This window comes from Bombina bombina, chromosome 4 (assembly GCF_027579735.1).
Source record: "Bombina bombina isolate aBomBom1 chromosome 4, aBomBom1.pri, whole genome shotgun sequence".
NCBI lineage: Eukaryota > Metazoa > Chordata > Amphibia > Anura > Bombinatoridae > Bombina > Bombina bombina.
In genome coordinates, this window is record NC_069502.1 from 872,494,779 (window position 1) to 872,566,867 (window position 72,089).

General features: G+C 39.0%; 1 protein-coding gene across 1 annotated transcript; it reads right to left on the bottom strand.

Annotated features, from left to right (window-relative positions):
• Nucleotides 1–19,397: 19,397 nt before the first annotated feature.
• On the bottom strand, nucleotides 19,398–22,855 carry LOC128657384 (gastrula zinc finger protein XlCGF49.1-like). Its single transcript, XM_053711714.1, has 2 exons — nucleotides 22,467–22,855; nucleotides 19,398–20,620 (listed from the first exon to the last, which is right to left on the bottom strand). The coding sequence occupies exons 1-2, from the start codon at nucleotides 22,510–22,512 to the stop codon at nucleotides 19,899–19,901; spliced, it is 768 nt and encodes a 255-aa protein (XP_053567689.1). The 5' UTR covers nucleotides 22,513–22,855; the 3' UTR covers nucleotides 19,398–19,898.
• Nucleotides 22,856–72,089: the final 49,234 nt, after the last annotated feature.

Sequence of the window (72,089 nt, forward strand, 5' to 3'; positions counted from 1 at the left end):
TTGTTAAATTTGTGTTGACATACATCACTTTCTAGACATTGTCTACAATCATACAATTTATTTTGCTATTATAAGAATTGGAGCTAGATATATCTGATAACCTCTCGCTCTCCAAGATAAAGAGGTAAGAATGCAATGTTAGCTATAAGAATCCTACTGGCAATGACTTTGTATTATACTTGGAAATGACTTAAATGTTTTGTATTCTATTCACCAGTTATTGTAAAATTACACACTTATAACTTAATAAAAATAATTTAAACATAATGGCTTCAATTTATCAACCTTACTCCATGAGTAGCCTTTGGATTTGCACCAATAAAGATATTTACGCCATATCTTATGGTACATTTTTCTAGTAACAGGCTTACGTGCCTGAATCAAAGTATCAATGACCGCATCAGAGAACCCCCGCTTAGATAAAATCAAGCGTTCAATCTCCAAGCAGTCAGCTGCAGAGAAATCAGGTTCGGATGATGGAAGGGTCCCTGAATGAGAAGGTCCTGCCTCAATGGAAGCTTCCACGGCGGCAGAGAGGACATGTCCACCAGATCGGCATACCAAATCCTGCGAGGCCACGCAGGAGCGATTAGAATCACCGAAGCCCTCTCCTGTTTGATCCGTGCAATCACCCGGGGAAGGAGAGCAAACAGTGGGAACACATAAGCTAGGTTGAATGACCAAGGCACTGCCAAGGCATCTATCAGTTCGGCCTGAGGATCCCTGGACCTGGATCCATATCTTGGGAGCTTGGCATTCTGACGAGACGCCATCAGATCCAATTCCGGTCTGCCCCACCTGAGAATCAGGGTGGCAAAGACCTCCGGATGGAGTTCCCATTCCCCCGGATGAAAAGTCTGTCTGCTCAAAAAATCCACCTCCCAGTTGTCCACTCCTGGGATGTAGTTTGCTGACAGATAACAAGAGTGAGCCTCCGCCCACCGAATTATCTTGGATACTTCTGTCATCGCTAAGGAACTCCTTGTTCCTCCCTGATGATTGATGTAAGCTACAGTTGTGATGTTGTCTGACTGAAAGCGGATGAATCTGAAGCACATTGAATATTGCTCTCAATTCCAGAATATTGATTGGAAATAGAGACTTCGACTGAGTCCACACACCCTGAGCCTTCAGGGAATTTCAGACTGCACCCCATCCTAGTAGACTGGCATCCGTTGTCACTATCACCCATGAAGGTCTGCGGAAGATGATCCAGCGACAATCACCAAAGAAGAGAGTCTCTTGTCTCCTGATCCAGATCTATCTGAGGAGACAAATTTGCATAATCTCCATTTCACTGTCTGAGCGTGCTCAGCTGTAGAGGTCTGAGATGAAAACGAGCAAACGGAATGATGTCCATTGCCGCCACCATTAATCCAATTACCTCCATGCACTGAGCCACTGATGGCCGAGGATTGGACTGAAGGGCTCAGCATGTATTCAAAATCTTTAATTTTCTGACTTCCGTCAAGAAGATTTTCATGACTACAGAATGTATTAGAGTTCCCAGGATAGGAACCCTTGTCTGTGGAATTAGTGAACTCTTTTCTAGATTCACCTTCCACCCATGAGTCCTTAGAAAGGACAGAACCATGTCAGTATGAGACTTTGTCAGTTGATAAGACGACGCCTGGATTAGAATATCGTCCAGATAAGGCGCCACAACAATTCCCCGTGGTCTGAGAACCGCCAGCAGAGACCCTAGAACCTTCGTAAAAATTCTGGGTGCCATTGCCAGCCCGAAAGGAAGAGCCACAAACTGAAAATGTTTGTCTAGGAAGGCAAACCTTAGGAACTGGTAATGATCCTTGTGGATAGGAATATGAAGATATGCATCCTTTAAGTCCACGGTAGTCATATATTGACCCTCCTGTATCAATGGGAGAATTGTTCAAATCGTCTCCATCTAGAAGGATGGGACTCTGAGGATCTTGAGATCTAAAATGGGTCGAAATGTCCCCTATTTTTTTGGAAACAACAAAAAGGTTTGAGTAAAACCCCTGCCACTGCTCCTGTATTGGAACGGGGCAAATTACTCCCATAGTGGAGAGGTCTTTCACACAACCTAAGAACGCCTCTCTTTTTATCTGGTCTACACAATCGTGAAAGAAGAAACCTTCCCCTTGAGAGGGAATTTTTGAACTCCAGCTGATACCCTTGGGACACGATTTCTAGTGTCCAGGGATCCTGAACATCTCTTATCCAAGCCTGGACAAAGAGAAAAAGTCTGCCCCCTACTAGATCCGGTCCCAGATCGGGGGCCGCCCCTTCATGCTGTCTTGGGAGCAGCAGCTGGCTTTTTGGGTTGTTTACCCTTGTTTCAAGCCTGGTTGGGTCTCCAGACAGACTTGGCTTGCGCAAAATTCCCTTCCTGTTTAGCGGAAGAGGAAGAGGGGACTCCCTTGAAATTTCAAAAGGAATGAAAATTACTCTGTCTACCCCTCTGCTTAGATGTTTTATCCTGAGGTAGGAGGTGACCCTTACCTCCCGTGATGTCAGCAATGATCTCTTTCAAGTCAGGCCTGAATAGGGTCTTTCCCTTGAAAGGTATAGCCAAAAGCTTGGATGTAGAGGACACATCTGCAGACCAAGATTTTAACCATAACGCTCTGCGCGCTAAAATGACAAAACTTGCATTCTTAGCCGCCAATTTGACGATCTGAAAGGCGGCATCTGTAACAAAAGAATTAGCCAGCTTAAGGGCCTTAATTCTATCCATTATTTTGTCTAAAGAAGTCTCAGTCTTCAGAGACTCTTCTAAGGCGTCAAACCAAAAAGCCGCCGCAGTTGTGACCGGTACAATGCAGGCCGTTGGTTGTAATAGAAAACCTTGATGTACAAATAGCTTTTTTAGAAGACCCTCCAACTTTTTGTCCATAGAGTCTTTAAAAGCACAACTGTCCTCAATAGGAATAGTCGTACGCTTAGCCAGGGTAGAAATAGCTCCCTCCACCTTAGGGATCGTTTGCCAAGAGTCCCGGACGGTGTCAGCTATGGGGTACATCTTCTTAAACATAGGGGAAGGGGAAAACGGCATACCCGGTCTTTCCCATTCCCGTGTAACAATTTCAGAAATTCTTTTAGGAATCGGAAAAACATCAGAGTAAGAAGGCACCTCTAAGTATTTGTCCATCTTACACAACTTCTCTGGAGGTACCACAATAGAGTCACAGTCGTCCAGAGTCATCAAAACCTCCCGCAGCAACAGACGGAGGTGTTCCAGTTTAAATCTGAAGGACATGACATCCGAATCTGTCTGAGGTAATGCACTTCCTGAGTCAGACAGTTCCCCCTCAGAGAGGACCTCCCTACCCCCCAAATCAGATCCCTGGGAGGGTACATCGGAGATAGCCATCAAAGCATCGGAAGTCGCAGGAACCACATGGGTCTCTGACCTGCTGCGTTTTCCCTGTAACACTGGCAACTTAGATAAAACTTCTGTGAGGAACATGGCGTCGTTTGAGCGGGCGTTATAGGCTGTGACGCTTGGGGAGAAAGTTGCGGCATACCCTGACTCTCATTATTCTGAGAACATTCTTTATCTTTATTAAAAAATATTTTCTCTTTGCATTGTAAGGCTCTCTCAATACAAGTGTCACAAAGAGTAACCGGGGGTTCCACAATGGCATCTAAACACATGGGACATGTATGCTGTTCAAGGTCATCCATGATAATAGATGCAAAAATAAAACTTGGTCAAGTACTGCAAAATTAATTTAGTAGTAAGACTTAGTTTAGAAACAAAAAACTTTGTTGTAATGTGCCTTTAAGAAAAAGTCTAACAAAAGACCTGTATGAATAATGTGCAGAGGTAATTCTGTATTTGCTATATTAATAATCCTCTTCCTGCACGTAAAATAACATTCACATTAGATTGTGTTTTAATGTGCCTTTATCGGAACGTTCCCTTTTGCCAAAAGAAAAACGACAGTCACCCTGTCGCAGCTCTGCTGCGGCACCTACCTGCCCCCATGACTACTCATTAACTGACAAAATCGACTTCCCTAAGATCGCTTGTTCATGTTATCACAACACGCAAGCTTAGGAGCCATGAGGAGGTGCGACCGGAACAACAGGAAACTGCGCGGCTAAGCGCGCAACATCAAGCCCCACCCCTCGTGGGCGTAAACACCGCCATGTACCGGAACCCTGTACCCACACTCCAAGCATTAAGTGCAGTACAGAGTAATAAAAACCGGACCCCTTGCGTCAGCCATCTCTATACTGTTTTCCTGTATCTTCTAATAAACGTCATAGAGTAAGCCCCAATCTCACAGGTAACCCCTGCGATGTCCCAGCGCTTCTAGGCTAAAACAAAATGCCAGAGTGTCTGGAAGTTAAGCGGTATGTAAGCTCTCCCATTGTTAAAGAGAACCCACATACTGTTAAATTTCAAAGGCAGATTACAGTCGACTGAGATATGCTGCATGGCCCCAGAATCAAAGACTGTCCTTACCTCCATTCTGAGGAACAGCACAATATTCTCACAGTGTCAAGAGGTCCACTCTTCCTCCTGAGGTCCTGTGAAGAAATAAGGGTCTTAGTTAAGCTCTCTAAGACCATCACCTCAGAGCAGCACCATAATGGGAGGCGCAGTGGGGTTAAAAACCCCACCAGTTCCCATAGCTGAAAAGCTATATCTGCAGAGGCTGCTCTGATATAAAATAGTACACTTCGGCACCATTTGAAAATAAAAAACACTTGATTGAAGAATCTAAACTAACACCTCACTTTACCTCTTCCTATCACTAACACAGGCAAAGAGAATGACTGGAGTGGGAGGGAAGGGAGGATTTATTTATGCAGCTCTGCTGTGGAGCTCTTTGCCTCCTCCTACTGACCAGGAGGCGAAATCCCATAAGTAAGGATGAAATCCGTGGACTCGTCATATCTTGTAAAAGAAACAAGAAATTTTCTGGGAGGTGTCCAAAGCAGTTTTACGCGGTGAAATTAAAGTTTATATGAATGTTTGGAAGAAAAGGAATAGGGCTTTTGAAATTCAATTAGCTAACCAAGTCAGAAATGCATATAAAAAATACTACGTTAATCGATCAGCTGTAAATTGGAATAAATATTTAGAAATTAGAAAAGAGGGACTTATTTTAAAGCAAAAATCACAAGAAGAAGAGGCAACATTTAATCTTCACGTCAGAGGTTTCCATGGATGTTCGGCAAAGCACCTAGCCAGGCTTGTTAAAATTAAAAGAAGAAAACTTTTATACCATCCATTAAAAGTGGAGATATCTGATAAACGGATACTAGAGAAATTAGTAATGTATTTTACTCCTACTATCAACAACTCTATTCAGAATTAGACACAAATACTCAGAATCAGGACACTTTTTGGTCAAAGATCAAGCTTTCCAAGTTACAGAATGAGGATCTGGATATTCTTAATGCCCCCATTACTAAAGAAGAGATCAGTAAAGCGATAGATAAATCTAAATTAAATAAAGCTGCTGGTCCGAATTGTGTAACTGCGGAATATTAAAAATGTTTATCTGGAGAACTGATTCCAACTCTTGAAGAACTCTTTAACAGCTATTTTATTTCGGGTTAACCCTATATTGGTGCCCTTTTTAGCAGCAAATATCTCTTTGATCCTTAAGAAAGGTAAAAATCCGAAAAAGGATCCTACGTCTTACAGGCCCATATCTGTGCTTAACACAGATTATAAAATTGTAACTTCAATCATTTCAGTAAGACTCTCTTCCTGCTTAGATAAACTTATCCATCCGGACCAGACCAGATTTATATCATCTAGAAATCCAGCCAAAAATCTACGTAAAGTAATCACATTTTTAGATTATATGTGGAATGTAGAAGAAATTAAGAAAAAGAGTGTCTTTCAAGACATAGCGATTCTTACTTTAGATGCTGTTAAAGCGTTTGATTGGGGACATTTGTTTAAGGCCTTAGCTAATTTTGGTTTTAAGAATTATTTTGTCCAGTTTATCCATAAGTTATATCATCAGCCAATATCTTTCTTCTCATTAATGGGACTTTATCCTCCAAAATCACGCTTAGGAGAGGCACTAGACAGGGTTGCCCACTATCACCCCTACTTTTTAACATCGCCCTTGAACTATTAGCGGTCCGATTATGAGAGATTTTAACAGGGATTCCTTTTGGCACACAACCATTGAAAACTTTATTATACGTAGATAATTTACTATTATTTCTGGCAAATACACATCAATTAATACGTCTACTCTTCAGTGTCTTAATGAGTTTAGCTATTTCTCGGGCTATAAAATCAATCTAGAGAAAAGTAAACTTATGTGGTTCAGTAAACATACCATAACCCCTTTAAAACTCACGTTCAGAATTGTTGATGCCATTAAATACTTAGGCATAGAATTACATAAGAATCCTAAATATTGGTATAAATCTAACTTTCCACCCCTTTTTTTAAAAGGTTAAAACAGATCTCGAATTATGGACCTCCTTTCTGCTATCTATTACGGCTCAAGTAAACTTAATTAAAACCATTATTTTCCCTTGTTTGCTTTACCCTCTCCAAAATTTACCATTATTTATATTAACTAAATACCTTGGCTCTCTAAATTTATTTGGAAAGATAAGAAACCTCGCTTATTTTTTAATAGACTAATGCAAAAATGCGAAACTGTGGGCCTAGCTCTCCTCAATTTTAGGCTATATAATTGGGCCGCTACGGTTAAAATTGCCATAGATTGGATTGCTGAGACTAATATAGTGTCCTCTTTGGATATGGAAACATATCTTATCTTCCTGTGCTCTTTAAAAGCCTTACATTATTGTACACCGCAGACTCTAACATCGAATGTCGCTTGCCTCAGTTAAATTAGGAATATAGTCTTAGCATGGCAAAAGTTCTGCTTTGTTCTTGAGCTTGACAACACTTTCTCTGAATTTCTGCCCATAATTGGTAACCTACAATTCACTCCAGGAATGAATGTAAATGTATTTAAATGCTGGGCCGAAAAGGGTCTCAAACTTATTGGTCAATTATTTGACAAAAACAGACAAATGCCTTCTGCTGAGTTAATCTTTCAACATTATGATCTACCACGGACGAATTTGTTTGAATATTTCCAAATACAACATATTTAATCTCAAAAATTTAATTTTTCCTCCTTGGTTTCGTGGTCCGATATCAAGATCTGTATACAAAATTTTATAAATGGTAATGCCTCTATCTTTTTAATGTATGATATCATGCTCACTACACAAAGCCTACTATATCTAGATAATCTTTGTAATATATGGTCATCCGTGTTTCCAACATTGGATTTTGATCAAATTAAACAAAGCTTTGCTACTCTCTCTAAGTGTGAAATATCCATGAGTTGGAAGGAATCGCATATGAAACTTATAAACAATTATTTATCCCCGCTCAAAATGTCTAAATTCTACCCATTAAAACCTTGTGCCTGCCCTCGCTGCACTAATCCTAAAGCAGACCTCCTTCATATGTTTTGGTTCTGCCCTAAAATCAACCAATTATGGCTAAAAGTTGAATTTTAGTTTAATAAACTTTATAATATGTCTATGTCTTTCCTGACAGAATAAATCTTTTTGTTATATACACAGAACCATAGAGTTAGCTTGCAGATAAATATTTTAAACACCATTAGTAGTAGAACACGGGGAAATAATGACCTTTGTACAACTTAGAGATAAACTAGACCCAATAGGCTTACTTGTGCCGGCAATTAAACTTAACTTTTAAAGAATACATCTCAGACACCAAACTGGGAATCCCAAACACTCTAGAGATAATTTGTAGTTCCAAAACTAGACCCCAAAAAACTATTACCCAGTTATATATTGCAATTTAAGCTGTGAATTATAGTGATAAATCCAACCTGCTAGACAGATGGGAAAGAGACTTAAGAATAGAACATGACACCAAAAAATGGAAGGATATTTTTTTCTCAATCACATAGAGGATTACTCAGCACTGACATGATGGAAAACACTATTAAAACAATATTCAGATGGTACCTTACACCAATTATAACCTCCCACACTAAAACCTACAGGCTGTAGATTAGAAGGTACATATCTCCACATGTGGTCGGAATGCCAAGATATAGCCAGGATCTGGAATAGATTGTCAAATTTCTTAGGCAGACTATTAGATGATCCAATACAATTGACTGTGCCACAGGCATTACTGCATGAAAGGATCCCTAAATATAATACCCATATTAATTAAAGAATTAAGAATCACCTGTACAGCTACAAGAATATGCATTGCAAGATGCTGGAAAGAAAGAGCCCCCACATGGGAGAAAATACTGGGTAGAATAACATTCATCTATAAAATGTCAGAACAAGTAGCTTGGCTACAAAACACCACAGACAACTTTCAAAAGACATGGTTTTATTGGATGCTACATGAAATCAATTGACACAATATAATATTATATAGCCCTAAAAAAAGAAACTTTCCCACCCCTTAATGAAACCTTCAATATAGCAGACAACATATGATTTTTGTACATAAAGATAACCATGAGAGTTTGGCAAACATATACCTCCTGTTGAGATAACCTGATCATCTGGCGAGACAACGTCCTCGTCATCCCCTCTTTTCCTTTATTCTCTCAGTTCTTTTTTCTCCTCTCTTTACGTTTGTTAAATTTGTGTTGACATACATCACTTTCTAGACATTGTCTACAATCATACAATTTATTTTGCTATTATAAGAATTGGAGCTAGATATATCTGATAACCTCTCGCTCTCCAAGATAAAGAGGTAAGAATGCAATGTTAGCTATAAGAATCCTACTGGCAATGACTTTGTATTATACTTGGAAATGACTTAAATGTTTTGTATTCTATTCACCAGTTATTGTAAAATTACACACTTATAACTTAATAAAAATAATTTAAACATAATGGCTTCAATTTATCAAAGTCTGGCGGACCTGATCCGACAGTGCGGATCAGGTCTGCCAGACCTCGCTGAATACGGCGAGCAATACTCTCGCCGTATTCAGCATTGCACCAGCCAATGGGCCGCCAGCAGGGGGGTGTCAATCAACCCGATCGTACTCGATCGGGTTTGATTTCCGCCGATGTCTGTCCGCCTGCTTTGAGCAGGCGGACAGGTTATGGAGCAGCGGTCTTTGTGACCGCTGCTTCATAACTGCTGTTTCTGGCGAGCCTGCAGGCTCGCCAGAAACACGGGGCATCAAGCTCCATTCGGAGCTTGATAGATAGGCCCCAATAAGATGAGAATTCTGCACAGTACAACAAGATATCAGATAGTTACAAAAACAAAGACCAATCAAAACCTCAACATTAGGAGAAAAGATAAGGAAGCACCTGTCTCCTCTCACTTTCTCTTTATGGGTCACAATATTAGCCAATTGAGGTTTCAGGTTATTTAACATTTGGCTAAACCTAGGAGAGGGGGTGACAGAGAGAACTTGTTAAAAAATAGAGAAATGTTTTGGATACAGAAATAAAAGTCTTTAACGCCAAAAGGTTTGAATAGGGATTTTGATTGATCTTTGTTTTTGTAACTATCTTGTATATTGTCGTACTGTGCAGAATTTTAATCTTTTTATTATGCATGGGTTTTATTGTATAATGAGTGTTTGTTTTATGCTTTCAATTATTTTATATAACAGGCTATAATATAAAGCAACAAATGGTGGTACTGCTATACTAAATTTTATAGTATAGTTTGTGATTGATTGATGTTATAAGAGCAGATATAAAATAGACAAACCTGTGTGATTAAATAGACATGACTAAGGGCCTATTGCAGGCCTGAAACATTGTTTTTGTACCTATGGACTCAACTTACAAGTAATAAAGGTCTTTTTAATATTTTGGAGGCTGAAAATTGCATAAGTTTTGTACTTCTATTGATAACTGGCTTTTTTTCCGTGCCTCATACCTGAATGTGTGCTGTTTTCCAATTTTTTATTTGATGTCACTATCTGTGCCAGTCTGAAAGGGATGTGATCCATCTAATCACCTGGTTTGATACCTATGGACAGACTCTTACTGTTGTTCTGATTAAAAAGGAAATTTATGCTTACCTGATAAATTGATTTCTTCTATGATACGACGAGTCCACGGATTTCATTCTTACTTGTGGGATATTATCCTCCTGCTAACAGGAAGTGGCAAAGAGCACCACAGCAGAGCTGTATATATAGCTCCTCCCTTCCCCTCCACCTCCAGTCATTCGACCGAAGGTTATAGGAAGAGAAAGGAAAAGCTAAAAGGTGCAGAGGTGACTGAAGTTGTAAATAATTAAAACAATAATCTGTCTTAAATTGACAGGGAGGGCCGTGGACTCGTCGTATCGTAGAAGAAATCAATTTATCAGGTAAGCATACATTTCATTTTCTTCTACAAGATACGACGAGTCCACGGATTTCATCCTTACTTGTGGGATACAATACCAAAGCCACAGGACACGGATGAAAGGGAGGGACAAGACAGAGACCTAAATGGAAGGCACCACTGCTTGAAGAACTTTTCTCCCAAAAATAGCCTCAGAAGAAGCAAAAGTATCAAATTTGGAAAATTTGGAAAAAGTATGAAGAGACGACCAAGTCGCAGCCTTAGAAATCTGTTCAACAGATGCATTGTTTTTAAAAGCCCATGTGGAAGCTACAGCCCTAGTAGAATGAGCCGTAATTCTAACAGGAGGCTGCTGTCCAGCAGTCTCATATGCCAGGCGGATGATACTTCTCAGCCAAAAAGAAAGAGAGGTAGCCGTAGTAAAACTTTAAGGCACGGACCACGTCCAGATTATGTAACAGACGCTCCTTCTTAGAAGAAGGATTAGGACACAAGGAAGGAACAATAATTTCCTGATTAATATTCTTATTGGAAACAACCTTTGGAAGAAAACCAGGTTTAGTACATAAAACCACCTTATCAGAATGAAATATGAGATAAGGCGAATCACACTGTAACGCTGAAAGCTCAGAAACTCTTCGAGCAGAAGAAATAGCAACCAAAAACAGAACTTTCCAAGATAACAATTTAATATCTATGGAATGCATAGGTTCAAACGGAACCTCTTGAAGAACTCGAAGAACTAAATTTAAACTCCAGGGAGGAGTAATTGGTCTAAAAACAGGCTTAATTCTAGAAAGAGCCTGACAAAAAGACTGAACATCTGGCACATCTGCCAAACGTTTGTGAAACAAAATCGACAATGCAGAAATTTGTCCCTTTAAGGAACTTGCTGATAACCCTTTCTCCAATCCTTCTTGGAGAAAAGACAGAATCCTAGGAATCCTAACTTTACTCCATGAGTAACCCTTGGATTCACACCAATAAAGATATTTACGCCATATCTTATGATAGATTTTTCTAGTAACAGGCTTTCTAGCCTGTATCAAAGTACTGATAACCGAATCAGAGAATCCTTGTTTCGATAAAATCAAGTGTTCAATCTCCACGTTGTCAGCTGCAGAGAAATTAGATTTGGATGTTGGAAACGACCTTGAATGAGAAGGTCCTGTCTCAAAGGAAGTTTCCACGGTGGCAGAGAGGACATGTCCACTAGATCCGCATACCAAGTCCTGCGTGGCCACGCAGGTTCTATCAGGATCACTGAAGCTCTCTCCTGTTTGATTCGAGCAATCACGCGTGGAAGGAGAGGAAACGGTGGAAACAAATAAGCTAGGTTGAACGACCAAGGCATTGCCAAGGCATCTATCAGTTCAGCCTGAGGATCCCTCGACCTGGATCCATATCTTGGAAGCTTGGCATTCTGTCGAGATGCCATCAGATCCAATTCAGGTCTGCCCCATCGGAGAATCAGTGAGGCAAACACCTCTGGGTGGAGTTTCCACTCCCCCGGATGAAAAGTCTGTCGATTTAGAAAATCCGCTTCCCAGTTCTCTACTCCTGGGATGTAGATTGCTGACAGATGACAAGAGTGGGCTTCCGCCCAACAGATTATCTTGGATACCTCTCTCATCGCTAAGGTACTCCTTGTCCCCCCCTGATGATTGATATAGGCCAAAGTCGTGATGTTGTCCGACTGGAATCTGATGAATTTGGCCGAAGCCAACTGAGGCCATGCCTGAAGCGCATTGAATATTGCTCTCAGTTCCAGAATATTGATTGGAAGTAAAGGCTCCACCTGAGTCCAAACACCCTGAGCCTTCAGGGAACTCCAGACTGCACCCCAGCCCAGAAGGCTAGCGTCCGTTGTCACTATCACCCACGAGGGTCTGCAGAAACACGTCCCCTGGGACAGATGACCCAGCAACAACCACCAAAGAAGACAGTCTCTGGTTTCTTGGTCTAGATTTATCTGAGGAGATAAATCCGCATACTCCCCACTCCACTGTCCGAGCATGCACAGCTGCAGCGGTCTAAGATGAAAGCGAGCAAACGGAATGATGTCCATTGCCGCTACCATTAATCCAATTACCTCCATACACTGAGCCACTGATGGCCGAGGAATGGACTGAAGTGCTCGGCAAGTATTTAGAATCTTTGATTTTCTGACCTCTGTCAGAAATATTTTCATGGCTACCGAGTCTATCAGAGTTCCCAAAAAAGGAACCCTTGTCTGTGGAACAAGTGAACTCTTCTCTATGTTCAATTTCCAACCGTGAGTTCTCAAGAAAGACAACACTGTGTCCGTGTGAGATTTTTTGACAGTTGATATGTTGATGCCTGAATCAGAATATCGTCCAGATAAGGCGCCACTGCTATGCCTCGCGGTCTGAGAACCGCCAAAAGAGACCCTAGAACCTTTGTGAAGATTCTGAGTTCTGTGGCCAACCCGAAGGGAAGAGCCACAAACTGATAATGTTTGTCTAGGAAAGCAAACCTTAGAAACTGATGATGATCCTTGTGGATAGGAATATGAAGGTAAGCATCCTTCAAGTCCACGGTAGTCATATATTGACCCTCCTGGATCATTGGTAAAATTGTTCCTATAGTCTCCATCTTGAACGATGGGACTCTGAGAAACTTGTTTAGACACTTGAGGTCTAAGATGGGTCTGAAGGTTCCCTCTTTTTTGGGAACCACAAAGAGATTTGCGTAAAACCCCTGTCCTTGTTCCGATTTTGGAACCGGACAAATTACTCCCATGGTAACAAGGTCTTTTACACAGCGTAAGAACGCCTCTCTTTTTCTCTGGTCTACAGATAATCTTGAAAGATGAAACCTCCCTCTTGGGAGAAAATCCTTGAAATCCAATTGATAACCGTGGGTCACTATTTCTAGTGCCCAGGGGTCCTGAACATCTCTTGCCCAAGCCTGGGCAAAGAAAGAAAGTCTGCCCTCTACTAGATCCGGTCCCGGATCGAGGGCCACCCCTTCATGCTGTCTTTGTAGCAGCAGCGGGCTTCTTGGATTGTTTACCTTTATTCCAATTCTGGTTGGGTCTCCAGACTGACTTAGATTGGGTAAAATTCCCTTCCTGCTTTGTGGAGGAAGAGGAAGCAGAAGGTCCTCCCTTAAAATTCCGAAAGGAACGAAAATGATTCTGTTTACCCCTCATCTTAACAGACTTATCCTGAGGTAGGGCATGGCCTTTACCTCCTGTAATTTCAGAAATAATTTCCTTCAATTCTGGCCCGAAAAGGGTCTTACCTTTAAAGGGAATAGCTAAAAGCTTAGTTTTTGATTACTGCGCCTTTAAGAAAGAAAAAGTGAACAATTTTTCCAAAACTGCTTATATAACTTTAATTTGTCTCAAAAATTAACTAAAACTTATTGGTTTATCCAAAAATTATTGCACCCCATGAGTAAGGTGATAAATAAGGCACTAAAGTGAAAAAAATAACAGTTTACACACAAATACACTCTGCACCTTGCAACAGCTCTGCTGTGGCACCTACCTGCCCCCAGGGTACTTTGGAATGATTAGCCAACACTCCAGGCCAGAGACTACTGCCCAGGAGCAACCCGAGTTACTGCTTGCTGCTTCTCTGTCAGAAGGAAGTGAGCATCTGAGCGTGCAAAAACAAGCCCCGCCCCTTATGGCCGATGTTGGAGTAGGCCCAAACACAACCGCATGGAGAAGCGGTTTTGCACACAAGCTAAGTGGAACACAAAAACACCCCAAACACATTGCAGCAAGTCATGCTGGTTATATAATAAAAAATAGCTCAATCGTTTTACTGCCTTATCGATTTACTGCCTTTATGCCTCTCCCAGAGTGTCATATCATGCCCTTATGTCACTTAGAAAAAAATAAAAACAAGGGACTCCAGTAACACCCCTCTGTATAATAGGTCTACTGCTTACCCCATTCCCTACAGGCAAATAAATGCCAGCTAGTTCTGATATATCAAGTCTCTTCAGAAATAAAAGGCTGCACATACCTTAATGCTGCTTGAAGCATTAAACCATTCTCCACACTGAAGATGTCTTTATGTTACCTTCAGAAGTCTTGTGGGAACCAACGTGGATCTTAGTTACAACTGCTAAGATCATCAACCTCAGGGCAGAAATCTTCTTCTATAACCCCCTGAGGAAAATAGTACACACCGGTACCATTTAAAATAAAAAACTTCTTGATTGAAGAAAATAAAACTAACAACTCACTTTAACTCTTCCTAGTATAACACAGGCAAAGAGAATGACAGGAGGTGGAGGGGAAGGGAGGAGCTATATATACAGCTCTGCTGTGGTGCTCTTTGCCACTTCCTGTTAGCAGGAGGATAATATCCCACAAGTAAGGATGAAATCCGTGGACTCGTCGTATCTTGTAGAAAAAATAAGTAACTCACCACAATGATACCTGATCCACACTTAAGACTTATAGCTCAGCTTTATAAACTTATACCCCACACCATGGTTTATTGTCAGTGTTGTCTACAACAGTGCAAGGGTAACCACTGTCCTACACTGCAATTATGTCTTTATTGTTATTTACCTCTTTGCTGTTTGTTATATCTTATAAAAACTCTTATTACCCAGATGTGATCATTTGTTATATACTTGTTACCTTTAATAAAAAGAAATACAAAACAAATACATCTATAGTTGTTCTATGTAAATGGTTTTATTCTTCAAACCCTGACTGAGGCAGAAATACACATAACTATGTCAGTACGTGTTATGGAAATATTGTGTTTTAGTGTTTGTTACTCTAGATGATGCCCTGGTCTGTCGTGCAGCATTATATTGTTTGCGCTCTGGCTGCACATGGCAGTTAGAATTGTATTACTAAATTCTCATTGTGCTACATGTGACCAATACTGCTATGTTATTAGATATGATAGGATTCACAATTTTCCATGTGGACCCCCAAGATAAAATAGATTTGTAGTATTTGGCTCCTAGATCAGGTTTGTTTTTGAGACCAGTAAAACAATGCAGATTCAACAAGAAGTATGACATCAGTGTTTTGTGATCAGGTGCCATGAGTTTCTGCTAAGGTCAATTATGGACAGATAAAGTATGATGCAAACTAAGGCTGTGTGTGGTGTAACTATCTAACAGGGTTTAAAGTCTACATTCTACACAGACATCGTTTGCCCACTGTATCTGTCCCTAATTATCCTTAGCTGATGAGATTAGATAAGACATAGGTTTTAACATGGCAGCTCCCTTTACTTTATAGAAACTCATGGGAATTGGAAACCCCAATAATTTTCAGAATTACATTATAGGAAAAGGGGACAAAATAAATAATATTATATTGCAAAACAATGTAAATACAAATAATTAAACATTTAGGGGCCGATTTATTAATGTGCAGATGGACATGATCCGCTGTAGCTGTCGGCATTTATTATTGCACAAGCATTTCACAAGAAATGCTTGTGCAATGCCGCCCCCTGCAGATTCGCAGGGGGTGTCAATCAACCCAATCGTTTCCGATTGGGCTGATTGCTGTCTGCCGCCTAAAAGGTGGCGGACAAGTTAAGGAGCACCACTGCTTCTTAACTCCTGTTTCCGGCGAGCCTGAAGGCTCGAGCAGAATCATGCATTGGGGCTGATTGACCCTTAGAGTCAGATTATGAGTGGAGTGCAAAATTGTTCTTACACGAGCACGATATTTGCTCTCCTATTGTAATACCAGCGCACTCAATTGTGTGCTGGTATTTGAAGTGCGGCACAATGCGAAGGCGACTTAGCGTTCGCATTGCTAGGAAGCTATGCGCTCAATAGAGCGCGCTTCTATAGGCTCCAATGGGAGCCTCATTCTTATGCTGTGAGACACGGCATGAGAACTAGTGCAGTGAAGGGGGTAAGTCGCACAGCGATGGGGAGCAAATGTAAATATATATGTATATGCTAACATACATATATATTTATGTGTAAATATATGTTTATAAGCCTCCAGGAGAGCAGGCTGAGAGGAGATAGCAGAACAATATCAGGATCCATCTGTGGATTATGAAGCTTCTGAAAGAGTCCTTACAATCAGTTCATCCAGAGGTTATTTAGATCGGGGGTTACCGATATTGTGTACACATTGCTATGCCTATTATAGTAAATGGTTACCACATGACGTATCAATTAAGAGAATCACTGGCTTAATACAAATAAACTGAGCTTCATAACATGAAACATAATTTAAAATAAACTTGGTTACTGAGAGCTATAGATGTGTGCCAATATTTATCGTATCATTAACTCTACAAAAAAGACCTCTCTGAATTCTATCTCTGAGTTTTCACCATATACAAAGATATATCCCCAGTCTTTTTTATTGTCTTGGGTCCTATTAACTAAGCTTTAAGTTTCCTGCATCATGCAATAATACCATATATTGTGGAATGTGTCTACTGTGACTAGAATCCTAGCAGCAGATTCATACATTAAGTATGTCATTTTCATTATCCATTATCTCGTGCCAAGATGGTGCTCCTTCTTTCCAGTGTCTCGCTATGCTGATTCTTGTAATGGTGCAGACAATTCTGATGAATGCGTTTATATGTGTATTGTATTTTGGAAGTTTTTTTTTTTTTAAAGGGCTTGTGATGTGGTTAGGGAAATCTATTCATCTAGCAGAGTGCTTAAAAAGTTGGACAAAGAAGTCTATTTAGAGCTTATTTTGGGGGCATTACCACTACATATGTACCTTCTGTTCTACATAATATATAGCAATATTTTCCTCCTCCCTTGACAAAATGAGACATTCTCAGTGGTGTCAAATACCACCGGAGGGTGGTCTTAAAACAATTCTCTCTTAAATCAGCACTAAGTAGACCTCTGCACGATGAGTGGAATAAGTTATTCCAAGTTTGTATAGTGAGTGATTTTCCAATGTCTGTCTCCCATTTAAGGATCATTGAGGACTTAGTTTTGCAAGGGGCCGATTGTAAGGCTGCATACAACTGCAATATTGCGGGGGGTTTTGTCTGGTAGTGGTGCTACACAATCTTTCTATGGGAAGTGCTGGGGTGGAAGAAGAATTTATTAGTGGTGGACATGAGTTTAAAAAAAAAGTACCATCTGAGGGGTTCAGGAATCAAAATTTGTTGCAGTTTAGTGAAGGTTAGACGTTTATTATTGAGAAGAATGTCCGCTACTATATATAAAGACCCTTATTTTCCGATATATTTAGTTGTTTTCTATAGTCTGTCGGAAGTAGATATTTCACAGGTAATTTAGCAGAGTATTCTGGGAATAGTGATATGTTTTTTGTCATGGTTTGCCAGTGACATATAGAGGTTAGTTGCTGGGGAGCAATTTTGTGATTTATGATTATATGCGTTTGTCCCAAATAAAATCCTCTGAGGAGCTACACCCTCCCATATCTGATTCCAGCTTAGTCCATATAATATCTTTATTTTCAACCCCTAAAAAAGCTGTCTTTGTAAGCCTAGATGCATGATAATAATTTAATAAATTAGGGGCACCCGCTCCTCCTAGCCGTCTGTGTTGGGTCATGATCTGAGAAGGGATTCTCGTATGTTTGTGACCGTTAATAAAGTGGAGAGTATCTGACTGTAACGATAATAAGTCTGAACGGTGTATTTAAATGGGGAGTTTTCAGAAAAAATAAAGGAGTCATGGCAAGATATTAATTTTGACCACAGACAGTCTGCCATACCAGGAAAAGTTATATAGTTTCCACTTAATTATATCTTTTCGGATCTCTTTATATAGTGGGTGGTAATTTGCCTTGTATAAATCTGTGTATAGGGTAGTTAAGTTAATCCCTAGGTATTTAATGTTTCTTAACCCATGAGAATGTAAAACGTGCTTCAATTAATTTCTTAGTGTGGGCTGGTAATGCAATTGGCATTGCTTCACACTTATCTATATTTACTTTTTATTCGGATATAATAGAAAATTGTTGCAGAATGTTGTAAAGATTTGGGAGGGAGATCATAAGTTTTGTCAGTGTTTTGTATGATTAGCCCAGTAATGTCAGGTAAGTGTCTGGTACATGCTGCTAAGGGTTCCATGCAGATAGCGAAAAACAGGGGGGACAACGGGCAGCCCTGCCTGGTTCTGTTTAATATCAGTATGGAGTTTGAATGGTGGCCGATAGCTCTGACAGTTGCCATGGGATTAGAATATATCTGTTTCAGTGCATCCATAAAAGGGCCTCTAAATCCTAGTCGGCTCAAACATGTAGATCCATTCATTCATTCTGGACCAGATGAGCTATTGTTATCATACGTTTAATATTATCAGGGGCTTTTCTGCCTTTTATGAAGCCAAACTGGTCCGGGTGGATGATATCAGGTAACGTGTTTTAGTCTGTACGCTAAGATTTTAGTTAATATTTTGATGTCTTGATTGAACCAATCAGTTCTATAGCTAGCACGCGATTTTGGATTTTTCCCTGGCTTGCGTATTACCACTATTCTATCTTGGAGATCTGATGAAATTGCATGGTCCTGCATAATATAATTTGAGAATTTGACTAGATGGGGGTTAGAGATGTTTTGAATAATTTATGATATAACCCAGGGAGGCCATCAGGTCCCGGGCCTTCCCTGGCTTCAAGTCTTGAATGGCTCGCAAGACTTCAGTGGATGTGATATCTGAGTTCAATGTATCTCACTTCTGATCCTGAAATAAGGGTAGCTGGGATTTGTCTTAAAAGGTTTCATTAAAGTCGTTGTTTATGGAGAGTGTGAAACTTTTGTGCCATCTTAGAGGGCACCATAGTATTGATGCTGCTAATATTTATACACTACTGGAAGACATTTTTCAGTGGCAAACTCAGACAAACTATATGTTGTTATATTGTTTTTCAAACTATAACATTATTTTATCTATATAAAAAGTGAGAAATCCACAACAAAAGGTGAAAAATGTATTACAATTTAATAAACAAGATGGTAAACAATACAGTGAGATTTTTTTTAATCAACTCTATAGTCAAAACTGTTGTGGATCTATAGCAACATTTCTAAAATAAGCAGACATTAAAAATAACATGGAGCTTTTATATAGAAATTAGCTATTGAACTTCAAAAGGAAATGGGCTTTTGGTTAAATGTATAACTTATATAGGGACCCTTTATCCCCCCTAGGGATGGCAAATACACTGGGCCACCTCATAAACGCTTGAGGTGCAGAAGGGGCCTCAAACAGCTCCAAAACTGCACGCCCCAGGGGGTCACATGTAGTCATCCTCAGCAGTTGGTATTGTGTGGATGACAACTACATGTCACCCTCTGCATTTAGGAGATTAAGCTCTGATTTCTTTTAATATGAGTTTTCTGATGCCTAATAAGAGTACATTTCTGAGTAAAACATTTCCCACATTTAGAACATGAAAATCCTTTCTCCCCTGTATGAATTTTCTGATGCATAATAAGATTGGATTTCTGAGTAAAACATTTCCCACAGTCAGAACATGAAAATGCTTTCTCCCCTGTATGAATTTTCTGATGCGTAATAAGAGTTGGTTTCAGAGTAAAAGATTTTCCACAGTCAGAACATGAAAATGCTTTCTCCCCTGTATGAATTTTCTGATGCGTAATAAGATTTTATTTCCGAGTAAAACATTTCCCGCATTCAGAACATGAAAATCCTCTCTCTCCTGTATGAGTTTTCTGATGCATAATAAGATTTGATTTCTTTATAAAACATTTCCCACAGTCAGAACATGAAAATGCTTTATCACCTGTATGAATTTTCTTATGCGTAATAAGATTTGATTTCTGAGAAAAACATTTCCCACAGTCAGAACATGAAAATTCTTTCTCCCCGGTATGAATTTTCTGATGGTTAATAAGAGCTGGTTTTAGAGTAAAACATTTTCCACAGTCAGAACATGAAAATGCTTTCTCGCCTGTATGAATTTTCTGATGCGTAATAAGAGTTGATTTCTGAGTAAAACTTTTCCCGCATTCAGAACATGAAAATCCTTTCTCCCCTGTATGAGTTTTCTGATGCATAATAAGATTTGATTTCTGAGTAAAACATTTCCCACAGTCAGAACATGAAAATCCTTTTTCTCCTGTATAAATTTTCTGATGAGCAACAAGATTTATTTTACAGTTAAAACATTTCCCGCCTATAGAAAAGGAAAATGGATTTTCTCCTGTATGAATTTTCAAATTTCTATAATGATGAGATTTCTTAAGAAAAAAATTCCCACATTCAGAACACAAATTGCCCATGTGGCGTCTTTGATTTTGAAGAAGATGTAAAGAAGCATCTGCACTCTGATCATGACTAGGATTATTGCAGTTTGTGAATTCACCTGCTAATAAGAAACACAGTGGGAGTAATGTTATTAATTACATAATTATTTTATCATAAAAACATTTTAACTCCTATGACATAGACAGTCCCCTACCCTTGTAGTAGACACTGTAACCACTAGACCTTTCCCCAGCTTCCATGCTAAGGTTTAAGGGCAGTTTACTTGACATTAGGCACTAATTTTAAAAGGACCGTTGAACTTGACATTTTAACAACGTAAAAAAAAGTTTTATTATTGCAAATGAAACATTCTGTTTAGCGCTGCGGAATCTGTTGGCGCTCTACAAATAACCGATAATAATAATAATAACATTATTGCAATATACATTTCATTATTTATTTTGCTGCCTTTTGCTGTTAAATACATCTAAAAAGTGTGCTTGTTTCACTTTCTCTCAGGGAGATTTGGGTTAATACTTTTAGGCAATTAATGTAAGCTTTTGTTTACTTCACCCCCCCCCCCCCCCCCCCCAAAGATTCTCAGCAGTCACATGTTTGGAAAAGGTGGATTATCAGTTTTGCATGAACAATCTGATAGGAGAAGCATTGTCTGCAATAGTAGCTAAGTTGAATCAGTGCTAAACTAACTTAAGGGAAGAGATAAGGGCAGGTTTCCCCAGTCTTAACTGCACATGCACAGAGTTTGTGCTATATCTGAATATTAGTTTGTGACTGGTTAGCAAGGATTCTTTTGTTCTGGGGGACAGGGAAATCAGTGAAATGAATAAACATAAAACAATATACTCATCTGACAAAATAAAGCTGCAGTTTTCATTGTAAAATTATTCGCAGATATAAAGGTTCAAAATCATGTAGTTTACAATTTGTGTTTAGTGGTCCTTTAAGAATTCCCACTTTGTCAAAGACCAAACTAAATTGAAATTAATGTTGTTTTTCTACCTAATGTATCTAGTCCTTTTAAAACTTTATTCACAGAAACTTTTAGTAATACAGTAATTTCAGCCCATAACTTAATCTTTATAACTACTGCTTGTGTGCTAGAACAACTAAAACCACAAAAATGGCTCCAGGTGGTGTAGTATATCAAAACAATATATAAAATCTTCAACAGAGAGAAGAATCTCACTGACGTTTCAACTACACCTTATGGGATATTTAGCAGCTCCCCAGCCAACTGTATTACTCAGGCAATTCTGTTATACCATATAGATGAGGAGGATTATTTTTTAGTTTAGAGACCCCAATACAGCTAAACCAAAAGCATATCAAATTGTGACAAATTTCCAAAATAACATCAAACCACCACAGTTAATAAGTTAACGTAAAAATGATTAAAAGGGAAAGTACACTGTAAAATTGTTTTTATATTAATGTATTTTCATTACTTGTTATACCAGCTGCAGAGTATAAAATGTATGAGAAATTGCATTTTCAGATTTATTTGTGTATATGAAGTAGCTGGTTTTGTGCTTTTAATCACATCCTATTACAATGGGTTGAGCTTCAGGTAATATCAGGTCTCATTATGCTATCACTTTGTGTACACACACTTGCTTCCTAATCTTATATTTGTCTGGAAAACTAAAGCTCAACACTTAAAGAAAACAATCGAAAATTATAATGTCATCACTTAAATATCCTGCACCCCACTGGGAGTGTCATTTCTTCTGCTGGCTGTGTTTATTAGGCTATTCAATAGCTGAGACTCCAGTATCAAAACTTTCAGTATACGTTGGGATACCACAAGCTAAATCAGCTATGTCAAAGGCCAAAATAGGGGTGTCACACACGTACAATCAGCTGTGCCCTGCGTCCCTCTCACGTGTCACACATATACACTCACATGTGCCCTATATCCCTCTAATGTGTCACACACACACACTCACCTTTACTTATATTGGCACATATTTCCTGCTCTGCAGCTTCTGGCATATTTCTTAGCCACTGATCTTCTGTTTGTTCTGTGTTACATAAATTCTTAGCATCGTTTTCACCTGGGGAAAAAACCCAACACTGTTTACAATTTCTGTAGTCTCTTTTTAAAAAATAGTTTAAAACAAAATATGAAAAATTGTGTAATTTAAGTTAAATACACCTGAGCCTTCATCACTAGAAGTCACATCTATATAAAACCTTCCATATAATGAAATTAGCACAAGAGTAAACACGTGTCAAGCAAGTTAGATGGATATAAGTTACTTTACTAGCTGCAAATATAGCCCTCGTAACCAATCAGCATTCCCATGTGAGACGTATTACAGTTTTTTTTGTTGAAATTGCTTTTATTAGCATTTGTAAAATTGTACAAATATACATGTTTCACTGTAAACAAAGACTGAGTCATTTTTTACATATAATAATGATTTTTTTCAGTAATATTTTTATACGCAGTATATCATAATATTGAAAAAAGAGAAACACATGAGACATAACTTTAATATTTGTATTCTGCTCTTTTATTTAGGCCTAGGCAGTTATGCTATGAAGGTGGTTATGAGGTGTTTGCAGTTGTTATAGAGGTAGGTGTTTCAACTCTCCATTTCAGGGTAGTGCAGTGTCTGTGTTTAGCTTCTGAGCCCAGAGACAGAACTTTTCTTTCACTTTCTGCGATGAGATTTTTTTTAGCGAAAACATTTCGCAGGTTCCTGTATGTTTCCTGTTCTTTCTGCAGACATGATGCATTTTCTGCAATGACATCTCAGATCACTGCATGTTCTGCCTTGGGGCTTCTGAGTATATGATCCAGGGTTCCCATAAGGCTAAGAACTGATCTTTAGTTGATAATAGGTCCGCTGCAGAGCAGGACATCTTGAATATGTATTCTATTTACTGTTCTATTAGAAATAAACCTGGAGGTTCCGTGATCCAAAATTTGGCCAGACATAATCTTGTGGCTGTGCAAAGTAGTGCCATCAGTTTATTTTGTTTATTATTAAGCCCTTTTACTGGGAAATGTAATAGTGCATGCTCCGGAAGGAGTTCCACTTCTTTTTCAAATAGTTTACTTAACAAGTTAGCCGAGTCTTGCCATAAAGGCTGTATCTTTTTGCAGTGCCACCACATGTGTAAGTAACTACCTGTCTCTCCACAACCTCTGAAACATAGACTATTATCTCTACCTCCTATCTTGGCTAGTCTGGTGGGGTATAAATACCATTGAAATGCAGATTTTAGATAATTTTCTTGTAGAGAGGAGTTCAAAGTAAAGTAAGTACCTCTTCTTAATGTTTTAACCCAGAATTGGATGGGCCATTCTTTCCCTAGGTCAGTTTTCCATTTGCGTATTAGCAATGTTTTGGTATCGTGATCTGGGGTGTTAAATATGGGGTATAATTTAGCTATTGATCCTTTTGGTCTCACTTTGGAGAGGCATAGTGTTTCAAAGGAGGTGAGGTTACGTATGGGGTGTTGTTCCTAGGGCCTCCAAGACTCTAGATCTTAATTGAAAGTAGTGGAACCATGTGTGTTTGTCTGTGCAATCTAAGTCGTTGTATTGTTGATTTTTGAAAAATTTCCCTTTAATGAGGGTATCTGCTATTCTATAGAGGCTTCTATTTGCCCATTTATCTTGAAATATTTTATCTATCGATGATTTGAGGTCTATCAGTGGTGCAATTAGTGAGTTAATGTTTAGTAATGGGAAAAGACGGGTGGTTTTATCCTACACAAATAGTGTGTGGGTAATGGCTATAAAGCTTTTTCCTTTTTGTGGTCTATTTGTCCTGGGGGTCCACAGTAGTTTTGCAATGTCATCAGTCCCTATAATATCAGCTTTTAATTGTACCCTTTGGATATCGCCAGATCTATTATACCACAAGGAGGTTTGTGCCATTCTAGCCGCATTGTAATATATTAGGTGTGGGAGGCCTAGTCCTCCACCTATGTTGTGTTGTGTCATAATATTTTTATTAATCCTTGCTCTTTTGTTATTCCACATGAAAGAGAGGATATCTTTTTGCAATTTGTTACAGTCTGCATTTGGTATGGAAATGGGAAGTGATCTAAAGAGGTAAAGCAATTTAGGCAATATCGTCATTTTGGTAGCTACTATTCGTCCTAAAAAGGAAATCTTATATTTAGTCCATTTGGCAATGAATTGTCTTATATATGACATAAGGGGTCTATAGTTGTGTTGATATAAGGTGTGTACATCTGTTGCAATATTTATTCCTAAGTATTTAATGTTTTTTTTCCCATTTGAAAGAAAAATGTATTTCAAGAAGCTTTTTGGTATTCGGTATATGGATGCCTATTGCTTCACATTTGTCTTCATTTATTCTATAGCCTGACAAAGTGCTAAATTGATGTAATATGGAATATAAAGGGGGTAATGAAAGTAAGGGTTTAGTGAGGGTGAGAATCACATCGTCTGCGAATAGGGCCATCTTATATTTTTTTGGCGCTATTGGTATTCCAGTAATGTCTGGGCAGTGTGAGACGTATTACATTTTTCATTGCTTATTGAAACCTCACTATAGCTCATTTAATTATGGTAACATGTATTGCCTTGGTGAGATAAAGGACCACAGTGATTTGATAGAAACATTATATAAAAAGGGATTTATATAGTTCAAGTCAAAGGTACTTTCTATTTCTTCAATAAAAGAGGAAAATTAATAGAAATAATGTAAGTTAACAAGTTTAACCTTTTAACTGCTGAGCCATTTCATACCCTTGTGCTGAAGCCGTTTTCAGTCTTCTGCATTTATTGTATTTAGAATTCAACCCTACATACGTTATATCACAATCACCATAAATAGGTGAGTTTTCATCTATGTGTTTTATTGGGTGGCAACTAGTGGCTCTAAAAGTGAGACACATCTCACACATACACTCACCTGTGCCCTGCATCCCTCGGACATATCACACACATACACTCACCTGTGCCCTGCATCCCTCAGACATATCACACACATACACTCACCTGTGCCCTGTGTCCCTCAGACATATCACACACATACACTCACCTGTGCCCTGTGTCCCTCAGACATATCACACACATACACTCACCTGTGCCCTGTGTCCCTCAGACATATCCCACACATACACTCACCTGTGCCCTGTGTCCCTAAGACACCTCGCACATGTACACTCACCTGTGTCCTGTATCCCTCAGACATATCACACACATACACTCACCTGAGCCCTGCATCCCTCCGACATAACACACACATACACTCACCTGTGCCCTGCATCCCTCAGACATATCAAACACATACACTCACCTGTGTCCTGTGTCCCTCAGACACCTCACACATGTACACTCACCTGTGCCCTGCATCCCTCAGACATATCACACACATACACTCACCTGAGCCCTGCATCCCTCCGACATAACACACACATACACTCACCTGTGCCCTGCATCCCTCAGACATATCACACACATACACTCACCTGTGCCCTGCATCCATCAGACATATCACACACATACACTCACCTGTGCCCTGTATCCCTCAGGCACATCACACACGTACACTCACCTGTGCCCTGCATCCCTCAGACACATCACACACATACACTCACCTGTGCCCTGCATCCCTCAGACATATCACACACATACACTCACCTATGCCCTGCATATCACACACATACACTCACCTGTGCCCTGCATCCCTCCAACATATCACACACATTGTCATGGTCCTATCTTACACATTCCACCTTAATATATACTTTGCCATATCAAGCCTATACCACCTTAACATTGTCTCCTCCTGCCTATAAAGCCTGCACTGTCTAATTACTCTTTGCTGGTTTATTGAAGTGATTAACTCACAACTCCAGCTTGTATCCTGGTGAAAGAAAGTACTCGGCTGCATTTAAACTACTTCACTTGCACACCTTGGCAAAAGCGCTGCTTGTTGTCTTCCTACCTGGCTTCCTCTGACGTCACTGCAAGCCATTCACTCCTCACACGCTGCTCAGGCCTGGCAGCGTTCCAACTTCACAGCGTGCACAGACTTCCAGCTGCTCTGACACAGCCTTCCGGATCTCAAGCACTCACAGTGCCTTCAGCTTGCAACAAGTATAGCGACACATGAGGTTATCAGGTTCCGTATAAGCTTTTACTTGTAGTGTTCTAAGTCTGCTACTCTCACTACTTCCATATTTAAGCTTGCCATAATATTGACATTCCTCTATGTGTTACACTGTATAAATCTGCCAGCAAGCTACTAGCACTACCATTACTAAATGGTTATATTAACTCCTCACCTGCAGTGTGCCATATTAAACATGCTATGAGTACTAATCAGGGTATTTTCCTTAACTAGTTACTGCTCCTGTCTTGAGAAATATATATCCTTTGTTCTGCCTCTAAAGCATTTCCTGTATTCATTACTCTTTGATATTGGAAGCTTATTGAGGCAATATAAATACAGATTAGGATTATATGCTTCCTTACTAGCAAGCATATTTCCCAGTTTGTTACATTAACATATTACCACAGTTCTACTTCTAAAGTACTAAAGATAAGTAAAGCATTGTCACATAAACAAGTGATTTCTTATCTTTAGTACTTTAGAAGTAGAACTGTGGTAATATGTTAATGTAACAAACTGGGAAATATGCTTGCTAGTAAGGAAGCATATAATCCTAATCTGTATTTATATTGCCTCAATAAGCTTCCAATATCAAAGAGTAATGAATACAGGAAATGCTTTAGAGGCAGAACAAAGGATATATATTTCTCAAGACAGGAGCAGTAACTAGTTAAGGAAAATACCCTGATTAGTACTCATAGCATGTTTAATATGGCACACTGCAGGTGAGGAGTTAATATAACCATTTAGTAATGGTAGTGCTAGTAGCTTGCTGGCAGATTTATACAGTGTAACACATAGAGGAATGTCAATATTATGGCAAGCTTAAATATGGAAGTAGTGAGAGTAGCAGACTTAGAACACTACAAGTAAAAGCTTATACGGAACCTGATAACCTCATGTGTCGCTATACTTGTTGCAAGCTGAAGGCACTGTGAGTGCTTGAGATCCGGAAGGCTGTGTCAGAGCAGCTGGAAGTCTGTGCACGCTGTGAAGTTGGAACGCTGCCAGGCCTGAGCAGCGTGTGAGGAGTGAATGGCTTGCAGTGACGTCAGAGGAAGCCAGGTAGGAAGACAACAAGCAGCGCTTTTGCCAAGGTGTGCAAGTGAAGTAGTTTAAATGCAGCCGAGTACTTTCTTTCACCAGGATACAAGCTGGAGTTGTGAGTTAATCACTTCAATAAACCAGCAAAGAGTAATTAGACAGTGCAGGCTTTATAGGCAGGAGGAGACAATGTTAAGGTGGTATAGGCTTGATATGGCAAAGTATATATTAAGGTGGAATGTGTAAGATAGGACCATGACACACATACACTCACCTGTGCCCTGCATCCCTCAGACATATCACACACATACACTCACCTGAGCCCTGCATCCCTCCGACATATCACACACATACACTCATCTGTGCCCTGTGTCCCTCAGACACTTCACACATGTACACTCACCTGTGTCCCTCAAACACCACACACATGTACACTCACTTGTGCCCTGTGTCCCTCAAACACCTCACAAATGTACACTCATCTGTGCCCTGTGTCTCAAACACCTCACACATGAACACTCACCTGTGCCCTGTTTCCCACAGCCATGTTGCACACGTACACTCACCTGTGCCCTGTGTCCCTCAGACACTTCACACATGTACACTCACCTGTGCCCTGTTTCCCACAGCCATGTTGCACACGTACACTCACCTGTGCCCTGTGTCCCTCAGACACATCACACATGTACACTCACCTGTGCCCTGTTTCCCACAGCTATGTTGCACATGTACGCTCACCTAATCCCTGTGTCCCTCAGACGCCTCACACATTTACACTCAGCTGTGCCCTGAGTCTCTCAGATACCTCACACATGTACACTCACCTGTGCCCTGTGTCTCTCAGACACATCCCACATATACTCACCTGTACCTATATTGGCACATATTTCCTGCTCTGCAGCTTCTGTTATATTTCTTAGCCACTGATCTTCTGTTTGTTCCATGTTAAATAAAATCTTAACATCATTTTCAACTGAAATAAAAAAGGAAAGAATCACTATTTACAGTGTCAATGGTCTCTTTTAAAAACTTAAGATGAATTCCAATGTTTTGTGTATTACACCGTTTTGTTTCTGGAGTTTTCAAAATAGAATCCATTCTAATTGTTGTCATTAAAATATTGCATATGCTTTGCAAATGCACTCACATCACAGTAAAACCCTTATACCTGACATAAGGACAATACAACACCAGCATTCAAACAATACAGCACTACTATGCCAACAGCCCCTATACCTGACATGGGGACAATACAGCACTACTATGCCAACAGCCCCTATACCTGATATGGAGACAATAAAGCATTAGTATTCCAACAACCAATATTCCTAACATGGGAACAATACAGAACTATTAAAGTGAGGGTAAATTCTCCAGCATAAAGTCACATATTATAAAAGCTCCTGTGCTAACTGGCATATCGATCCGCTTTTAGCATTAAAAAGTCCAATATACCTTTAAAAATTAAGGTTTTTCTCCGGCTCCGTTAACTGCTGTAATGCAGCCTCTGTCACAGAATTTTTCTCTGGCTTGTTTGACTGGCAGTTGTTTTAGCCAATCAGAGCCTTTACCACGCACCCCATGTAAAGTATTGACAGCATGCTCCCGTGCTTATAACTCTGACTGCAAGAAGAACTGCGCATGCGCAACTCGCTACGCTGTTTGCGCATCAGAAACAGTAAACAGTGATTTCTGTTGCGCAAACAGCGTAGCGAGTTGCGCAGTTCTTCTTGTAGTCAGAGTTGCTGCATTACAACAGTTAACGGAGCCGGAAAAAATCTTAATTAATAAAAGTAGATTGGACTTTTTAATGCTAAAAGCAGATCGATATGCTAGTTAGCACAGGAGCTTTCATAATATGCGACTTTATGCTGGAGAATTTACCATCACTTTAAACTAACAGTTCCAGCACCTGACATATGGACAACCCAGCACTAGTATTCAAACAACCCCTATACCGGACATGAGAACAATACTGCCCCAATACTTTAAGGTGAAAATATTTCAATAGTATTAAAACAGCCCCTATATGTGACATGGGGGAAATATAGCACTAGTACTTCAACAACCCCTATAGCTGACATGGGGATAATAGAGCACTTGTATTTGAAACAGCCCTAAAATCTGACATAAGGACAATACAGCACTAATATTCCAACAAACCCTATTCCTGACATGGGGACAATACAGCATTAGTATTCCAACAGCCTCTATACTGACATGGGGACAATGCAGCACTAGTATTCCAACAGCCACTTGATCTGACATGGGGACAATACAGTAATAGTATTCCAACAGCAACCAATGTTCTCCCCAGGACCTTTTTAGTGGGTGCAACACCCAGCTGATTTTACTGACCACTCGGCTAAAATTTTAGACAATATTAAAGGGACACTAAAATCAAACTTGAAACCCAAATTTTTTCTTTCATGATTTAGAAAGAGCATGCAATTTTTTTTAATCTTTATATTTTTATTGATTTTTCAACAGATTTATACATACAAGAGAAGGCAGGATAAACAATTACAAAACATAAATATTCAATTCAAAATCAGAGGAACATTATATTTCTAGTTAACTCCTAGACAATTTAATTAAAAATAAAAGAGAATTCTTTTTAACTAGTACTTCATAATTTTCCATTGGATGTTCCTCTTTATCCTTTTCCTTCACTTTCTTCTCCCCTTTCCCTCATTCTTCCCCTTCACCTTTCCCCCTCTCTCTGCTTCTGCCCTTCCTCTGAGTGCCCCCTTCCCGAGAGCATGCAATTTTAAACAACTTTCTAATTTACTTCTATTATCTAATTTGCTTCATTCTCTTGATAGACTTTGATGAAAACCATATCTAGATAGGCCCAGTAGCTGTTGATTGGTTGCTGCACATAGATACCTTGTGTTATGGGCTCACCCATGTGCATTGCTATTTCTTCAACAAAGGATATCTAAAGAATGAAGCAAATTAGACAATAGAAGTAAATTGGAATGTTGTTTAAAATTGTATTCTTTACTTGAATCATGAAAGAAAATTGTTGGGTTTAAACTTTCATGATTCAGATAGAGCATGCAGTTTTAAGAGACTTTCAAATTTACTTCCATTAACAAATTTTGCACATTATTTTTATATACTACTGAGCATGTGCACAAGTTCATATGGTATACGTATAATAGTCTGTGATTGGATGATGGCTGTCACATGATACAGGGTAAATCTACTGATTATTTGAAATTATATCCTAAAAATCCTACTGTATTTAGTGGACCTACTGTATTTAGTGGACCTTTAAGCAAAAATGAGCTAATATTAAAAATCTTCAATTTTTATTGCACAAATCATTAAATATATTTATGTTAAATTATGCAATTCATTTGTGTTTTGGATAGCAGAAAATTATATAATATTAGAAAATATTAAACTGCCCCACCCGGGTACTTCATAATGCCACCCGGCTGGCAACATTTTTTGTGGAGAACACTAAGCACCTATACCTATCATGGGGATAATACAGCAGAAGAATTCCAACAGCCTCTTTACCTGACATGAGGACAATACAGCACTAGTATTCTAACATCCTCTATAGCTGACATGAGGACAATACAGCACTAGTATTCCAACAGCCTCTATAGCTGACATGGGGACAATACAGCACTAGTATTCCAACAGCCTCTATAGCTGACATGGGGACAATACAGCACTAGTATTCCAACAGACCCTATACCTGACATAGGGATAATGAAGCACTAGTATTCCAAAAGTCCCTAAACCTGACATGAGGACAATACTGCACTAGTATTTAAACAGCCTCTATAGCTGACATGGGGAAAATACAGTACTAGTATTCCAACAGCCCATATAGCTGACATGGGGACAATAGAACAGTAGTATGCCAACAGCCCCTATAGCTGACATGGGGATAATACAGCACTAGTTTTCCAACAGCCCCTATACCCGACATGGAGACAATACTGCACTAGTATCCAAGCAGCCCCTATACCTGACATGGGGACAATACAGCACTAAAATTTCAACAACCCCTATACCTGACATGTGTATAATACATCATTAGTATTCCAACAACCCCTATACCTGACATGGGGAAAATACAGCACTAGTATTCTAACAACCCCTGTAAACATGCACAGACACGCTACACAAGGTCCTACACACATAACCATAGAGTCAAATCTTGATTACATTATACAAACATATACCGTATTACAGAAAGGTTCATGGTCTTTCTTACTAAATGTAAACAGCTCATTAGAATATGCAATTTGACTGGGTACACTATTGCACACTTTATAGAAGTTCTATGGTCATAACTGCTTCCACTTCTCACCTGGGTAATTATTACTAATATTACCTTTTTGAATAATTATATTGTGCTCTCTGCATCTGTTTGATTGGTGCTCTCTTTAATGCTGTGGCTTGCTGGCAATGTCCCTTTCAAATTTTTCTATTTAAAAATAAATATTATGAACATGCTTCTCTGCTGGTCTTCCACATGCAAGATAGAAGGTTTAAGTACAACAATTTACCTATAACTCACAATATACAGACATGACATACAGATGAGCAGTTTTAAATAATGCTGTGGTTTTTATTTTCTGCCCCTACATAGGGCTACTGATGTATCCGCAGCTGATCGGATGACAATAGTAACGATTATACTCTGGCAGATATAAATGACAGCAGCTGTATAGGGCTTGGGTGTCATGTGACGAGGATAAACATACTATACAAATGTGACAGCAGTGAATGAGCATCAGGCTATATTGCACCTTGACACTAAGTGTTTGATTGAGATGACACCCTGGCTGGCGATACCTTACAAACAACAAAAGCCAGGCAATACCTCATAAACAGAAGACACGTCACACACGTGCACTTACCTTCATTGTCGCTGTAACACATTTCCTGCATTGGAGCTTGCAGCTGACACGTTACACTCAGATCTTCTGTTTTAACATCTACGTCAGTATTAATGTCATCTGTCAGAACATTTAATGCAGACAATATTTCATGGTTTAGGATTTTATATCACCCCAAAAGCAATGAATGTTTAACACAGCAATGGGTACTTTATAATGAAAGTACCAGTTGCCAACTTATTAATATAGTTAGTCATATATTTATTAATGGCCAAAATAACTGAATTCACAATAAATCAGAGTTTTCATAATACAATTTGATAAACTAGAGGGTGAGCAGAAGGGATAGAGGAAGCACATGTGTGTATCATTTACACAAAACAGAGGGGAAGAGAGAAGGGAAGAGAGGGCATGTGTGTGTACCATATACATGAAGAAGAGGGTGAGCACAATGGATAGAGAGAGCACATGTGTAAATCATTTACATGAAGAAGAGTGAGGAAAAAAAGAAAGAGAGGGTGTGTGTGTGCCATTTATATGAAGCAGAAAGTGAGAAAAAAGGGAAGGGAGGGCATGTGTGTGAGAAGGGAAGAGAGGGCGTGTGAGTACCATTTAAATGAAGCAGAGGGTGAGAGAGAAAGGAAAAGAGGGTGTGTGTGTTCCATTTACATGAAGCAGAGTGTGAGAGAGAAGGGAAGAGAGTGCATGTGCGTGTGCCATTTACACAAAACAGATAGTGAGAGAGAAGGAAAGAGAGGGCATGTGTGTGCACCATTTACATGAAGCAGAGGGAGAAAGAGAAGGGAAGAGAGGACGTGTGTGTACAATTTAAATGAAGCAGAGGGTGAGAGAGAAGGGAAGAGTGGGCATGTTGAACAAAATGTGGTTGGGAGAATAACCACAGAAAAGAGTACACTTGTAGCACTCAAGAGCTAGTTAAATTACTAGGAAAATACTGAAAAGCGCAGTGTAGTGAAAAATTAAAGAGACAACATTAGTCTCCAAGTGTACTGAACCTAACTAAGTTAAAACTTAACATTTATTAATTATACAGTGCTAAAATTTGCGGAAAACACTAAAATTTAAAAACACTAACCTCAATGATGGTTAGAAAAATATACTTGCACTGTAATAGAGTTTATTAGATTGAGGTATGTGTGTAACAGTCCCTTTAGTTCACTCTTAACTGGTACCGTTACTGTACACAATAGTATGGTTATATATATGTAGCTAAATTTTGGTGTATTTCAGCCAAATAATATAACTTGTTGGCTGTGGGTTGAAATTTTCTAGTTGGGTTAGTGTAGGGACGTGTGTCAATTTTTAATACGTTGTAACTGTTTCAGTTGTGCTTGTGCAAACATTGGTTACATTTGGGTATATTGGTTTATTGGAGCAAAGACACAAAATTATAATTTTTAAATTTAAGCCTGCGTAGCTTGCAGTAAATATTTGGCCTGAGTTATTATATCATATCTTAAAATTTAACCATATAATATTTGCTCACAATCAGATGTTTGGTATTGTACCAATATTTCTATATTCTATAATTAGTATTTGAGAGACTGTTTAAATAAATAGATATATATCGTATAATTTGCTTGTTCTGTATTTGTCAATAGATTTGAGATTTGATCTATTGTATCATGTAAGCATTAGAGTGGTTTGACAGACTATATTTGAGTCTAAGTACATTATTCCTCAGTATAATATAACATACAGTTATGATTAGCGATATTCAACACTCCAGTTACATCTATCTCTGACAGCGCTGTAGTCAGATTATAATAAAATTGAGCATTTTCTTGAGCTATACAAAACTCTGATTGGGTAGTTTGTATGTACTTTTGAATCACTGTGTAGTAATCCTGTAATGTATCGCAGCTCTGTGTTTGATCAATACTCTATATTGCTGCAAGAACACAGGATATAACTACCACTAGCTAAAGCTGTCAAAATATGCCCAATAGCTGAGTTACTGAATTGGCGCTTTCCGATTATTTTTAAATTAAACTGACCGTTAGGGCAATATCGCTCCTAAGCGGTTTCAACAATTAACAAGTGAGCTTCAAAGTTTAGCCAATTGTAGCAGTATCATCAGCTATTTTAAATAAACCTGACCGTTAGGGCAATATCGCTCCTGAGCAGTTACAACAATTACCGAGTGAGGCTCAAAGCTTAGCTAGTTGTGACATTATCATCTGCTAACCCAATATGCCAGAAGAGACCCTGAATAATTTTGTAATTTTAGTAAAGGTTCATTGTTATAGCCATGTTCTAGTGACAAATTGCCATACTAGCACCAATTTTAGTTAGCCGCTAAAATACAGGAGCTCGCAATGACTCCTCACCATTTCCCTAAATCCCTGGGAATAACTCAGGCCAAATATTTACTGCAAGCTACGCAGGCTTCAATTTAAAAATTATAATTTTGTGTCTTTGCTCCAATAAACCAAGATACCCAAATGTAACCAATGTTTGCACAAGCACAACTGAAACAGTTACAACGTATTAAAAATTGACACATCCCTACACTAACCCAACTAGAAAATTTCAACCCACAGCCAACAAGTTATATTATTTGGCTGAAATACACCAAAATTTAGCTACATATATATAACCATACTATTGTGTACAGTAACGGTACCAGTTAAGAGTGAACTAAAGGGACTGTTACACACATACCTCAATCTAATAAACTCTATTACAGTGCAAGTATATTTTTCTAACCATCATTGAGGTATAATAACTATAGAAAATATGCAACACGCACCCCTGCATTAATCAAATCTGAAATTTGTACTCACAATAAACTGGTCACATTCTATAGGTTAACTTGTAGCTACATGAATCAAATTCAACTGGGTAACATTAACGATTATTTGTAGGAATTGAACAATTTGGACACAGCATATCTCTTTACGTATATCTATTTAGAGATCTGGGTTACATACTTCAACTTATTGCAACCTATTTCTTTAGATATAACCACATTAATGTGTCCAAAGAGGTGTCAATTAATAGTGGGCAAACTTCACAGGGAGTGTCATACACCTCAATATAATAAATCCCACTAGAGTGGGAATAAATTTAATTCTAACTGAGGTACTTCTATTTATTGGTTCTTGTAATAATAACAGATACGGTACAAGATCCCAATTCTCCTCATTTTTCGGACTGTATAATATAAATCACAATTGTTGTAATCACCTCAGGGTGACAGTGTTACTATTTTTTAGTTTCTAGCTGTCACACTATTTTATTATTGCTATCCAGAATACAATCTATCTAGTATCAGCTATTGCTGGACATTGCAGCCCATACCTGCATAGAATCAACTGTATAATTGATCATACTCTATACATTGAACTGTACTAAATTTCTGAGCATATACAATTGTGGATAATTTTATCCACAACACTATAGCCCTTATAGAGGAGACTCTGATATATAGATCTTCACATTGGTCCAATTAGCCTATACATTTTAGACTTATTCTAGCTCCAATTACGGTTAGTGTTTTTAAATTTTCGTGTTTTCCGCAAATTTTAGCACTGTATAATTAATAAATGTTAAGTTTTAACTTAGTTAGGTTCAGTACACTTGGAGACTAATGTTGTCTCTTTAATTTTTCACTACACTGCGCTTTTCAGTATTTTCCTAGTAATTTAACTAGCTCTTGAGTGCTACAAGTGTACTCTTTTCTGTGGTTATTCTCCCAACCACATTTTGTTCTTCAAGTTTATATATAGTACACAGCACCACCGACTCTATTATTATAAAGTATTGATCTGGGACACACCCCAGAGTCTATTACACCAAGAGATCTTGAGCTTATCTTTTATTTAAACAAGTAGTGCCATTGGTCTTTCTCCTTTGTTATGAAGAGTGGGCATGTGTGTGTATCCTTCACATGAAGTAGAGGGTGAGAGAGAAGGGAAGAGAGGGCATGTGTGTGTACTATTCACATGAAGTAGAGGGAGAGAAAGGATGCAAAGAGTGTGTGTATAGCATGTAAATAAATCAGAGGGTGAGAGTGAAGAGAATAGAGGGCATGTGTATGCACTATTTACATAAAGCAGGGATGAGAGAAGAGAGGGCGTGTGTGTGCTTGGTATTTGCATGAAACAGAAGGTGAGAGAGAAAGACAGGGTATGTTTGTGTACCAAATAGATGTTATCATTACAATCTGTCTGTATTGAGGCTCATCATTTACATAGGGTGAAATAATTTCAGAATCAGAGTTTTCTAATTGTGAAGCTTCTACTATAGTTCTCTCACTTGCAGAGTCATCTGATAGCAGAATATTCTGTACATGTTCTCCACGTGCTCCTGTCTCTAGCTTTTCATCACTGTGACCTGATAGTTCTAACAATAATAAATAATAAGAATATCATTTGTTTCCTTTGCTAACCATGAAAGAATGTATTGTAATTTTTTTAAAAGATGATCTGTTGCTGGATAAACCTACCTTTTTCTATCAGCCAATACCCATCACACCCTAAGAATGTGACATGCATTTCCTGCTAGTCTGTTGCATAAATAAGTTTTTTGCATATAATATATAATTGCATTAATATTCCTGACAAACTTTTTTTGCCTCAAATCCCTGTGCAAAAAGCATTGCTATTTATGTTGGGAATAAAACTAGTTTATAATGAGACAGCTCATTAGATCACACACGACAGATTCACTGTAGATTTACTGCAGGGTATGTGCATTTCCTGAGTGAGATATTTATTACTACACAGCGTTACCTGAGCTCTCGTTTCCTGGGATCTCCATAGTCCTTAGTGCTTGGTGAGTCTCCATCATGACGTCCTTGTAAAGCTCCTTGTGTCCCTCTATATACTCCCACTCCTCCATAGAAAAATACACAGCAACATCATCACACTTTATAGGCACCTGAAACACACACAACTCATTCAGCGCTGACACAGGGACTGGTTCTGTCACACACTTTTACTGACAGAGCCAGGATAATGTTACTAAGAAAATACAGAGACACAGACAAAAGGTAGGAAACACACAGGGTAAGATGGGTCAGTAAGGAGAGTTACTGAACTCTGACGCCGTTACATTCCCCAATAGTGCTCATACCATCCTCTCAGCCGGTGAAAGCTGCTGCATTGGGAAGGGGGAGGGGGTATTTTTCCTGTAATAGTGCAATTCTATAGAATACATTTTCAAACCATAAGACCAAGGCCTGGAATGTGTGTGTTTTTTTTTTGTAATTCATATATATGCCACCACGTACCCGAACTAAATATTATAGTATAGATTAGAAGTCAAGAGATACATTGCTCTGTGCTTCACGCAATCAGTATTTCTTGATTCCCCTAACTGTTGGTATTAGAAGGCACAGGTTAAAATATTCAACAAAAATTAGTGCATCACATTCTTATAGTGAGATGCGCTAATTAGCGTGCTAACCAAACTTACCCTGAAATTACCAGCTCATTATCATGTGCACAATGCATAGAATGATAAACTTTTAATATCGCTTTTTAAAAGCTGTAAAATGTTACCATAAGCAGTAACCACCGGCGTTATAGGCTCCTTAATCGCTCCGCAATAAACACATAAACTGCCACACCCTCATAGCATTTAACCTTTAAATTGCCGGTTCCCACTTCAATAGTTCCACACAATCACTAAACCCCATAACAGCCATTAACCACTAAACCATTTAACTCTGTTTTTCATGTGCTGGTAACTTTTCCTTGCATAAACAAATTTCTGTGAAATGTCCGAGCTTTGTGGCCATTCTCAGAGATAAGAAATGCTAAAAGCTATATGTAAATGTTTGAATATTTTGGTCTATTATAATATATTTTTGGATGTTTTGTTTTAAAGATTACCCCTGGTTTTTAAAGTATATACAAAAAATACATATGTTTGGCCCTTAGTGTGAAAAGGTTATATACCCCATGTACAGAATGAGCGAGGACATGTCAAACTGCAATCAGCTTATCCTAAACATTTCAAACCATGTTAATGTGTGTAAATAAACCAGTAAAGCCAGTCATGCAGCTCTTATTATGACATATCCCATTAGCTCTCACCTCTCCTGTCAGCAGGTACATGATCTGCAGGGTGTGGGTCAGTATCCTCTCTGTTGTCATCTTGTCCTCGGTCATGTGACTCACTGTCAGTGAGTTAGTCACACGCTGCAAGAGTGAAACATAAAAACATTACTGACCCCTCTCACATCACATGTGTGTATCCCGTTATCATTTTCTCCATCTCATCAAGGTCACATAGCAAGGCATTGCAAAATGTCTGCACACACAATAAATATTGTATGTATGCACAGTATACTGTATACCAGGAATTAAGTGTTGCATTGCAAAATATCTAAACACACAGTACATATTGTATATATGCACAGTATATATCAGGAATTAAGTGTTGCATTGCAAAATGCCCGCAAACACAGTAAATATTGTGTGTATATATATATACAGGGAGTGCAGAATTATTAGGCAAGTTGTATTTTTGAGGATTAATTTTATTATTGAACACCAACCATGTTCTCAATGAACCCAAAAAACTCATTAATATCATATATATTTGTTTTTAGTTATAGCTATTTTAGGGGGATATCTGTGTGTGCAGGTGACTATTACTGTGCATAATTATTAGGCAACTTAACACAAAACAAATATATACCCATTTCAATTATTTATTTTTACCAGTGAAACCAATATAACATCTCAACATTCACAAATATACATTTCTGACATTCAAAAACAAAACAAAAACAAATCAGTGACCAATATAGCCACCTTTCTTTGCAAGGACACTCAAAAGCCTGCCATCCATGGATTCTGTCAGTGTTTTGATCTGTTCACCATCAACATTGCGTGCAGCAGCAACCACAGCCTCCCAGACACTGTTCAGAGAGGTGTACTGTTTTCCCTCCTTGTAAATCTCACATTTGATGATGGACCACAGGTTCTCAATGGGGTTCAGATCAGGTGAACAAGGATGCCATGTCATTAGATTTTCTTCTTTTATACCCTTTCTTGCCAGCCACGCTGTGGAGTACTTGGACGCGTGTGATGGAGCATTGTCCTGTATGAAAATCATGTTTTTCTTGAAGGATGCAGACTTCTTCCTGTACCACTGCTTGAAGATGGTGTCTTCAAGAAACTGGCAGTAGGACTGGGAGTTGAGCTTGACTCCATCCTCAACCCGAAAAGGCCCCACAAGCTCATCTTTGATGATACCAGCCCAAACCAGTACTCCACCTCCACCTTGCTGGCGTCTGAGTCGGACTGGAGCTCTCTGCCCTTTACCAATCCAGCCACGGGCCCATCCATCTGGCCCATCAAGACTCACTCTCATTTCATCAGTCCATAAAACCTTAGAAAAATCAGTCTTGAGATATTTCTTGGCCCAGTCTTGACGTTTCAGCTTGTGTGTCTTGTTAAGTGGTGGTCGTCTTTCAGCCTTTCTTACCTTGGCCATGTCTCTGAGTATTGCACACCTTGTGCTTTTGGGCACTCCAGTGATGTTGCAGCTCTGAAATATGGCCAAACTGGTGGCAAGTGGCATCTTGGCAGCTGCACGCTTGACTTTTCTCAGTTCATGGGCAGTTATTTTGCGCCTTGGTTTTTCCACACGCTTCTTGCGACCCTGTTGACTATTTTGAATGAAACGCTTGATTGTTCGATGATCACGCTTCAGAAGCTTTGCAATTTTAAGAGTGCTGCATCCCTCTGCAAGATATCTCACTATTTTTTACTTTTCTGAGCCTGTCAAGTCCTTCTTTTGACCCATTTTGCCAAAGGAAAGGAAGTTGCCTAATAATTATGCACACCTGATATAGGGTGTTGATGTCATTAGACCACACCCCTTCTCATTACAGAGATGCACATCACCTAATATGCTTAATTGGTAGTAGGCTTTCGAGCCTATACAGCTTGGAGTAAGACAACATGCATAAAGAGGATGATGTGGTCAAAATACTCATTTGCCTAATAATTCTGCACTCCCTGTATATATATATATATATATATATATATATATGTACACAGTATTACTGTATATCAGGAATTACGTGTTGCATTACAAAATATCTGCACACATTAAATATTGTATATATGCACAGTATACTGTACATCAGGAATTAAGTGTTACACTGCAAAATATCTGAACACAGTTTATATTGTATATCTGCACAGTATATATAAGGAATTAAAGGGATATTAAACAGTATGAAATTGTAAAATAAAAACAGAATTTATGTTTACCTGATAAATTACTTTCTCCAACGGTGTGTCCGGTCCACGGCGTCATCCTTACTTGTGGGATATTCTCTTCCCCAACAGGAAATGGCAAAGAGCCCAGCAAAGCTGGTCACATGATCCCTCCTAGGCTCCGCCTTCCCCAGTCATTCGACCGACGTAAAGGAGGAATATTTGCATAGGAGAAATCATATGATACCGTGGTGACTGTAGTTAGAGAAAATAAATCATCAGACCTGATTAAAAAACCAGGGCGGGCCGTGGACCGGACACACCGTTGGAGAAAGTAATTTATCAGGTAAACATAAATTCTGTTTTCTCCAACATAGGTGTGTCCGGTCCACGGCGTCATCCTTACTTGTGGGAACCAATACCAAAGCTTTAGGACACGGATGATGGGAGGGAGCAAATCAGGTCACCTAGATGGAAGGCACCACGGCTTGCAAAACCTTTCTCCCAAAAATAGCCTCAGAAGAAGCAAAAGTATCAAATTTGTAAAATTTGGTAAAAGTGTGCAGTGAAGACCAAGTCGCTGCCTTACATATCTGATCAACAGAAGCCTCGTTCTTGAAGGCCCATGTGGAAGCCACGGCCCTAGTGGAATGAGCTGTGATTCTTTCAGGAGGCTGCCGTCCGGCAGTCTCATAAGCCAATCTGATGATGCTTTTAAGCCAAAAAGAGAGAGAGGTAGAAGTTGCTTTTTGACCTCTCCTTTTACCAGAATAAACAACAAACAAGGAAGATGTTTGTCTGAAATCCTTTGTAGCCTCTAAATAGAATTTTAGAGCACGAACTACATCCAAATTGTGCAACAAACGTTCCTTCTTTGAAACTGGATTCGGACACAAAGAAGGCACGACTATCTCCTGGTTAATATTTTTGTTAGAAACAACTTTCGGAAGAAAACCAGGTTTAGTACGCAAAACCACCTTATCTGCATGGAACACCAGATAAGGAGGAGAACACTGCAGAGCAGATAACTCTGAAACTCTTCTAGCAGAAGAAATTGCAACCAAAAACAAAACTTTCCAAGATAATAACTTGATATCAACGGAATGTAGGGGTTCAAACGGAACCCCCTGAAGAACTGAAAGAACTAAATTGAGACTCCAAGGAGGAGTCAAAGGTTTGTAAACAGGCTTGATTCTAACCAGAGCCTGAACAAAAGCTTGAACATCTGGCACAGCCGCCAGCTTTTTGTGAAGTAAAACAGATAAAGCAGAAATCTGTCCCTTCAAAGAACTTGCAGATAATCCTTTCTCCAAACCTTCTTGAAGAAAGGATAGAATCTTAGGATTTTTTATCTTGTTCCATGGGAATCCTTTAGATTCACACCAACAGATATATTTTTTCCATATTTTATGGTAGATTTTTCTAGTTACAGGCTTTCTGGCCTGAAAAAGAGTATCAATGACAGAATCTGAGAACCCTCGCTTTGATAAAATCAAGCGTTCAATCTCCAAGCAGTCAGTTGGAGTGAGGCCAGATTCGGATGTTCGAACGGACCTTGAACAAGAAGGTCCTGTCTCAAAGGTAGCTTCCATGGTGGAGCCGATGACATATTCACCAGATCTGCATACCAAGTCCTGCGTGGCCACGCAGGAGCTATCAAGATCACCGATACCCTCTCCTGTTTGATCCTGGCTACCAGCCTGGGAATGAGAGGAAACGGTGGGAACACATAAGCTAGGTTGAAGCTCCAAGGTGCTACTAGTGCATCCACTAGAGTCGCCTTGGGATCCCTGGATCTGGACCCGTAGCAAGGAACCTTGAAGTTCTGACGAGACGCCATCAGATCCATGTCTGGAATGCCCCACAATTGAATTATTTGGGCAAAGATTTCCGGATGGAGTTCCCACTCCCCCGGATGAAATGTCTGACGACTCAGAAAATCCGCTTCCCAATTTTCCACTCCTGGGATGTGGATTGCAGACAAGTGGCAGGAGTGAGTCTCCGCCCATTGAATTATTTTGGTCACTTCTTCCATCGCCAGGGAACTCCTTGTTCCCCCCTGATGGTTGATATACGCAACAGTCGTCATGTTGTCTGATTGAAACCGTATGAATTTGGCCTTTGCTAGCTGAGGCCAAGCCTTGAGAGCATTGAATATCGCTCTCAGTTCCAGAATATTTATCGGGAGAAGAGATTCTTCCCGAGACCAAAGACCCTGAGCTTTCAGGGGTTCCCAGACCGCGCCCCAGCCCACCAGACTGGCGTCGGTCGTGACAATGACCCACTCTGGTCTGCGGAAGCTCATCCCTTGTGACAGGTTGTCCAGGGTCAGCCACCAACGGAGTGAATCTCTGGTCCTCTGATCTACTTGTATCGTCGGAGACAAGTCTGTATAATCCCAATTCCACTGACTGAGCATGCACAGTTGTAATGGTCTTAGATGAATTCGCGCAAAAGGAACTATGTCCATTGCCGCGACCATCAAACCTATTACTTCCATGCACTGCGCTATGGAAGGAAGAAGAACAGAATGAAGTACTTGACAAGAGCTTAGAAGTTTTGATTTTCTGGCCTCTGTCAGAAAAATCCTCATTTCTAAGGAGTCTATTATTGTTCCCAAGAAGGGAACTCTTGTTGACGGAGATAGAGAACTTTTTTCTACGTTCACTTTCCACCCGTGAGATCTGAGAAAGGCCAGGACAATGTCCGTATGAGCCTTTGCTTGTGGTAGAGACGACGCTTGAATCAGTATGTCGTCCAAGTAAGGTACTACTGCAATGCCCCTTGGTCTTAGCACCACTAGAAGGGACCCTAGTACCTTTGTGAAAATTCTTGGAGCAGTGGCTAATCCGAATGGAAGTGCCACAAACTGGTAATGCTTGTCCAGAAAGGCGAACCTTAGGAACCGATGATGTTCCTTGTGGATAGGAATATGTAGATACGCATCCTTTAAATCCACCGTGGTCATGAATTGACCTTCCTGGATGGTAGGAAGAATTGTCCGAATGGTTTCCATTTTGAACGATGGAACCTTGAGAAATTTGTTTAGGATCTTGAGATCTAAGATTGGTCTGAATGTTCCCTCTTTTTTGGGAACTATGAACAGATTGGAGTAGAATCCCATCCCTTGTTCTCCTAATGGAACCGGATGAATCACTCCCATTTTTAACAGGTCTTCTACACAATGTAAGAATGCCTGTCTTTTTATGTGGTCTGAAGACAATTGAGACCTGTGGAACCTCCCCCTTGGGGGTAGCTCCTTGAATTCCAGAAGATAACCTTGGGAGACTATTTCTAGCTCCCAAGGATCCATAACATCTCTTGCCCAAGCCTGAGCGAAGAGAGAAAGTCTGCCCCCCACCAGATCCGGTCCCGGATCGGGGGCCAACATCTCATGCTGTCTTGGTAGCAGTGGCAGGTTTCTTAGCCTGCTTACCTTTGTTCCAGCCTTGCATTGGCCTCCAGGCTGGCTTGGTTTGAGAAGTATTACCCTCTTGCTTAGAGGATGTAGAACTTGAGGCTGGTCCGTTTCTGCGAAAGGGACGAAAATTTGGTTTATTTTTAGCCTTAAAAGACCTATCCTGAGGAAGGGCGTGGCCCTTACCCCCAGTGATATCTGAAATAATCTCTTTCAAGTCAGGGCCAAACAGCGTTTTCCCCTTGAAAGGTATGTTAAGCAATTTGTTCTTGGAAGACGCATCCGCTGACCAAGATTTTAGCCAAAGCGCTCTGCGCGACAATAGCAAACCCTGAATTTTTCGCCGCTAATCTAGCTAATTGCAAAGTGGCGTCTAAAGTAAAAGAGTTAGCCAATTTAAGAGCGTGAACTCTGTCCATAATCTCCTCATAAGAAGAATCTTTATTGAGCGACTTTTCTAGTTCATCGAACCAGAAACACGCTGCTGTAGTGACAGGAACAATGCATGAAATTGGTTGTAGAAGGTAACCTTGCTGAACAAACATCTTTTTAAGCAAACCCTCTAATTTTTTATCCATAGGATCTTTGAAAGCACAACTATCTTCTATAGGGATAGTAGTGCGTTTGTTTAGAGTAGAAACCGCCCCCTCGACCTTGGGGACTGTCTGCCATAAGTCCTTTCTGGGGTCGACCATAGGAAACAATTTCTTAAATATAGGGGGAGGGACAAAAGGAATGCCGGGCCTTTCCCATTCTTTGTTTACAATGTCCGCCACCCGCTTGGGTATAGGAAAAGCTTCGGGGGGCCCCGGGACCTCTAGGAACTTGTCCATCTTACATAATTTCTCTGGAATGACCAAATTGTCACAATCATCCAGAGTAGACAACACCTCCTTAAGCAGAGCGCGGAGATGTTCCAATTTAAATTTGAATGTAATCACATCAGGTTCAGCTTGTTGAGAAATTTTCCCTGAATCTGAAATTTCTCCCTCAGACAAAACCTCCCTGGCCCCCTCAGACTGGTGTAGGGGCATGTCAGAACCATTATCATCAGCGTCCTCATGCTCTTCAGTATTTTCTAAAACAGAGCAGTCGCACTTTCGCTGATAAGTGGGCATTTTGGCTAAAATGTTTTTGATAGAATTATCCATTACAGCCGTTAATTGTTGCATAGTAAGGAGTATTGGCGCACTAGATGTACTAGGGGCCTCCTGTGTGGGCAAGACTGGCGTAGACGAAGGAGGGGATGATGCAGTACCATGCTTACTCCCCTCACTTGAGGAATCATCTTGGGCATCATTTTCTCTAAATTGTTTGTCACATACATCACATCTATTTAAATGAGAAGGAACCTTGGCTTCCTCACATACAGAACATAGTCTATCTGATAGTTCAGACATGTTAAACAGGCATAAACTTGATAACAAAGTACAAAAAACGTTTTAAAATAAAACCGTTACTGTCACTTTAAATTTTAAACTGAACACACTTTATTACTGAATATGTGAAAAAGTATGAAGGAATTGTTCAAAATTCACCAAAATTTCACCACAGTGTCTTAAAGCCTTAAAAGTATTGCACACCAAATTTGAAAGCTTTAACTCTTAAAATAACGGAACCGGAGCCGTTTTTATATTTAACCCCTATACAGTCCCTGGTATCTGCTTTGCTGAGACCCAACCAAGCCCAGAGGGGAATACGATACCAAATGACGCCTTCAGAAAGCTTTTTCTATGTATCTGAGCTCCTCACACATGCATCTGCCTGCCTTGCTTCCCAAAAACAACTGCGCATTAGTGGCGCGAAAATGAGGCTCTGCCTATGATTAGAGAAGGCCCCCAATGAAAAAGGTGTCCAATACAGTGCCTGCCGTTTCTTTAACATAATTCCCAAGAATAAAATAACTCCTCAAAGCTATAAACTATTAAAAATGCTTATAAATCAATCGTTTTAGCCCAGAAAAATGTCTACCAGTCTTTAAAGCCCTTGTGAAGCCCTTTATTCTTATTTAATAAAAATGGCTTACCGGATCCCATAGGGAAAATGACAGCTTCCAGCATTACCAAGTCTTGTTAGAAATGTGTCATACCTCAAGCAGCAAAAGTCTGCTCACTGTTTCCCCCAACTGAAGTTAATTCCTCTCAACAGTCCTGTGTGGAAACAGCCATCGATTTTAGTAACGGTTGCTAAAATCATTTTCCTCTTACAAACAGAAATCTTCATCTCTTTTCTGTTTCAGAGTAAATAGTACATACCAGCACTATTTTAAAATAACAAACTCTTGATTGAAGAATAAAAACTACATTTAAACACCAAAAAAACTCTAAGCCATCTCCGTGGAGATGTTGCCTGTGCAACGGCAAAGAGAATGACTGGGGAAGGCGGAGCCTAGGAGGGATCATGTGACCAGCTTTTCTGGGCTCTTTGCCATTTCCTGTTGGGGAAGAGAATATCCCACAAGTAAGGATGACGCCGTGGACCGGACACACCTATGTTGGAGAAATGTTTAATTATGTGTAGCTAAAAAAGACTTTGCAATATACTTTCATTATTTATATTGTTACGTTGTTTTCCTGTAATTTAAAGGGATACTGTAAGGTGTATAATCCCACGGGGGGGTGTCAGCGCAGGCCAAAGCCTGGGGCCTAGTGTACCACCTGAGGCATATGTAGATTATCTGATAAGGGCCCCTTAGAATGACTCAGACCACTCAGCATTATGATCGAAAGCCAATTCTGTTTATTGCACAGTGCAAGCCTTTCTTATAGTGACATACAGGGTTAAGGGGATGACACGTTAGGACCGCGTCATCTTACACAGTTATACAGAGCAATTTACAAGGAAAAACTGGAACATGAGTTTCTCATAACAATATTTACAGAGTCATAACAAACTACCATCTGCGGAGACAACCGAGTGTCTAAAGCCTCTTGTTTACATTATCTTATTCTATCTTACTTCTAGGCATTAGGCCAGGGTACATTGGCAAGGCCGAAAAGCTAAATAAACTCATAACATGCATATAATTCTCACTGCATAATACCCCAGTATAATAAAGTCTATTCATTACAAAATGGCTGCGAGGAACAAGATGGCTGCGAAGAACAAGATGGCTGCCATCAGGTTCATATTACCCCTAACATACCATCCTTTTATTCTAACAGAATAACATAAAAATAGACAGGCATAGAAAATTAGTAAAGCCTTATATTATGGTAAAAGAACTCTGTGAGAATACTAAAGAGAAAAATATTCGCATGTCGTGATATACTTTTATAGGCTAATTGTCACTGCATATAGGTACAGTCCCTCCAATACCTTCCATCTATCCTCCAGCCCTCCCAAAACTACCTGTCTACCAGCACAGAGACCCAACTAGCCCCCCATCTACCCCCAAACAACGCTGCATCTTCTATCTCTCCACCTGCATTGCTAGCACCCCCCCCCCCCAATATGTCCAACAGTTCCTTTTCCACAGTAAAGCATGACATAGCAACAGCACAACTGTCTCTAGGTGGCCTCTGAATACTTTAAGAACAGTCTTTGTCCATTTGAGAGCGCTGCACCTTGACACTTTGCTATAATACAGTTCTCCAACAGTTCATTTGCAGTAGGGGTGCTTATCCACGGTTCTTCCGCAGGGAGATACTGGAAATCTGATGGTTTGTTCATGGGGTAGACAAGGCAACCAGTGGATACCCATGGCAAGCAGACACTCGAGTCACAGGGAGTCTAGGAAGCAAACAGAAACAGTACAGGATGAGTACACACCGCAATACAATCACAATTATGTCCCAATACAACATCACTTTCATCCTATGTCATTTAAAATCACACAAAACATTGTTGATATATAATACAAACTAAATACATTGATATTTCTCAGAGAATAATTTACAACTTCTCTATACACTTTTAAATGATACTTCATGAATACTACGCAAGTGAAAACCTGTCAGACTTCCTCAAGGGCCTGAATGTTTATGCTAAAACTTATGCTAAGGCCTGCCCTGTAGTAAGAATGGAAAAAAGAAAACAGTCAATGAAAATAAATGAATTTCTTTACAATATCACTTTGAACTTCTAAAAAATAAAAGAACCTTGTGTTGCTTTATTCTGGATGGCTGCTATCTATAATGCTTATAATTCTCCAACCTAAATTCTCTCACACTCCTATATGAGGAAAGCATACAAACAGAACATCATTTAAAACTACAAGCTCTTTTAAAGGTAAACACATCTTTATGGTAAGAATTACTCTCTTTGACAAACATCAGGAATGACCAAATTCACTTTGCAGATACCATACTAATTAAAAAAAAGGAAAAAAAAATACCTTTGTTTTCATAAACTATAATTATGCTATTCCCTGAAACATTTCTCTGTATATTTACTATAAACTTCTAGCTTAGACGTGTCTTCCTTATGTTCTAAAGGGTGAAGGGTCTAAAATATTATGCTATGTTGCAGCATTTTCCTTGAACATATTTTCTTATACTCATTGGGCCATTCAATAGGGTACAATACTGCAAAGTTCACAGTTACCTTTATCTAAAAAGTTACTATGTTAAGCACATAAACTACAATGTGCACTAATACCAATGAAGCATATGATTTCTTAGACCAAATATGATCAATAAAAATAAAACAAATACAAGAAAATACAAAACAAGCAATATAAGGAATGGAGTTAAAACAATACTCCCCTAATTTAATTGGTTGATCCTGTAACAGCATAACAGGACTTCCATATTGAGCGGTAAGGCACAGTCCAGAGAAGGATAGTCTTTATGTCCTGAAGACACACATCAGAGAAAACAGTCATGGATTACCCAGAGTCCAGTTCTGGGGCTGGTACCAGCATACAAAGCAAAGAATGGATCCAAAGATAGTTCAGTAACTTTTTTTTTTACTGCAGTATGATGGTTAAAACAAGCTTGACAAAAGGTCTTTCATCTTTATCTTTTCTTTAAAGGTTTACTTGCTTTCAATCTTTAATCTTTTGAAGAGTGCACTTATGGAATTTTGCCTGTACAGATTTTACCTAAATATGGAAACTCAAAAATAATTCAGTTAGTGTGTTTCAATCTCTGAAGACAGCATACTCTCATCCTGCAAATACAAATATAGTGTTAAGAACCACATAGAAAAATAAAACATTTTAGGCATCTGAAATTAACACAATAACATTGTACGAGGAGATTCAAAACGTTTTAGGTTCACCTCCTAAAAATAATCACCTCCATTACATAACGATATTCATCAATACTCATCAATACTTCCCCCATGTTTGCGTAAAACATCTCATGTGACACGCAAACACAAGATAACAAGAAACTAAACGATAAATCATGCACTCCACTCATGCAGAGACAATTCTCAATAGCAAGCAAAATGAAATACACTTCACAATTCAATATGCTGTCCAGAAAAGAGAAAAACATAACAAACAATGAAAACCAATCGTTCTTGTCTTACACAAAACAAAACATTAGCTGCTGACACAAATTTCAAACAACCACAATTAACTTAGAATGCAACACATATTCTGACATTCGCTGAAATGCAACACACTCAGAACATGACAAACAATTAAAAACATCCACTATGTACAAAACTTTAATATCACACAAAGAAAGCAATCACAGCAGATGCCCAAGAAACTTAAGTTGCAGATTGCACAAATAAAATTGCGCTTATTTGGGAAAGATCAGATAACCACAGTAGCCACTGTTAAAGGGACATTCTAGGATAAATGAAAATTCATTACTCAGATAGGACTTTTAATTTTAACCAACCTTCCTAGATTAAACCAAACATAGGTAGGCTTATATGCTAATTTTTTAAACCTTTGAGGACTGCCTCTTATCACAGGCTGTATAAATCTCATTACAACACCAAGAGACAGAATACACGTAAGCCATATAAATAAAACCAAAACTGTGATCAGATAAATTAGCTAGTTATATAAATGCAGTAGAATCAGATAAACTGTGCATTATTTGTTTTAGGGGTGTTTATTTCTAGACACCTTATAGACCACGGCTTAACTGTTAAGCAGCAATCAAAGTCATTGCAATAATAGTGGTAGACTAGTTAATAACCAAATAACTATATATTTTAAAGTGTCACTGAAATCACTTCATTAAATAATATCTCATTTATTTATTGAACGCAGTGGGGGTTATTTTAAATAACAAAGAGTTATATCTGTGAGATACAGTTTGACAGCCACAGAAATAAAATTATCATTTTTTAAGCTATATTCTATGACAGAATATAATATAAATACTTGTTTCTTTGTAGTGAGCAATTTATAGTTATCATTTTTTATAACATAGAACACCAGTACTGCCGCTTTAAATGTACAGTGCAAATTGTTCTCTCTGTAACAAAGCCAAACACAAGAGAGGTACTTCTTTTCTTTTCTTTTTTTAAAGAAAACCAAAACATGCACAGTGTTACCAGTCTTTCTCAAGGATAGTGAGGCAAGCTCAAAGTTTCATTTCTACTTAAAGGAGAAACACTGTTTACTGCTTAAAAATATAAAATTCACACTAAAACTTGATAAATGCTAATTAGTTTAACCACAACAAAATTATTGGATTTAACGTTGTATATAATTTGATATTCCCCATTCTGCAGCTCTCCAGCCAAATATAACAACCGCATATAACACAAAAAAAAAAAAAAATAAGCTTTCTGAAAAAGAAATACTAATACAATTTCCCCTTTAAATTAATCCCAATGATCCTTATAATAAAAAAATGTATACTGACGTTCATTAAATAGCCTAAACAAGCATAAGCAGCATAAGAACGCACTCACAGTGGGATGCAGGCTAATTAAAGGGACATTTTAACCAAACTAAAAATAATCTTTAATTGAAACTGCTAACACAGTGAAATGTACTAGTGTTAGGCTTACAGTAAACCTCATCGTCTTTTATGTAAATATTCCCTTAAATTCTCAGATGCTATACCAGTTTTCCTGTATCCCTTTAAATATTTTCTCTCCTGTTTTTCCTCGTTTTTTTTCTTTTCTGTCCTCTAGTCTCACGGATCCCTCCACTAAAATTGTAGACAACTTATCACTTCAGTTTGCATTACAGAGAGAATTAAGTTATGCTGCAAAAAAAATATCTGCTATCTGAACAGCAAATTTAAAATAAATGTATACAAAGAAAGGTCTCTAAAAATATATTTAGCAAACTACTAATACAGGGTTATTGCACTGGTTCTTTAAATAATAAAATGACAATTTTCTATTGCTCCGTCTACGCACTGAGCTCTGATTTTCCAGACAAATATAATATGCCGCTTGTATAACAAGTCATGGACAATACATTAATAGCAACACCTTGTTACAGTGAACCGTCCCTTTAAGGACTAACCATTCATCACGCAAATTACATATGTATATCCTAACCATAATTTAGGCTGCTTGTATAATATACCACACCAATTTCACCTCTGTACTGTAGCATGACCTGCAGATTAATTTACTTGCAACAAAAACGGACGCCCTTTTAGAAAAACTTTCAATTACAGCCTATAAATATATTTCATTGTGTGCACCCACGCCGTGCACAGACCTTACAAATACAACATACGTTAACCCATTAATCATACCAGAAACAGTTTCATATTTACCAGAGCGTGACAAAAAATCCCACACCATTGCACTTTCAAAGCCGTTACTTCACTTGCAAAAACAATATCATATCTTTACATGCCGAACAACAATTATCACTTAAAACTAAAACTGCATCTGAATACCACATACTTAAAACATGCTGGTGACTTTAAAATACAGGTATATAAAATAACATGACCAAATATCTTCTAAAAACGTCTGATTTCCCAGCAGAGAAACAGAAGGAAGCATTATTACGATACAGACACACAAGTTCATTTCATCTCGCATACCAAAGATTCACTCCCTTTTTTCCTTTCTCAGAAAAGCATCTATTTCATAGCGTACGACATACATATATATATATATATATATATATATATATATATATATAAAAAAAACACTAGATTAACTTTTCACCATGTCCACAATGTATTTTTTTTTTTTTTCTTTCCGATTCCACGCAAAATGGCCATTTTTTTGCCTGGAGTGGGATAATCATTTTCAAATAATACATTCTGTTTTTTGGTTTAAAGCAAATCTGTTACACTCATACCACAGTGAGAACCTAGAGACCATCACACATTATGCATCTCAATATACAAAATTTCATTTTTGTTACTGCAAGCAAACAAAAAAAATCTTACAAACGGAGACAGGATTTCTTTTCTCTCTTTTTTTTTTTTTTCTGAGCTATGTGCGCTCTCAGTGGTGGCCCCCCTTCTTTGCCTGCTACATTCTTTAACACAGAGATTTCTCTATTTATCAAACAGCAGTACTTACTGACAGTGTTTTAAAAAAATATTTCTGTCTTTTGCAGAAACTATTAACTCTTCTTTTCTTTTACCTTATACATGTAATTTTCTCTGTGCAATCTTATCTATGAGCAGTTCCCCTTTCTCAATACAATAATAGCCACAATAATAACATGCACAGCCACTTAATATTTTCTACGCACAGCATAATTTTATATAGCAGCACCACACAAATAACCAAAGCAAAGCAAGCATCAGATATCAACATGAGCTTCAGGTGGGTAGCAAAACTCTATTATGGGAATGAATATGGGAAACTTCAACACACGTGAGACTTACTCACTTCACTGCCAAGTTCGCCCGGAGTAGCTTATCTTAAAAGCTCCCCGTCAACTGGCCTTCATATATTACTTGCGCGCTTATCACCGACAGGACTCACAATACCTGTCGTGTCCCAGCACAGGACTGATTACCTGTCTGGAGGGGTATCACAACTGCCGGCAGGACTATAACCTCCGCAAACCTGTGCTTCAACCACAGGAACCCCTTTAACCTTATATCATTATCATATATTACACTTTTTTTTTTTTCTTTTTTTTTAAAAAAAACACAAACAACTAAATTTAGGTTCAGATTCACAGAAGGAAAGCATGGTAAAAGCACTCATACTTACGCACTGCGAATCCCACAAACTGCCACCAAGAATTGTAAGGTGTATAATCCCACGGGGGGGGTGTCAGCGCAGGCCAAAGCCTGGGGCCTAGTGTACCACCTGAGGCATATGTAGATTATCTGCTAAGGGCCCCTTAGAATGACTCAGACCACGCAGCATTATGATCGAAAGCCAATTCTGTTTATTGCACAGTGCAAGCCTTTCTTATAGTGACATACAGGGTTAAGGGGATGACACGTTAGGACCGCGTCATCTTACACAGTTATACAGAGCAATTTACAAGGAAAAACTGGAACATGAGTTTCTCATAACAATATTTACAGAGTCATAACAAACTACCATCTGCGGAGACAACCGAGTGTCTAAAGCCTCTTGTTTACATTATCTTATTCTATCTTACTTCTAGGCATTAGGCCAGGGTACATTGGCAAGGCCGAATAGCTAAATAAACTCATAACATGCATATAATTCTCACTGCATAATACCCCAGTATAATAAAGTCTATTCATTACAAAATGGCTGCGAGGAACAAGATGGCTGCGAAGAACAAGATGGCTGCCATCAGGTTCATATTACCCCTAACAGATACTAAACCCAATTTTTTTTTTCTTTCATAATTCAGATAGAGCGTGCAATTTTTAGCAACTTTCTAATTTACTCCTATTATCAATTTTTTTTCGTACTCTTGCTATCTTTATTTGAAAAAGCAGGAATGGAAGGTAAGAAGCTGGCCCATTTTTGGTTCAGACCTGGGTAGCACATGCTGATGGGTGGCTACATTTAGCAACCAATCAGCAAGCGCTACCCAGGTGCTGGGCCGGCTCTTAAGCTTACATTCCTGCCTTTTCAAATAAAGATAGCTAAAGAACAAAGAAAAAATTGATAATAGAAGTAAATTAGAAAGGTGCTTAAAATTGCATGCTCTATCTGATTCATAAAATAAAAAAAATGGGTTTAGTGTCCCTTTAACTCTGATTTTTTTTTTTTTTTTCTAAATTCCACTGAGTTTCTATTAAGTATGGGTGCTGCCATGTTTGACCTTATGTTGCCCCTTATCTGTTTGTAATATGGCTATGGTGTTGAACACCTGGCAGTTAAAGGCAAGTGTGACCTGAAACACAAAGACACTCTAATGTTCTTGATAGGGATGCACCAAAATGAAAATTCTGGACCGAAACCGAAAATTCAGGATGCCCTTGGCCAAAAATTACTTTTTTTTAACAAATAATTTTAAAATAGTTTTTTTCTATAATTATTATAATATAAGACTTTTTAATGAATTTAAAGGGACAGTCTACACCAGAATTTGTATTGTTTAAAAAGATAGATAATCCCTTTATTACCTATTCCCTAGTTGTGCATAACCAACACAGTTATATTAATACACTTTTTACCTCTGTGATTTCCTTGTATCTAAGCCTCTGCAAACTGCCCCCTTATTTCAGTTCTTGTGACAGACATCCATTTTAGCCAATCAGAGCTGGCTCACTGGAACTCCACGTGCGTGAGCACAGTGTTATCTATATGACACACATGAACTAAAACCCTCTAGTGGTGAAAAACTGTCAAAATGCCCTGAGAGAAGAGGAGGCCTTCAAGGGCTTAGAAATTAGCATATGAACCTCCTAGGTTTAGCTTTCAACTAAGAATACCAAGAGAACAAAGCTAAATTGGTGATAAAAGTAAATTGGAAAATTGTTTAAAATTATATTCTCTATCGGAATCATGAAAGTTTATTTTGGAGTAAACTGTCCCTTTAATGAATCTGAAATGAAAAACTACAAACCAATAAAATAAATAACCACACGTTTATTGAAAGTAACACACCAAAATTGGACAGAAAATAACTTAAAAAAAAAGAAGAAATATATATATATATATATATATATATAAATAAAAATCTGTTATATACTACTGAATGAAGAATAATATATTCTTGAAATTAATTTAATGTCAATATACATTATTCATTCAGTTCTTTGTAACAGAATCAGATTTAACAGCTTTTTTTTACCAATTATCCAAATAAAGTATAGTCCTAGAAAACAAGTGATGCACCAAAATGCATATTCTGGACGAAAACCAAAAAAATCAAGATGCACTTGGGGAAAACCCGAAAATAACTTATTTTAAAATTGTTTTTTCTATCTCATTGTATTAAAGGGACAGTCAACACCAGAATTGTTGTTGTTTAACCCCTTAACGACCAACGACGTATGGGGTACCTCCTGCAAAAAAATGCAGTTAACGACCAAGGACGTACACCGTATGTCGTTGGTCTTTGAAAGCGGTGGAAGCGATCCTGATCTCTTCCAGCCGCTTTCATGTTATTGCAGTAATGCCTCGATATTGAGGCATTCTGCAATAACTGTTTTTAGCCATCCGATGTAGAGAGAGCCACTCTGTGGCCCTCTTGGCATCGACCATCGATGGCTGTTATCGTTGGTGGGTGGGAGCTCATCCAGGGAGGCGGGTGGACGGTCATCGGTGGAGGAGGGGGGAGGGATCGTGTGCGGGTGCGCGCGCGTGCACAGGGGCGCGCGTGCACTTGAGATCCCTTCAAACAGCATCAATATGCGGTAGATCTGAGGGTGGGAGAGAGGATTGAGGAGGGTGGGATTTTAAAATTAAGGGATCTGGGAGAGGGTGGGGGTTGGATGGTGGGGGGGGGCAGCTACACTACAGAAATAAAGCAATACTTTAATAAAATAAAAATACCTCTTATTTCAAACTGCGTACTGGCAGAAAGCTGCCAGTACCCAATATGGCGCACAATAAGGCAGAGGGGGGGGGGTTAAAGAGCTGTTTGGGGGGGATCAGGGAGGTTGGGGCTAAGGGGGGTCCTACACAGCAGAAGAATTTTTTGTTTTTTAAAAAAAACAAATTCCCCCCCAAAAAACTTTTATTTTAGTACTGGCAGACTTTCTGCCAGTACTTAAGATGGCGGGACTATTGTGGGGTGGGGGAGGGAAGAGAGCTGTTTGGGAGGGATCAGGGGGTGGGATGTGTCAGGTGGGAGGCTGATCTCTACGCTAAAGCTAAAATTAACCCTGCAAGCTCCCTACAAGCTACCTAATTAACCCCTTCACTGCTAGACATAATATACGTGTGATGCGCAGCGGCATTTAGCGGCCTTCTAATTTCCAAAAAGCAACGCCAAAGCCATATATGTCTGCTATTTCTGAACAAAGGGGATCCCAGAGAAGCATTTACAACAATTTGTGCCATAATTGCACAAGCTGTTTGTAAATAATTTCAGTGAGAAACCTAAAATTGTGAAAAATGTAAAAAAAAAATTAATTTGATCGCATTTGGCGGTGAAATGGTGGCATGAAATATACCAAAATGGGCCTAGATCAATACTTGGGGTTGTCTACTACACTACACTAAAGCTAAAATTAACCCTACAAGCTCAATAATTAACCCCTTCACTGCTGCGAATAATACACGTGTGGTGCGCAGTGGCATTTAGCGGCCTTTTAATTACCAAAAAACAACGCCAAAGCCATATATGTCTGCTATTTCTGAACAAAGGGGATCCCAGAGAAGCATTTACAACCATTTGTGCCATAATTGCACAAGCTGTTTGTAAATAATTTCAGCGAGAAACCTAAAGTTTGTGAAAAAAATTGTGAAAAAGTGAACGATTTTTTTTATTTGATCGCATTTGGCGGTGAAATGGTGGCATGAAATATACCAAAATGGGCCTAGATCAATACTTTAGGATGTCTTCTAAAATATATATATATATATACACACATGTCAAGGGATATTCAGGTATTCCTGAAAGATATCAGTGTCCCAATGTAACTAGCGCTAATATTGAAAAAAAGTGGTTTGGAAATAGCAAAGTGCTACTTGTATTTATTGCCCTATAACTTGCAAAAAAAAGCAAAGAACATGTAAACATTTGGTATTTCTAAACGCAGGACAAAATTTAGAAACTATTTAGCATGGGTGTTTTTTAGTGGTTGCAGATGTGTAACAGATTTTGGGGGTCAAAGTTTGAAAAAAATTGGATTTTTTCCATTCTTTCCTCATATTTTATAATTTTTTTATAGTAAACTATAAGATATGATAAAAATAATGGTATCTTTAGAAAGTCCATTTAATAGCGAGAAAAACTGTATATAATATGTGTCGGTACAGTAAATGAGTAAGAGGAAAATTACAGCTAAACACAAAACAGAAATGTAAAAATAGCCTTGATCTCACACGGTCAACAAATGGAAAAGTGCTCTGGTCACTAAGGGGTTAAAAAGATAGATAATCCCTTTATTACCCATTCCCCAGTTTTGCATAACAAACACAGTTATAATAATACACGTTTTACCTCTGTAATTACCTTGTATCTAAGCCTCTGCAGAGTGCCCCCTTATTTCAGTTCATTTGACAGACTTGCATTTTAGCCAATCAGTGCTCACTCCTCGGTAAATTTACGTGCGTGAGCTCAATGTTATCTATGTGAAATACATGAACTAATGCCCTCTAGTGGTGAAAAACTGTCAAAATGATTTCAGATTAGAGGCGGCCTTCAAAGTCTTAGGCCTAGATTTAGAGTTCGGCGGTAGCCGTGAAAACCAGCGTTAGAGGCTCCTAACGCTGGTTTTAGGCTACCGCCGGTATTTGGAGTCAGTGATTAAAGGGTCTAACGCTCACTTTTCAGCCGCGACTTTTCCATACCGCAGATCCCCTTACGTCAATTGCGTATCCTATCTTTTCAATGGGATCTTTCTAACGCCGGTATTTAGAGTCGTGTCTGAAGTGAGCGTTAGAGCTCTAACGACAAAACTCCAGCCGCCGGAAAATAGCAGGAGTTAAGAGCTTTCTGGGCTAACGCCGGTTCATAAAGCTCTTAAAGGGACAGTATACTGTAAAATAGTTTTTCCCTTAATGTGTTTACAATTGCTTTTTTTACCAACTGCAGAGTAAAAAATTTATGAAAATTAGCTTTTTAAGGTTTGTTTCTGTATATTAAAGCTCTGATTTTGTGTTTTGAAGCCACAGCCTAATAAAATGGGTTGAGCTTGTAGGTATAATCAGATCTCATTACTGTATCACATTGTGCACATATACCTGCTTCTTTATCTTATATCTGTCCTTAAAACAATCACCAATACTTTGAGAGAACAATGGAAAATCTCAATTTTATTACCTTCACTCTGCTTTATCACACTGGGAGTGTAATTTCTTCTGCTGGCTGTGTTTACAAAGCTTATCTATAGCTGGTACGCGCGGCCACAAACTTTCAGAATAGGTGGGGATACCACATGCTAAATCTACTATTTCAAATGCCTATATAAGGGTAAAGGAGCTACTTGTAAACAATTTAATACACTCTAGCAGGTAAAGTGGATCATTGGGAACAAATTAAAGGGGAGAAAATTTTTGAGTAAACTGTCCCTTTAACTACTGTACCCTAAAGTACACTAACACCCATAAACTACCTATGTACCCCTAAACCGAGGTCCCCCCACATCGCCGCCACTCGATTAAAATTTTTTAACCCCTAATCTGCCGACCGCCAACTACGTTATACTTATGTACCCCTAATCTGCTGCCCCTAACCCCGCCGACCCCTGTATTATATTTATTAACCCCTAACCTGCCCCCCACAACGTCGCCGCCAGCTACTTACAATAATTAACCCCTAATCTGCCGACCGCAAAGCGCCGCCACCTACGTTATCCTTATGTACCCCTAATCTGCTGCCCCTAACACCGCCGACCCCTATATTATATTTATTAACCCCTAATCTGCCCCCCTCAACGTCGCCGACACCTGCCTACACTTATTAACCCCTAATCTGCCGAGCGGACCTGAGCGCTACTATAATAAAGTTATTAACCCCTAATCCGCCTCACTAACCCTATAATAAATAGTATTAACCCCTAATCTGCCCTCCCTAACATCGCCGACACCTACCTTCAATTATTAACCCCTAATCTGACGACCGGAGCTCATCGCTACTATAATAAATGGATTAACCCCTAAAGCTAAGTCTAACCCTAACACTAACACCCCCCTAACTTAAATATAATTTAAATCTAACGAAATTAATTAACTCTTATTAAATAAATTATTCCTATTTAAAGCTAAATACTTACCTGTAAAATACATCCTAATATAGCTACAATATAAATTATAATTATATTATAGCTATTTTAGGATTAATATTTATTTTACAGGCAACTTTGTAATTATTTTAACCAGGTACAATAGCTATTAAATAGTTAAGAACTATTTAATAGTTACCTAGTTAAAATAATAACAAATTTACCTGTAAAATAAATCCTAACCTAAGTTATAATTAAACCTAACACTACCCTATCAATAAATTAATTAAATAAACTACCTACAATTACCTACAATTAACCTAACACTACACTATCAATAAATAAATTAAATACAATTGCTACAAATAACTACAATTACATAAACTAACTAAAGTACAAAAAATAAAAAAGAACTAAGTTACAAAAAATAAAAAAGAACTAAGTTACAAAAAATAAAAAAATATTTACCAACATTTGAAAAATATTACAACAATTTTAAACTAATTACACCTACTCTAAGCCCCCTAATAAAATAACAAAGACCCCCAAAATAAAAAATCCCTACCCTATTCTAAATTAATAAATGTAAAAGCTCTTTTACCTTACCAGCCCTGAACAGGGCCCTTTGCGGGGCATGCCCCAAGAAAATCAGCTCTTTTGCCTGTAAAAAAAAACATACAATACCCCCCCCCCCGACATTACAACCCACCACCCACATACCCCTAATCTAACCCAAACCCCCCTTAAATAAACCTAACACTAAGCCCCTGAAGATCTTCCTACCTTGTCTTCACCATCCAGGTATCACCGATCCGTCCTGGCATCCGGTGCTGAAGAGGTCCAGAAGAGGGTCCAAAGTCTTCCTCCTATCCGGCAAGAAGAGGACATCCGGACCGGCAAACATCTTCTCCAAGCGGCATCTTCGATCTTCTTCCATCCGGTGCGGAGCGGGTCCATCTTGAAGCAGCCGACGCGGATCCATCCTCTTCTTCCGTTGTCTCCCGACGAATGACGGTTCCTTTAAGGGACGTCATCCAAGATGGCGTCCCTCGAATTCCGATTGGCTGATAGGATTCTATCAGCCAATCGGAATTAAGGTAGGAATATTCTGATTGGCTGATGGAATCAGCCAATCAGAATCAAGTTCAATCCAATTGGCTGATCCAATCAGCCAATCAGATTGAGCTCGCATTCTATTGGCTGTTCCAATAGAATGCGAGCTCAATCTGATTGGCTGATTGGATTCTAGCAATTGTATTTAATTTATTTATTGATAGTGTAGTGTTAGGTTAATTGTAGGTAATTGTAGGTATTTTATTTAATTAATTTATTGATAGGGTAGTGTTAGGTTTAATTATAACTTAGGTTAGGACTTATTTTACAGGTAATTTTGTTATTATTTTAACTAGGTAACTATTAAATAGTTCTTAACTATTTAATAGCTATTGTACCTGGTTAAAATAATTACAAAGTTGCCTGTAAAATAAATATTAATCCTAAAATAGCTACAATATAATTTATATTGTAGCTATATTAGGGTTTATTTTACAGGTAAGTATTTAGCTTTAAATAGGAATAATTTATTTAATAAGAGTTAATTAATTTCGTTAGATGTAAATTATATTTAACTTAGGGGGGTGTTAGTGTTAGGGTTAGACTTAGCTTTAGGGGTTAATACATTTATTAGAATAGCGATGAGCTCCGGTCGTCAGATTAGGGGTTAATAATTGAAGTTAGGTGTCGGCGATGTTAGGGAGGGCAGATTAGGGGTTAATACTATTTATGATAGGGTTAGTGAGGCGGATTAGGGGTTAATAACTTTATTATAGTAGCGCTCAGGTCCGCTCGGCAGATTAGGGGTTAATTATTGTAAGTAGCTGGCGGCGACGTTGTGGGGGGCAGATTAGGGGTTAATAAATATAATATAGGGGTCGGCGGTGTTAGGGGCAGCAGATTAGGGGTACATAGGGATAACGTAGGTTGAGGCGGTGTACGGAGCGGAAGATTAGGGGTTAATAATAATATGCAGGGGTCAGCGATAGCGGGGGCGGCAGATTAGGGGTTAATAAGTATAAGGTTAGGGGTGTTTAGACTCGGGGTACATGTTAGAGTGTTAGGTGCAGACGTAGGAAGTGTTTCCCCATAGGAAACAATGGGGCTGCGTTAGGAGCTGAACGCTGCTTTTTTGCAGGTGTTAGGTTTTTTTTCAGCTCAAACAGCCCCATTGTTTCCTATGGGGGAATCGTGCACGAGCACGTTTTTGAGGCTGGCCGCGTCCGTAAGCAACTCTGGTATCGAGAGTTGCATTTGCGGTAAAAATGCTCTACGCTCCTTTTTTGGAGCCTAACGCAGCATTTGTTTGAACTCTCGATACCAGAGTTAATTTTATGCTGCGACCAGAAAAAAGCCCGCGGAGCGTTAACAGCCCATCTACCGCCAAACTCCAAATCTAGGCCTAAGAATTTAGCATATAAACCTCCTAGGTTTAGCTTTCAACTAAGAATACCAAGAAAGCAAAACAAAATTAGTGATAAAAGTAAATTGGAAAGGGGGGGCGGAGTCTGGCCACGCTGGGACATGGCCGTTCAGTGAGGTTGCTCTGTGGGACCGGAGTTTGTCTTGCACACTTATATCTAGTTGTGGATAAAATACAGGCACCTAGAGGTGTCGGAACACATGAGGAACAGAACCGCCGCACTTAGGATAACAAATATGTCCTGAACAGACCGCAAACATCCGAAGAGGCTCACAGTGTTCAGGAGATAGCGGTCGCCATCTTGGATTTTCCCCATGAGGTTCAGGCAGCATACGACTGCAACAGGACCAGGTATTATTAAAGTGGGTACTCGAAATGCTACTACTCATTAGGCACAAGGGCTAACACACATGCCAAAGACTCTAACCATAGTATACGTTAACACAAATAGTAATTTTAACGGCATATACCTGCTCCTTAATATAGGTTCACAGAACTACTATAATGCCATCATAAGTGGACATAACTTATAAGTCTAACATACTACAAAACATACAGGACATGTCGCTAACCTGTGGATTTGATGTTACAAGTATAAGGAAAGTCTGGATACAGCTTTTTTTCTTATTTTCCTCCCTTTTTTCATTTTAAAAGAAAACAAAAATAAACATGAAACTGCGCTTTTCTGAGGGGGGAAAACAGATATGGAGATGAAGATACACATTAAATAGCATGACAAATGCATATGCCTATATCTCAAATATACTGAATGTGTGTTCAGAAGAAACAGCTGGGATGGCTTGTTATGTCTTATAACTTGGCTTATAACTTCAGGGAGCAATGTGCCATTTCCTACTAGCAACTCAATAATTGAATAACAGGTGCTGCTTTACCCTCTGTGTAGTATAACTATATCCTGAACTATTTAGAGTTTCTGTTTGTGCAATCTCACTATGGGGGCTGCATTTGGTGTCTTTATACAGTTATTACAGCGAAGATATACACCTTATACTTGAAATCTTAATAATGTCCTCCAGAAGGCAAACAAAGCCAGATAAACCTGCGAAATCACAGCATACCACACTCAAATCAGTCACAGACTTTTTCCAGTCTCAGGATAGAGAAAGCACATCCCAAGAACCAACAAACTCGAATCATACTGACAAAGCGCCAGGGTCAGGAGACATCATGGCGGATCACCAGCAAGATCAACTATCACAAATCCTAACCAGGTTGAATGATCTCCCATCTAAAAATGATATAGACTCTCTAAAGGATCTGATTAAGACAGAGATTTCTGACCTAAAGAAAGATATCACTGATATCGGCAACAGAGTAGATAATTTAGAGTCATCACTGGATATGACGACACAAGAGATGAAAGACATTACAGAATCTCAAGAGCAGCAATCCCTTTTAATTCAGGATTTGAATGTTAAACTCGAAGATCTGGACAACAGAGGGCGAAGAAATAATTTGAGAATTAGAGGGATACCAGAGTCTATCGAGCCCTCCGACCTGGAAGACTATCTACAATCACTCTTTCGCCATCTTATGGACTCCTCAGATACCACATCCTCTTTATCTTTAGAGAGAGCTCACAGAGCTCTGAGAGCAAAACCTTCAAATCAAGCTCCACCACGAGATGTGATAATTAAATTCCTTAGCTTTAAAGATAAGGACACTATTTGGCAGCTCTTCAGAGATAACCCTAATCTTAAATATCAAGACCAGGAGATTCAGGCTTACCTGGACTTAAGCCCTATCACTCTCCAAAAAAGAAAGGACGCTAAATTTATTACAACTACTTTACAAAAGCACAACATAAGATACCGTTGGGGGTATCCATTTGCTCTCATCGTATCACTTGAGGGTAAAACCTGGATCTACAGAACTTTGGAGGACTTGGACTCTTTTTCCAAAGGCATTAACCTGGAAATTCCTGCACCTTCAATACAAGATAACACCCCCGCTACAAGCGGGATGACATCTCGCCTGAAAGACAGGAGACCTGAATGGAACATTGTTCAATACAGGAAAAGGCCTCCCAGACAAACAAACTCTGAATCAGTTGTTAAATCTAACTTCCCTACATGACTTCTTGAAGGTCTTAATCTTGAATCTCACAAAGACTAACTGCCCATAACTGGGCAGTCCATATCCTTTTCGTAATTCTCTGACGAGAAAAAAATAAGAAAGAAAATGTTATGTTTACTGTTATTGTTCGCTATGTTAACTATGTTATTTGATGGTTCTTTGGTTGTTATATATTATGCTCTTTTTCTTCTAGACACATGCTGCATATTCTATGAACAAAAACTAGCAGAAATGTCTTCAGACTTTGATACCTTATCTAACACCTAACACCTATTAATCAAGACACAATAGTAGTGTCATTAAGGTAGAATATAATTTTGCCCTGAATATTCGAGAGTTGCAATAGAGCACTTTAAGCGTGAATTAGCCAAGTCTTTACGGATAGAAATTTAATATTTTGCAGTTTAGCTAGAAATGTGCATTTTGTTGGTTGATGTATTTGTATCATATAGATAGGACTGACTTAGCACTAACCTTTGTCCTTTTTTTTGAAGACTCTTTTAGATTGTCTTCTCTTAACTCCACTTCTTAATAGTGGAATCTCTGGTACCCAACCCCTGTCTCTACAAACTATATATGTATCCTTCTTCTCACTTTGTCGAACTCTTTCTATCTTTTACTCTTCTTTCTTTCACTCTTCTCTCACCCTTTGATTGTCATTACTTGTTAATCTATAGCTTTCAGAACAGTACCTCAAGCAAGAGTACTGCATCTTGTAAAAAAAGAACCTTACACCCACCCAACTTTTCCTATGACAGATAAACAAATAAACCAACTCCGGATAATATCCATTAACACCAAAGGTCTAAACTCTCCCTTCAAAAGAAATTCAACTCTCTCTGACTTTAAACAACATAGGAGTGATATAGTCATGCTTCAAGAGACGCATTTCAAAAGAGGTAGGGAACCACAAACCTATAAATTTAAATTTGGCCAATGCTTTTATTCTTCCAATACTACAAAAACAAACGGGGTTGGGATTCTGATTAAAAGCAATATTCCTTTTCAGGAGCTTTTTACCCACAAAGATAAAGAGGGTGTAAGATATTACTCTTAACTAACTAAAGGATCTTATGTTAAAAGCTGTTCACATCGCAAAATTAATATATACATATATCAATAATGGGCCCTGTGCAAACGAATTTCATATACCGTACTGTATATCTTTGAAACCCTCCAGAAACAGACAACCATACTACCTTCAACTATTTAAACCATCACACATTTATTAAAGAACAGATAAATAACAAGATTACATGTTACTGTTTACAAGGTTAAACACATAAAAACAATTTAACAGAGAAATAATACATAAATGAATATTACCCCGTTTGTTTCCTGTGGGAGTCCTGGCTATAGCATGTATCATTGATGTTTTCCTTTCCAAAGATGAACTCTAGCTCATTCTCCTTTCTCCTAACTTTTATACCCTTTAAGAATGCTGACCATATACTTTTGGCTCTATTCCAAATAAGGTGCTCTACACTATTGTAAGCTCTTGCTATCCACAGCAATCTTCTCTACCCATACATGATCTTAACTCTTGGTATACATAAACTGGCTACCTCAGCATTGCTCCATGCCTGATGTTTTAAAATAGTAAACAGAACATATTAACCTCTTTATAACTGTAATAATACCATCTTTCTAAAACTACAGTAATACTACATTTATACACCTTAAAAACAGAATTTATGTTTACCTGATAAATTACTTTCTCCAACGGTGTGTCCGGTCCACGGCGTCATCCTTACTTGTGGGATATTCTCCTCCCCAACAGGAAATGGCAAAGAGCCCAGCAAAGCTGGTCACATGATCCCTCCTAGGCTCCGCCTACCCCAGTCATTCGACCGACGTAAAGGAGGAATATTTGCATAGGAGAAATCATATGATACCGTGGTGACTGTAGTTAAAGAAAATAAATTATCAGACCTGATTAAAAAACCAGGGCGGGCCGTGGACCGGACACACCGTTGGAGAAAGTAATTTATCAGGTAAACATAAATTCTGTTTTCTCCAACATTGGTGTGTCCGGTCCACGGCGTCATCCTTACTTGTGGGAACCAATACCAAAGCTTTAGGACACGGATGAAGGGAGGGAGCAAATCAGGTCACCTAAATGGAAGGCACCACGGCTTGCAAAACCTTTCTCCCAAAAATAGCCTCAGAAGAAGCAAAAGTATCAAATTTGTAAAATTTCGTAAAAGTGTGCAGTGAAGACCAAGTCGCTGCCTTACATATCTGATCAACAGAAGCCTCGTTCTTGAAGGCCCATGTGGAAGCCACAGCCCTAGTGGAATGAGCTGTGATTCTTTCAGGAGGCTGCCGTCCGGCAGTCTCGTAAGCCAATCTGATGATGCTTTTAATCCAAAAAGAGAGAGAGGTAGAAGTTGCTTTTTGACCTCTCCTTTTACCAGAATAAACAACAAACAAAGAAGATGTTTGTCTAAAATCCTTTGTAGCATCTAAATAGAATTTTAGAGCACGAACTACATCCAAATTGTGCAACAAACGTTCCTTCTTTGAAACTGGATTCGGACACAAAGAAGGCACGACTATCTCCTGGTTAATGTTTTTGTTAGAAACAACTTTCGGAAGAAAACCAGGTTTAGTACGTAAAACCACCTTATCTGCATGGAACACCAGATAAGGAGGAGAACACTGCAGAGCAGATAATTCTGAAACTCTTCTAGCAGAAGAAATTGCAACCAAAAACAAAACTTTCCAAGATAATAACTTAATATCAACGGAATGTAAGGGTTCAAACGGAACCCCCTGAAGAACTGAAAGAACTAAATTGAGACTCCAAGGAGGAGTCAAAGGTTTGTAAACAGGCTTGATTCTAACCAGAGCCTGAACAAAGGCTTGAACATCTGGCACAGCTGCCAGCTTTTTGTGAAGTAACACAGACAAGGCAGAAATCTGTCCCTTCAAAGAACTTGCAGATAATCCTTTCTCCAAACCTTCTTGAAGAAAGGATAGAATCTTAGGAATTTTTACCTTGTCCCAAGGGAATCCTTTAGATTCACACCAACAGATATATTTTTTCCATATTTTGTGGTAGATTTTTCTAGTTACAGGCTTTCTGGCCTGAACAAGAGTATCAATGACAGAATCTGAGAACCCTCGCTTCGATAAGATCAAGCGTTCAATCTCCAAGCAGTCAGTTGGAGTGAGACCAGATTCGGATGTTCGAACGGACCTTGAACAAGAAGGTCTCGTCTCAAAGGTAGCTTCCATGGTGGAGCCGATGACATATTCACCAGGTCTGCATACCAAGTCCTGCGTGGCCACGCAGGAGCTATCAAGATCACCGATGCCCTCTCCTGATTGATCCTGGCTACCAGCCTGGGAATGAGGGGAAACGGCGGGAATACATAAGCTAGTTTGAAGGTCCAAGGTGCTACTAGTGCATCTACTAGAGTCGCCTTGGGATCCCTGGATCTGGACCCGTAGCAAGGAACCTTGAAGTTCTGACGAGAGGCCATCAGATCCATGTCTGGAATGCCCCACAATTGAGTAATTTGGGCAAAGATTTCCGGATGGAGTTCCCACTCCCCCGGATGAAATGTCTGACGACTCAGAAAATCCGCTTCCCAATTTTCCACTCCTGGGATGTGGATTGCAGACAAGTGGCAGGAGTGAGTCTCCGCCCATTGAATGATTTTGGTCACTTCTTCCATCGCCAGGGAACTCCTTGTTCCCCCCTGATGGTTGATGTACGCAACAGTCGTCATGTTGTCTGATTGAAACCGTATGAACTTGGCCTTTGCTAGCTGAGGCCAAGCCTTGAGAGCATTGAATATCGCTCTCAGTTCCAGAATATTTATCGGGAGAAGAGATTCTTCCCGAGACCAAAGACCCTGAGCTTTCAGGGGTCCCCAGACCGCGCCCCAGCCCACCAGACTGGCGTCGGTCGTGACAATGACCCACTCTGGTCTGCGGAAGCTCATCCCCTGTGACAGGTTGTCCAGGGACAGCCACCAACGGAGTGAATCTTTGGTCCTCTGATCTACTTGTATCGTCGGAGACAAGTCTGTATAGTCCCCATTCCACTGACTGAGCATGCACAGTTGTAATGGTCTTAGATGAATTCGCGCAAAAGGAACTATGTCCATTGCCGCTACCATCAAACCTATTACTTCCATGCACTGTGCTATGGAAGGAAGAGGAACAGAATGAAGTATTTGACAAGAGTTTAGAAGTTTTGATTTTCTGGCCTCTGTCAGAAAAATCCTCATTTCTAAGGAGTCTATTATTGTTCCCAAGAAGGGAACCCTTGTTGACGGAGATAGCGAACTTTTTTCTACGTTCACTTTCCACCCGTGAGATCTGAGAAAGGCCAGGACAATGTCCGTGTGAGCCTTTGCTTGTGGAAGGGACGACGCTTGAATCAGAATGTCGTCCAAGTAAGGTACTACTGCAATGCCCCTTGGTCTTAGCACCGCTAGAAGGGACCCTAGTACCTTTGTGAAAATTCTTGGAGCAGTGGCTAATCCGAACGGAAGTGCCACAAACTGGTAATGCTTGTCCAGGAATGCGAACCTTAGGAACCGATGATGTTCCTTGTGGATAGGAATATGTAGATACGCATCCTTTAAATCCACCGTGGTCATGAATTGACCTTCCTGGATGGAAGGAAGAATTGTTCGAATGGTTTCCATTTTGAACGATGGAACCTTGAGAAACTTGTTTAGGATCTTGAGATCTAAGATTGGTCTGAATGTTCCCTCTTTTTTGGGAACTACGAACAGATTGGAGTAGAACCCCATCCCTTGTTCTCCTAATGGAACAGGATGAATCACTCCCATTTTTAACAGGTCTTCTACACAATGTAAGAATGCCTGTTTTTTTATGAGGTATGAAGACAATTGAGACCTGTGGAACCTCCCCCTTGGGGGAAGCCCCTTGAATTCCAGAAGATAACCTTGGGAGACTATTTCTAGTGCCCAAGGATCCAGAACATCTCTTGCCCAAGCCTGAGCGAAGAGAGAGAGTCTGCCCCCCACCAGATCCGGTCCCGGATCGGGGGCCAACATCTCATGCTGTCTTGGTAGCAGTGGCAGGTTTCTTGGCCTGCTTTCCTTTGTTCCAGCCTTGCATTGGCCTCCAGGCTGGCTTGGCTTGAGAAGTATTACCCTCTTGCTTAGAGGACGTAGCACTTGGGGCTGGTCCGTTTCTGCGAAAGGGACGAAAATTAGGTTTATTTTTGGCTTTGAAAGACCTATCCTGAGGAAGGGCGTGGCCCTTGCCCCCAGTGATATCAGAGATAATCTATTTCAAGTCAGGGCCAAACAGCGTTTTCCCCTTGAAAGGAATGTTAAGCAATTTGTTCTTGGAAGACGCATCCGCTGACCAAGATTTTAGCCAAAGCGCTCTGCGCGCCACAATAGCAAAACCAGAATTTTTCGCCGCTAACCTAGCCAATTGCAAAGTGGCGTCTAGGGTGAAAGAATTAGCCAATTTGAGAGCATGAATTCTGTCCATAATCTCCTCATAAGAAGAAGAATTATTATTGAGCGCCTTTTCTAGTTCATCGAACCAGAAACACGCTGCTGTGGTGACAGGAACAATGCATGAAATTGGTTGTAGAAGGTAACCTTGCTGAACAAACATCTTTTTAAGCAAACCCTCTAATTTTTTATCCATAGGATCTTTGAAAGCACAACTATCTTCTATGGGTATAGTGGTGCGTTTGTTTAGAGTAGAAACCGCCCCCTCGACCTTGGGGACTGTCTGCCATAAGTCCTTTCTGGGGTCGACCATAGGAAACAATTTCTTAAATATGGGGGGAGGGACGAAAGGTATACCGGGCCTATCCCATTCTTTATTTACAATGTCCGCCACCCGCTTGGGTATAGGAAAAGCTTCGGGGGGCCCCGGGACCTCTAGGAACTTGTCCATTTTACATAATTTCTCTGGAATGACCAAATTCTCACAATCATCCAGAGTAGATAACACCTCCTTAAGCAGAGCGCGGAGATGTTCCAATTTAAATTTAAATGTAATCACATCAGGTTCAGCTTGTTGAGAAATTTTCCCTGAATCTGAAATTTCTCCCTCAGACAAAACCTCCCTGGCCCCCTCAGAACTCTGCCTATGATTAGGGAAAGCCCCTAGAGAATAAGGTGTCCAATACAGTGCCTGCCGGTTATTTTACATAGTTCCCAAGATTAAAATAATTCCTCAAGGCTATGGAGTATAAAATATGCTTATATATAAATCGTTTTAGCCCAGAAAATGTCTACAGTCTTAACAGCCCTTGTGAAGCCCTTTTTTTCTCTTCATGTAATAAAAATGGCTTACCGGATCCCATAGGGAAAATGACAGCTTCCAGCATTACATCGTCTTGTTAGAAATGTGTCATACCTCAAGCAGCAAAAGTCTGCTCCCTGTTTCCCCCAACTGAAGTTAATTCCTCTCAACAGTCCTGTGTGGAAACAGCCATCGATTTTAGTAACGGTTGCTAAAATCATTTTCCTCTTACAAACAGAAATCTTCATCTCTTTTCTGTTTCAGAGTAAATAGTACATACCAGCACTATTTTAAAATAACAAACTCTTGATTGAATAATAAAAACTACAGTTAAACACTAAAAAACTCTAAGCCATCTCCGTGGAGATGTTGCCTGTACAACGGCAAAGAGAATGACTGGGGTAGGCGGAGCCTAGGAGGGATCATGTGACCAGCTTTGCTGGGCTCTTTGCCATTTCCTGTTGGGGAGGAGAATATCCCACAAGTAAGGATGACGCCGTGGACCGGACACACCTATGTTGGAGAAATCTTACATTCCACCCCTTTGCTAGGCCTTATAGTGTAACGGTAAGGTTTAGCACATTACTCTATAAACTATTGTCTTTATACAAAATTAACATAAACAAAATAATTATATATTTAACAATAATTAACATTTTTAAAGTAAAATCGTACAATCGGATGATGTAACGTTCTTTTGTTCCCAAAATAATGTCATTGTCCTTGACTTTTATATTTTGCAAAAATAAACCTAAAAATAGATATTTCTTTGCCACATCTAACTCATTCTGTATAACATTGTAACATTAGACTGGCACCTTTGTCTAATGCCATGTTAATACATGCAGTATCTTAATGTTTATTTTGATGTTGTTGATTATCCTCATCATCTTCCAAAATATAGTTCAGTTACATACATTGACTTTGATACCACAATCACGATTTCCATTTTAAAGTTGTCTTAGTCAAACCCAAAGTACCCATGCAGTCCTCTGAAAATGTAAAAAGAATTTCGTCCAGCAAAACCCTTCATAACCCTCCATAATCAGCCATAACAACATTAGGACATGGATTTTCCCAACTTGAAGATAGGTTGTCATCTTTTTGGCATTTCTTCAGATTCTTTCTAAGAAAAATCAAATGCAGTATCTGTTAATTCATATATTTTTAAAATTGTTTAATAATACCATAGTGTTTTGTTTTCTTATTCATTATTTCAAAGAAATAAAACAATAAGATTATCTTTATCCAAAACACAAAAAGAACAATTCATTTTAGGAACAAATGAGCGACTTTTTTAGACATAAAATCTCATTATCATTACTAAAACTATTACATTATATTTCAAAAGGTCTAACATTTTGTCAAAATGTTTTTATTTGAGCTTTACTCCTTACAATATTTCGAGCTACCAACATATTTACTTTGTCAATATGCTGTGATACTCATTTTCTTCATAAATAGAAAGAAAATTATCCGGTACGAATAATTTATGTTTTTATCCAAATTTTTATTATTGCCCCTTGTACATTTGATGTAGCAATTGTAAGTAAAGTCCTTCCAAATGTTTTATTCAATCTACAAGTTATTACTTGATATGGCGTGACACCTGTAGTAGAATGTAGGATATATCTTATGGTCATTGAACATAAAGGTAACATTTTTTTCCATGTTGAAAGTTTAATACTACAAATTTTAGTTTATAATTGTTTATAGTATTTATTACCCCTTTCTACTGCTCCTGATGATTACAGTCTATAAGCAATATAATTTATGCTTAATTCCCAATGATTAATTAATTTCCTTGAAATATTTTTCCACTAAATGCAGGTTCATTATTACTTCCTACTACAAATGGCATTCCCATCTAGAGAAAAGCTCAAATAAATAACCTATGCAACTATAAAAACTACTTGATTTGTTTTTGGAAAAAAAACCTCAATCCATTTTGTGAATACATCTATTATCAACAAAATAATATCTA

Bases quoted from the DNA above. Each gene is read 5' to 3' on its own strand.
- LOC128657384 (XM_053711714.1), bottom strand. From the start codon at position 22,512: ATGCCAGAAGCTGCAGAGCAGGAAATATGTGCCAATATAAGTAAAG. The intron at 20,621-22,466 runs GTGAGTGTGTGT...GTTTCTTATTAG, and splicing joins ATGTGCCAATATAAGTAAAG to CAGGTGAATTCACAAACTGC.